Below are 72,089 nucleotides of genomic sequence, written 5' to 3'. Positions count from 1 at the left end.
ATAGGTGTAACTTGATTGGGGTGCATTGCTCTGGACCCAAATTCTCTTGGTCCAAAAAGACGAGGATTAGGTCTTATCATGGAACGTGGGACCTAGCTTTTGTAATTGTTGAATTGCTCTATCTTTTCAGCGGTATTAGACACAAACTTGCCATGGAGAAATTACCTTTAAAGAGACCAAACGGAGACCTATGCGATTCCATTATGAGATGAAATGGGAAGGCCACTTTGACCTAAAAGACCAAATCCAAAGGGGTTGGGATGCCCCTAGGGTGAACTCTTCTGCCTTCCAACTCCAACAAAAAATTCAATAATTACACCAAAAATCTTAAATGTTCGAGTAAGGTATTTTTTTCAAGGTACCTCCATGGAGATCTCTAGGCTTTCTAATCTATTAGAGGAATGTCTGCAAAGACCTCCTTCTAATTCCTCCTCCTAGGAGGTAGATGATCTTAGAAGATAGCTATAATGATTTGTTACCATGAGTTAGGGAGGGTGATCTGAATGCATCCTTTTTCCATGCTAGAACAGTCCAACAGAGACAAAAACTTTATCCATAAACTCAAGGTTAGTTTTGGTCAATGGCCTAATGAGGAACATCTGATTCTAGCTAAAATTAGGTCTCATTTCTCGACCCTTTTCACTTCATCCTCCCCATCCCCCCCCCCCTTATGAATTTTTAGAGAGTACAACGCCTTGCACCAATATTGTTCACAACCTTGCACTATATCAACCCTTCTCCTTTGATGAAATCTACAAGGCCCTTTTCCAAATGAAAGGAGCTAAAGCCCCTGGAATTGATGATTTGTCTACTAGGTTTTATCAGCAGAACTAGAACACAATTGGCAATGACTTAGTCTAGGGGGAACAACATTTTTTTTAGAGGGGAATATATGCTCGAAGTTTGAATAAGACTGTCATCACCTTAATCCCAAAAAGACCAAACTCTTAGGAAGTCTCTCAATTTTGGCAAATTAATGTGTGCACAATTCCGTACAAGGTTATCAAAAAGTGTTTGGCTAATAGATCAAAGCCCATCTTAGGGACCTTAATTAGTCAAACTCAAAGTGCTTTTGTTCTTGGTCGAACCATCTTTGATAACATCTATCTTGCATATGAATATTTGCATACTTAAATAACTAGTCACAGTCGAGGTATATGGCTTTGTAATTGGACTTGTGCAAGGCCTATGATAAAGTCAAATGGTCTTTCATCAAGCACACACTAAGATATCCAAGGTTTGCGGACCAATGGACTCAACGGATAATGCAATGCATAACTACCATCGAGTACCATAGCAAGGTCAATAGGGAGGTTACCAAGCGTATTGTTCCCCCACAAGGGGTTGAGATAAGGGTGTCCTTTAAGCCCATACATTTTCATCATGAGTCAAGAAATCCTTTCCCAATGCTTAACTTCAAACATTAGGTTTCCAGAATGGCCTGAGATTTGAATTGCACATCATGCACTATACTTAATCATTTATTTTGTGCTGATGATTGCATGTTATTTGCTCCAACTTCAATATAAAATGCCTTTTTGATAAATATTCTCTTGCAAGATCATGAACAAGTCTTCGGTCAACATATCAACATAGGAAAATCATCAGTGCTCTTCAACACCGGGACTTCCTGTCACCTCTTGGTCTAACACTCTTTCAACAATGGACTTGCAAGAGTACAATCTCATGGTATACCTAGGTCTTCACTCCTCTATTGCTAAGTCAAAATCTCAAACCTTCTCTTTCATTCTTGATGAACCTCATGCTAAGTTAGCTAGGTGGAGGGAAAGTTACTAACACCTACTAGAAAGAAGACTCTTATAAAGGTAGTAGCTTTTGCCCTCCTATTTATACCATGTCATGTTTTTTCTACCAAATGAACTATGTAAAGAGATGCATCAGAAAATTAGATAATATTGGTGGTAAATGACTAAGGCAAAGGTATTCACTGGATGAATTCGGAAACTATTTGTAAGAGCAAGTGAGATGGGGGATTAGGATTTTGGGATGTGCACTACTTCAATAAAGCTTTATTGGTCAAACAAGGCTAGAGATTCCTCCAACATCCTGACACTCTTTGGGCACAAGTCATGAGTGCTAAGTATTTGAAAAGTATGTCTATTCTTCAGGTGGAGTTCCCCAGAAATTAGACTTGTAAACGGAGAGCCAAAATCCGCCTCCAAATTTGCATTCGTATTCATTTAAGGGTGTCTATGTCTAGAATTTTTCTTACCACAAAATAATCGTATCATTCCGCTAAGCAACCAGATTCGATTCAGATAATTGCTTATCGAATCGGATAAATATCCGAATAAAAATTAATCTGGATAGAATAAAGTATTCAACATTTTTTTCCTAGAAATTGGATGATAATTGGGTTCAAAATTTGGTAATCAATAACCAGATAAATCGAAAATAAAAAATTTTCCGGTTAGAGTAAAGTATTAAACACTTTTCCCTAAAAAATGACTGATAATCAGATTCAGAAACCGGTAATCGCTAGCCAAGAATTGTAAATCGGATTATTATCGAATGTCCGATAAAGTTCCAGATTCGGATTCTAATAGCAGTTTTTCTAATCGGATTTGGATTTGGATATTGGTGTATCCAAGCCAAATCCGAACTGTTTACTGGTCTACCAAAAATTCCTCAGGGGAGTTGGTGCGGCGTCCTCAAGGGTAAAGATGTATTGCTCCCAAAGTTGGTGAGACATAATGGAAATGGGTAAGACACCTCTATATATCAAGATCCTTAGACTCCCTCTATTCCTACCAAGTGCATTTCCAACCCAGCTAGCCGGCATGGTTCCCATTCTATGGGTGATTTAGTAAAATAACAATCTTTCAAATGGGATGAACTGCTCCTATGGTCTTGACTTAGGAAACTGAGGCCATCCTAACCCTCCATATACTTTCTCTAGAGGCAAAGGATACATGGGTCTTGGACAGAACAAAGAAGGGGAATTTTCACTGTAAGAACTACTCATTACCAATGTCTTTCAATGGCTAATATGTAGAGTAACTTAGTTTCTTCATCTAAGTGGTCACGTTGTTGAAAGAAATATGGAAAATCCCCACCCTTCCAAAAATTTAAACATTTGCTTAAGCGTGTATCCCATGAAGCGCTACCTCTAGGTAAGACACTTAGTTTCTTCATCTAATTGGTCACGTTTAGTTTCTTCATCTAATTGGTCACACTGTTGGAAGAAATCTGGAAAATCCCCACCCTTCCAAAAATTAAAGCATTTGCTTAAGCGTGTATCCCATGAAATGTTGCCTCTAGCTAAGACACTTTTTGAGAGGAATAGTGTTGTGTCTCCTTTATCTTTGCTTTGTGCATCATCTTGTGAATTTGTATGCCATGCATTATTCTTTTGATACACATGCTAAAGAAGGTTTGGAAACTATGCGCTTTTAGGATTGTGTATCCGAGCTCTTTGGTACTTCCATTTTTTATTGGATTGATTTTGTACATAATAAGTTTTGTTTTTATGGTGATTTGGATGTTGTGGGTGTTACTTGGAGCACATTATGCCGGTCAATTTGGAGATCCTGTAAAGTTGCATTATTTCATAAATATTTTCCATCTGTTTTCTTTATTATAAGTCTTTTTTTCTTTTTTAAAGGCTAAAATTCAGCACTAGTATCACAAGTCATATGATTCCAGTATTGAAGAACACACTCCCCTCACTTGGAAGGGGGGGGGGGAATGTTGCAGATGGTTCTTGGGATGTAAGGTAGGTGGCCAAGGTGCATTACTTTGGGACCCGCAGAGAGGTTTTCTTGTTGTGCAAGCCAAGGCTTGCAAGGGTCAATTTGCTTCACTCATGGAATTGGAGGCACATAGTAAATTCTAATCTGACGGTCAAAACGTTTCATTTTCAAATGAGGAGTTGGGGGTTGAATGAACTTCTTCCCTCTTCTTCCGTTTTTCCCTATTAAGGCTGCCATCATTCTTCCATTTGAGGTAACCTCAGGTGCCATTGTTCCTCATGAATCCTTTTATCTCCTACGGCTTCAAGCATCAGCATGCAAAGTCGAAAGTAGAACCTCCACTCTAGTTTCGATGGAACTTCTTCCCTCTTCTTCCGTTCTACCCTCTTCTTCAATTCTTCCCTCTTAAACATGCCATTGTAGCCATGTCTAATGGTCATCTATAGGATTGAAAATGAAAGTTCTTTTATCTACTTGGTGGAAGCCGACCAGAGATGATTCGTTGATATCGGCGACAACAAGGTGGATGGAGGCGAAAGCAACTGCGAATGTGATTATCTATTTCAAGTTCCCATCACTCGCTTTCTCTCAAATAAGAAACCATCCGAACCTAAAAGGTACACTTTCTATTCAAAAAACAATGTTGTTCTTTTTTATCTGTTTCTTCTTTGATCAGACTGTCTTCCTCTATTGTTTCTTTGTTGCTGCCTTTTAAGTTAATGCAGCTGTTAATTCACAGTTCGTAGCTCATCACTCAATTATCATATATTGTTACAACTTGCCCAATAAAAATCTCAATGCTTCATTTGTTTTCTGAAATTTCATTAATTAAAAACAAAGAGAAACATAGTCTCAATAAGATGGTTGTTTATCATCTTAAGAACAAACCATATAGATTGTTTATATTTCCATCATGTATTTGTTTATATTCCTAAATAAGTATGCCAACCAAAAATGTGGTTGAACTTGTTAGGAGCAAATTATCTATTCATTTGGGGTTCTTTTCTTGCCTAGGAGCAGATTATTTTTTCAGGTGATGTTGAGTTATCTTTTGTTTTGAATGAAGTAACCAACCATTGGAGGGCAGGTAGGAGGGCAACTATCCATAGCGTCTCCTTGACCATCAAAACAGAAAGTTTTTTTCTTTTTCTGATTACATAACTGATAAACACCGCACAAAAATGTGAAACATTAAAATCAAGCTTTTTATTGTTCAAACCAAAAGGTTTAAATTTTCCTTTCCATTGTAAAAAAACAGTGGAAAATGCTACGAATAAAAAACATTGATTGAAATCGGGGAGAGGAGGTTTAATTACAAGATTGGTTGGCTTGAAAATCCACTTGGATCGATGTGTAGAGGTCTAAAAATCAGCCATGGTGACTTTGTTTAAAGGCCTGAACAGAGAAGACTGCAGAGCTGTTAATAGCTATTGTAGAAGTATTGTTAAAACTTGGGTATTGCCATGTCACAAAAAAATTTGTCCTAATTGGTTATGCACTACATGTTATTGTCATCACCATTCAATTTAGATTTCTTCAAGTCATCTGTATATGAAGTTTTATTTTGTAGCATTTTGTTTTGATCTCCTCTATCATGTTTTTGTGCAGGTATAATTATTATGGTTATGGAGCTTCAACTGGTAAGGTGTGTTGTTATTCTACTCAGTCCATGTGAATTGCTTTAGTCCTTTCTTCTATTTTTATTTCCTAGAAATGTTCGTTGTTATGTCGGCGGAAGTAACTAAAATTGCTACATAATAGCTAACCTTTGTTTATACACATTACAAATGCTATCATAGTTCAGGTTTGATTTAGCTTCTTGGTAAGTCTGATCAAGATTTGAAATGGGTTTCTGTTATTTTTGCTATTTCATGTATGATTTGTTCTGATCACTTACCCAACTGATTTAGTTTCCTTTGTGTTCCTGTTTAATCTTTAGCTTCCATGAAGAGTTCAAGAATGCAGTGGCCTTTCTCAAACAAGGTGTCTGCCCTGCCTCAGTTCATGTCTTTCAAAACTACCCAAGAAGAAAGGGCAAAGAGTATGGTATTTGATCGAATGACGAATTCTGCATTTACAATATCTACAGTAGATACTTTTGATGCTAATCACAAGCCTAATGCTATCATAGTTCAGGTTTGATCTGAAGGTTGCATGAATCATGTCTAAAGATTTATAAAGTTCAGAGCCTCCGTGTAGTTCGAATAGATCTAATATTGCAATTCTCTGTGGTGTGTAGAATAGATGAAATTGGCAGCAGATAGTAGGTGTCGACATAAGCCCGGTATAGAAGACATTATGTTTAGACATTATGTTGCACAAAACTTGGTTCCTGCTACTTTGAAGCAACAACCGGTTGGAGGGCTTCCTATTTCAACCTCACATTCTGTGATTCCTGCTTTTGGTTCAATTGTTCCAAGGTAATAACTTATTTCTTATTTGTTAATTTCTTATCTCAGATTACCTTCCACTTTGAATGCTGAACTGAGTCAACTAATTTTGTAGGAACATCTCAAAACCTATAGGGCCTCAACAAGGTGGAACAAGGTCAAAAACATAATTATACCAGTTGCAGGTAAACTTCACATGAGAGTATTCACTTTCATGTAATCCCCACACCCTTATTCCTTGTTCCTCGAGATCTGTGAGTTGGGTGATTGGTTCAGGAATTACTTTGATGGACTCATGGAAGTATATAATATTAAGATTTATGATGGTTTGAATCTCTGTTGCCATTACCAAAAAAAGTAGAATCTCTGTTGCATTGTCATTTGGAACAGTAAGAGCAGCAGCAGGACTAAGTGGTGGGTCTATCATGTCACGGGGTTCTTCAAGTGGTTTAAAGGGAATGTGAAGAATATGGACCAAGGTAGACTAGCATTCATATGAACAACATTATAACCTGCTTTGAAAGCCTTGTGACCTTACTGACACAGCCCCTACTGGCCAAACACACAAGACAAATGCAAAGAGACCTAGACCTTATTTGCCAAGATATATGTGGCAAACCATCTCCATGGCCTGTATGAGGCTAAAGAAACCCAATGTTTATGAGAGGGTCATTGATTCCATGGTTTAAGTTGAGATTTGAATGGATTCTACTGGTGAATTTGGGCTGCTGTAAGGTTTTGGTGAACTAACATTTCAAAAAAGGAAAACAGTAAAAGGGACGGTAGTTTTAGGGATTTGGAGGTTTTGAAGTAGAAATTTGGATTGCTTGCAATCAAATCTGAACTTGAAAATAGTGTTATTCAAACTAATGAAGAGTTTGGTTGATTGAGGACCCTCTAGGCTTCCCATCGTCAAGGTGATGACTGGACAACACCAATCCGACTAAACTAAATTCTCAACTAAGCGTACATGACTAGAGCTCAGTTTATGGCTGTTAGAAACCTAGATTCTGAACCATGCTTATACTCAATCTTAGTACAACCTCATATGCAAATGCCCGTAGTTTTTTATTTTTGTTATGATTAGAGGATAATGCAGAATATATGTTTCTAGTAGAAATTAAGGTTTTTGCAAGGCCAATAGAGCAATCCAATGAACCCTAGAACCCTAATCAATGAATCCAAATCAACATTAGAGGAGGAGGTGATGGGTGGTTTCTGGCAGCTCAACTTAACCAATGATAGACCCACCCCATTTGATTATTTATGGCTTCTCACTAATTGAGGGATATGGAAGTTCCAAGGGCCCACAATTACATTAGCACAGACACTTATTTAACCTTATATTAAATTGTGAAGTTGCCCAACACAGCAGAATGGGTTTCCATAATTCTAGTTTAGTTTTATTTTAAGAAGAAAGTGATTAAATGAGGAATTTAGGGAGAATACTCTAATCCTTCCTCCAGCAAGTTAAAATCTCAGAGTACACTACTCACACCAATTACGTAGAGGTGGGATTTTTTCAAAGTAAAAAATATAAGCATGGTTCAGAATCTAGGTTTCTAACAGCCATAAACTGAGATCTCAAGAACATAAAGATTCTTAGCTCACTTTCCTGGATGTTGATTTTTTTTTTTTTCTTCCCTTGTCCTTTTTTAGTTTTCTCTACACTATAGTGATGTTGTTCCTAGGATCATTATTATCCAAGACAGAGCCAAACTATTGGGGCCAGTTCTGAAGCTTGGCCTGTGGATATATATGCATTCCTGTTCTCCTAATCTTGTAGCCGGTGGTTGGCATTGCTGGAAGTATTTTGGTTGGTGCAAGAGTACGGGTTTCTTGTACCCCTTGTTGCCACCTTCGAAGCTGTCGGAGAAGGAAATACTAATGATTGTTTCTGTAAAATCAAGCCCTATCCTAACCCTGACCCTAACCCGGATCCACTGTTGTTTATAGGTCTAAAGACCCGAAGCGGTGGCAGAAGAGACTTGTGGACCCTTTTGATTGATAATTATGAGTCGGAGTCCGAGCCCATGGACATTGACGATGATACCCCTTACTTGAGTACAATGTCTGTGTTTAGTGAGAATCTGCGCATCGAAGAAGAGTGAATTAGTTGAAGTACCTAATGGACTCCTGTGCACAATCCGAATGTATTTCCCAAAACTAGACTTCTTGATTGAATTGTAGAAGAAAAACCCATTCAATTTGACCATGTATAGCCTTCCAAATCCCTTCCTAAAGTTGTTGAACTAAACCTGATTTTCTATTGAATTCTGTTTTGGTCGATCCTCTTTGGTTGATGCCATCGACCAAAGACCATCGACCAAAGTTTCCCAGATAGACAAGTTAATGATTCTTTGGAATATTTCCTATTCTATTTATACTAGCCTCATGTTTTGAGCCCTATTCCAATCATTATCACTCCTGAGAACGTGGGGAGAGATTCCCAAGGCACCTCCTAGGCATTTGTGAAGAAGATTCCACCCAAATCATTGCTAATCATTGTTCCTTGCCTCCATCAACAACTACAAGGTATGATTCATCACTTCCACTCTCTATTCTATTCCTTTCTACTCTTTTCTACTCCTTCTATTGTTGTTGAGACCTTGGAGATGGTGTTGCAACCTTGCAACCATCACTCCAAGTGTCCACTCTTGCTTAACCTATGATTCTCTCACTTGTCCATTGATGCTATGCTCTCATTTCAAGCCTTGCATATGCATTCCTTGATTTTCTTCTTAACTTCATGCATTCTTGTACAAAACTGAGTTATATATTATGCTATGTACATGTTTATCACTAGCATATGATCCTAATCAGATTCCTATAAGTTCCCTTAGCTAATGCATGCTTTTTCAATCTCAATGCAATCAATTTCAATCCATGCTATGATGCTTGTCTCTTGAACTTAGTAATTCAATTTGGGGCTTTCTATTTAGACCATTAGATTATGTTAATTCCTTGATTTGTAGTGTCCTCATATTGTTCTTAAGCATCCCTCCAAGTTCTGGATCTATCCGAACCCCGGAATACCAATTTTGGACCAAAATTCCCAAAACCCATTATGCAGCCCCGAAGACAATTTTGGTCGATCCTCTTTGGTCGATGCCATCGACCAAGACCATCGACCAAACTTGTTGATGACAGCAATCTCGGCCAGTTTTGACGATATCCGATCTTCCCGATTTCTTCTCTAACCTCTTATTTATGTTTGTTTAGAGTCTTAACACTACTTTTGGATCATTCCTTGGTAATTCTCGATTCGTCATCAACTCAACCTAAGGTAAGGATGGTTATCTCCATAAACACATAGGCTATGAACTTATGTTTGGTGCTTATACTTAGTGAACATAGTCTCTTAATTGCTTTTGAATATTATAGAACTGCTATACATGTTTTAGAACAGTAGTATTATGATTTCATATACTCTTGTCATAATGGTTTATTATTCTTGTTACTTGTATTCATGATGGATCAGTTCGATGTTATAATTTAACTTTTATCATGATGATGTATCAAATGTATGAGATATGATGGACTTGGGTATGTGATTGCCTAGGTATAACTTGGGATTTGGGAGTGTCCTATTGACACTTCTGTCCTTGGGCATCGGAGGGAATAGTATGGGATGTTCTCCGAAGGTGCCTATCGACACTTTCCCGAGTTATTGGATGACATACATAGGATTGTCTAGTTGTGTGGCTAGGATTGTCCTTGTCGTATCAGACCCAAATCGGAAGGGTATTGAGACCGAACGACCCGTGGTAGTGTATGGTTTGATGGGCGCTCAAGACCGGTAACCGACCTGGGGGAGGACATAAACCATGCTACGGATACCCGAGAGGGGCCATTTATTGGTAGGGTTGCAAATAGCTAAACTTGGGCTCACGGGCGCTCAAGACCGGTAACCAACCCGTGAGAGGATGTGAGAGCTTCCCATTTACTATTTGTGGATGACCAATAGGGTTGATGAGTCCGTAATCCGAGATTACGCTGACTCTAGTGTGAAGGATACCGGAAAGGATCGCCCGGGGGGAGGAATGGACGTATCTGGATCTGAGTTGATACGACTGAGTAGATGACTTGCATTGGGCTAGGCTTTACCTTGACATGCGCCAATACTTATACCAAATGGTGATGTGAGAGAATGGTGACCGAATCCCCTACCATGATTTGAGAGGACTTTACCCAACTACTACGGCAGTCCAAAGATACGGAATTGGTTGAAGGAGAGTGACTGACGACCCAAATAAGTATGGTGCTATGGCTTAAAGCATGTCTACCATAGACACTAGCATTCATAGAGTTAGAATCATATTCGCATCATGTGTTTCATATCACATTGCATTATGTTGTGATTTATATTTACATGATATTAAATTATGGAATAACCTGTCTTGCGAGTTCTTTTGAATTCATTTCTTTTGTGTAAATGTTGTTAGATTTTCCCGCAGGTATTGAAGACTCTGATGGCACATTCTACAAGACGGACTTTGATCCCTCATACTGCCCTCCGGGTGGTAACTACTGTGAAGATCAAAGTTATGGTGCCGAAAAGGATTACTCTACGTACCACGGTTAGCCCTATTGTAGTGAGGGAGTGGCCGTGCTAGGCTTTCTTTGTTCACACTTATGAGGAGATAATTATCAAGATAGAAGAAACCCTTGCTTAGTGCCCCATTTCCCTGGAATTTTGTTTAACATTTGGGATATGTAATTAACTTTCTTAAGTTACTCTTTAAACATGGGATTGTAACTTAACTTGATTTTTACTACTTTTCCGCTGCCGTTGAGAGAGTGACTTTCACTCATTTCTCATTCATATGATTACACTTACACACTTGGTATTACTATTTCCGCACTCTGATTATTTGATCTTATTTTATTCATGATATCTGTTATTTATTACTTTTACCTTGATTATCATTGTTCATGATTGTGTTATTGTGTATGTGGGAGGCATGGTCCCTCGATGCTTGATCCTTGGACTGTGGATCACATTCCCGGGTATGCCGATAAGGTACCGGCTGGGTGGATGTGACAGTTTCCACTATATCATTGTAAGCCATAGTTCTATATTCAATTAAGAGTTTTAGCAATTATTACTTTCTTAGTTTTTCAAGTTTTGGATTTTGTTTCCTCATAGAAATTTCCTTTTGGTTGACCTTATAGGATGGAACTTGGAGCTCTGTACAGAAAAGCTTTACCACGGTCAGAGACTTTACTGATGTATGTTATCACTCCTATTTCTCCATTATGGATGGTCTTCGCCTTAAAGAGCCCCCAAATGGAAAACCATATGAGATCAGGTTTCATCTTTGTTTCCCCCCCCCCCTTTTTTTATACTACCTAATATATTCCATAACAAACTCCATTGTCTTATGAAGTTGCTTGCCCTAAGTAAATCTTTGTCATTGCTATATATGCATTGCTTGACATGAAAATTGAGGTCATCCACTTTGGCATTTCGGTTTGTGGATGTATTTAATACAGCTATATTATAACACGTCAATTTGCATCAGACTTTTCTGACTTAAATTTCAGATCAGAAGGAAAAAGCTATGCAAATGGCTCGAACTGTAGATTACATCCTCGACCAGGCTTTAGCCTATTGATCAAACTGAATGCTTGATATGACAATTCATTATATTTATCAGGAAAGCTTCTTAAAATTCCTTGTGGCAGGTGGTAGTTTCACCAACATTGTTCTTAAGTTGATGATTAACCATGATGATAACAATGTTCAAAACCAACATGATTGAGATGGTTTCAGTTTTTAACTTAAGGGATGAAAGGAACGTCAAGTAAATTTGAACTGAGGGACGAAAGAAACGTGCAGAAGTAGGCATCATTGCTTAGGTGTCCTACTGGTCATTGTTATCATGGTGTGACTCAATAACATGTTGAGCTTTCTATTTGAAGTAACAAGTTTTCATGGGCAAGACACTCCAATGTAATTGGACATATAGTTATACGTTTTTATATTAATGATATTATCTTTGGGATCTCCTATTAACCCAAGTTATTTAATAACCAAAGAAGACAAGATAGTCTTACAGATTTGCCAAAATATTATGCAAATTTCTCCATATTCCAGGTGCTTTATTGGCTAGACTTCTTGGAGTTATCGTTGACTTGCCAGTGGTTTCACTTGTTGTCCTGTACAAAAGCCCTGACATGCTTTTCAAAGGATGGCACCGACTGTTTCATGATCTTATAGGGTGGGAAGGGCCTTTCTTGGAGACAATATGTGTGCCATTGGCAAGTCTTGCCATCCTACTATGGCCATTGGCAGGTCTTGCCATCCTACTATGGCCATTGGCAGTTATTGAAGCTGTTATAGGTTCAATGATATCAAGTGTCCTTTTAGGTGCTTATGCTTCTTGTTGTTACTTACCAGGTCATATTCTTATGCTCAGATGGCTTCCTGTTTATAGTTTTAATGTCAGTTGACTACATGCTTATTGTTTTGTTGCTTTGGGTTTTGAAATGTAGGAGTCCTCTATTTGCTTGGGGTTACGTTATATTATCTCGTTCTTGTCCATTTATGACGAATACAGCAACGATGTGTTTGACACGCCAGAAGGGTCCTACTTTCCGAGGTGCTATTTTACACTCTTTTTTATGTTTGAAGGCATTATTTGTTTGTTTTCCATTATAACTTGAAAAGTTACTTAATTTATAAGATTTTCAGGCTCCATTACCGGAAGAAATTGCCACCATCACGGACCAGCTCTCGTGCAACTTCTTTCTCAAGGTCTAACTCTTTTCGCAAATCTTTCTAATTCCATGTCTTTTGTGACAAAGCTCTTTCATGACATTCAAGTGCAATCATCTATGCAACAACAGCCTCAAGTAGACATTCAGCCACCGACTCATTCACTTGGGATTCAAGTAGATATTCAGCCGCAAGTGCAATCATCTATGCAACAACATCGCTCGAGTAGTTGGACATATGCTTTTAGATTTATTCTAATGCCACTTGGGATGCATCTTCTAAAGCTGGAGGCATGGTAGCATCATCTGGGATCTAGGAGGCCAGTTCGTGGTGGCAAAGTCAGTGGCTAGCCACGGTTACTCTGCCTATGCATTGGAGTTCAAAGCCATTCAGCATTCCCTTCACCTCGCATTGTCCCTTAACATCTCTCATATTACAATTTGTGTCGTTTTTCTTCTTTTTCTCTTATTGGTGTTTCGATTAACAATGTAACATTAAGAAGTTTTGTATATTTGTATACAAGTTGACTATTAATATATATATTGTATTTACTTTTCTTAAATTGTGTTATTTGAATACTGTTAGCTTTCTTAAATTTTCTTTGTATTGTTTTTCAAGAATAAATGTAATAATAGCAAATATAGGGGAATTTTTTTTTTAAAAAAATTAACGTAATTGGTGGCGGGAAACAAAAAAACCGCCACTAATGTGCAGGAAATTAAAAGGGGTCCATAACAAGAATTTGAGCCCAATTAGTGGCGGTTTATAGCAACCGCCACTAAATAGGACATAATTTGTGGCGATTACTAAAAAACCGCCACTAAATAGGACATAATTTAGTGGTGGTTCCAAAAACGGTATAATTAGTGGCGGTTTACGAATTACCGCCACTAAATAGGCTCAATTCATCTCTTGCATATTCAATTAGAGGTGGTATTTTCCACCAACATATTCATATTATTAGTGGCAGTTTTTTCCACTTTTAATGGCGGAAAAAACCGCCACGAAAACCAATTTTTTTTGTAGTGAAAGTAATAGAGAACATGAAATCTGAAGTGTTCAAAGCTCTCAAGTTTATGTGAGATAATAATATTGGTGGTATGTATGTCAAGGGGTGACTCAAATGAAACCACTTGAATAGAAGTTCAATCTTGGATCATTTGATCATGTTGATACCTCAATTAGGAAATTTCATGTTCTGTTTATGGTTATTTTACCCCCAAAAGGACATCTCTAATTTAATCTCCTCATTGTAATAAGGACCTAATCATGGGGTCTACCATACTGGTTCATAACCTTTAAAGCTTCTCAAGTTACAAACTTTGTGGTTAGCCAGATACGCTAACCCATAATGTATTTCTCCAATGGGCAAAACATTTTCTTCTCCGGCAAGAGAATAGAGAGAATCTTTAGACTAACACTTGTTAACGTTGGGTTACAAATGACCTAACCCCAGGTAGGATCTCTTAACAACACAACAAATCAGACACGTAAGATAGAACCAAGTAAATGAATCTTTATCTCAACTGGAAGAGAACATGAGATGGGTAAGTCTTAGATAAATGAATCTTTAGCTCAACTGGAAGAGAACATGAGATGGTGGTTCAAGTCCACCAAGACTCATAAAGAATTTTCCTTTCATTTTTCTTTTCACGGCAGCAACAAGGTTAGTCTCAAAAATTCTTTTACACTTCCTTTGTCTAACAAAAAATCAAATTGAAAAATAAATGTCCATTCAAATGATATGGTGGCTATTTAAAAGATTATACTAAATCTTCACGTAAGATAGAACCAAGTAAATATTTGAGAGACCTACAATGATATTGAATCTTAGTGGAATCAAACCACCATCTCATGGGTGGGCCCATGTGCTCTTCCATTGAGGTAAAGATTCACTTACCTACATAAAGAGTGTTAGCAAAGATATATAATAAGTACAACGCTAGATACACAGGAAACTCGAAAACCAAAAGAACATTCCAACAATATTCATTCAATCTGATAATGCTAGCAACAAAATAATGATAATTCAAAGTGAAAAACAATATAATCCTTATAAGAACACTTAAACAATGTAGAGAATTGTTCTTGCAAAACCAAGTAACTTGTGGGTCATCCATCAACCAAAATAATGACACCTAAAACGAATCAACCACCTACCAAACTAGTTTAAGAAAATTACTTACAAAATCAAATGAACTATCTCTATAGACCTTATATATGTATAAACAACTAAAACAACTTAAGATACACATTATTTTTAGCAAACAAAATCTTATGCCACCTCTCATACCATGATCCTAATTCAAATAAACATTTGTATTTGGAGCAGAAGTTTCCATTGAAGCAACAAAAGATTTGGAAGCAGAGCCATCAACATTCACCTAGAAATGAAATAGATGAACTAAAGTTACAATACACATAGAGGATGGAAAAGTATCTGAGATGCAACAAATTGACTTGAATCCCCTCCTTAGAATAATATAGAAGTAGGTAGATAGGTACTAGTTGCTTTTGGTAACATTTTCTTTATTTTACCATGTATTTCAAGACAACTTTTGATTCATCGACTTGTTTTGGAGCCTTCTATTTTTTTCTTCTCTTTTCTTTTGAGTTCTTTTGACATTTAAATTTGGCATCTCAACTTGTTCATCACAATTTAGAATTGGTAAATGTAGATTGTTTAATTGTGTACAAAATCATTAGCAATATTGTTCACCAATTTATATCCCTCCTCAGAAGTGGATGCATATAATGCAATATTTACAAGTTTATAGCAAAGGAGTTTATAACGTTATGTACAATCTAAATAAACATCATTTTCAAGCATGTATTCCAACAACCATATTTCTTCCTCCACAAGTCCATCTTGTCAAAATGTACGCATCAAGAATAAACTTGATATCTAAAGTGTCCAAAATCTTCAAAGCATGAAGACATAAGATGCCAAATGTCTCAAATTTTTTTACAGCTATATTGAACCATAACCTTGATGGATGACATTCTACTTTGAAATCCATCTCACTTGAATTAAGAATGCAAACAATATATTTATGTGGGATTGTACTTTCACCTTTATGTTTCACGTAACAATATCCAACCCATATATATTCATCATGAATTAAATTAAACATTTTAAGAGTATAGACTTCTACTGCATGTCTCACAATGGGTATGTATAAGAATGAGTTTTTTGGTAGCTTGTTTCTTCACTCAAAACTCAACTTTCAATTCATTTGCACTCTCATCATTGACCACCCTTTTAAAATACTTAAAAAATTGTACAATGTCTAAAGTAGACTTTGTATTCTTTTGTATCTGCATTTATACTTTCACTTAGTTGTGTACTCCACATGCCTCTTGTGAATGTATTCTTCATATAGTAACTAGGTCATTTATGCTTAAATCCATAAATGTGATCTAACATGAACCATTTTCAATCTGATAATTTGACCTTATTTGTTCCCATGATGTCTCAAAATGTATTTTCTCATCATATTCATACATAGATTTTTTCAATTCTACAAAGAAGCTTGATCCATCATTCATTAAGTGACCCGGATGTTTAATCCCATTTTGCATTAAGTGTCAAGTAAACAAACCATGCCATGTCCCAAAAAACTCTTCTGAAAAAACTTTTTCATTGTGACATCTTGATTTATAAAAAATGTTTTAAGCTTCTTCTATTCAGAGTTTTCAATAATATTTTAAATAATCATTTGAATGATTCAATCATCTCATCGTATAAAGTGCAACCCCAAATTATCCTTGTTTGTACAAAAGGTAGTGTCAAAGGTAACCACATCACCAAATAATAAGCAATCTAATATCATTTTCACATCTGCCCAAAAAATATTAGCTATCAACATCTTCATCCAATTAATTGTAACCTATATGTAAAAGAAGGATTCAACCTGACTTGTTTCTTAAAATAACTTAACAAACTCCATGCTTCACCATAACATAAATCACGCTGACGTTTATTGGAGAGATAATTGTAATGATCTGTAGGTGTATAACCAAGGCATTATCTCCCATTTGCCTGCATACCATGGTACTCAAATGCGGCCTTAGTTTTCATTCCAAAATTTTGAATCAACTATATTTGGAATCCTTGTATATTTGAGATGAGTCGTTGTGACCGCATCATATGAGTAGTAGATGGCATATGGAACTCGTGATTATGGTCTTCAACAAAATCATGACATTTTTCATTTTTCATTTTCCAATATCTTTATTCCCCATACGAGCAAGACAACCAGATCTCGTCTCCGCTCAAGGGTTGATGGGAATATTGTCTCCCTTTTTTGGCTTTCGATTACCTTGTTTACTACAAACAAATCTACTTGAAGTTATCATTAACTTATTTGTCTTGCTTGTATTTGAATATTCCCTTTTGATGCTGAAACCTAATCTTCCTCCATAACTATTATAAAAAGTATGTGCTTCATTGTCAGAAGCAAATTCCATACCAATCCTATGCTTAGTTTCATCATTACAACCTATCTCAACATTTGGTGTAACGTTTAATTTATCCATGATTCACCTAAAAATTATCGAAGTATAAAAAATTAACCTATTGCTCATCAAAATGGATATCACAAAACACACATATAACAAAGTTAAGTTCATTGAGTTGCTTTGCTTTTACCCAAAAAAAAAAACAATTGCTTTGACTCATTGAGTTTCAAAAACGACAGTAAATCAAAAAATGTAGCATATTTTATACTTTTTCTCATTTTTAAAGTGAAAATGACACATTGAAATGCCACCGCAAACAAGATTTATAAGCAATCAAAAAGAGAAGAAAATTGTTCAAAAATCATGACATCTTGGTCTTTATCCCCTAAAGAGCTGTGATCAATTTTTTCACAATGACAATGAATAAGATTGTTACTTCACAAGAGTAGTGGTAGTTCTCTCACTGATAATAGAAATATGATTTTTCCAAGATCTCAAGCACACACCAAACTTGATAAAGCAATCTTTCACAACACCTTAACCACCCTCTCCTCTTTAAAATTGATCATAGAACTCCTTATTATCAACAAGTATTTAGTCATAAATAAACTATGCCAGTAGGATCCCATTCAACTTCCAATTTTTAATAGAACAGAGATGGGTGACCCCAATCTTCTTCTTTCTTTTATTTTCTCTTCACCCTTTGTTGTCTACGTTCTTTTTTTCAATTTTTTTTTCCAAACAACATCAGGGGAAGAATCATGAGAACAAAGGCTACACAGTTGATTCTTTAGGGAGGTTTAAGTTGTCTCATTTTCAACCAAGTTGCAAACTGGTTTTAATTGCCTTGAAAGAAAAAATAATAATAGGAAACCGATCGAGCAAATCCAGTTTAAGAATTTTTATTTTTTTTTCTTGTTGGAATGAGCCTTTGATTTGAGATTGATCAAATTTGTAAGAACAACAGCAGCCTGAACAGGGAAAAATGGAAGAAGAGGGAAGAAGCTCGTTCAACCCACAACTCCTTATTTGAAAATGAAACGTTTTTTACTGTTAGATTACAATGTACTAGTGTCAAAAATCCAATGGAAAACCAGGCAGAATCGGAGCAGATAAAAATTTACTAGTGGCCTCCTTCTTGCATGATCTACCCACATATCCAGACTCTTGGTGCCTAGTTGCAGTTTAGTTTAAGGAGATAAGACTTTTATGTTCATAGTTCGGAACTTGTTTATTTCCATTGTGTTGATAGGTCTTCTAATGTTTTGCAAACAATCTAGCTTGCAGAGCGAGGCCCTCTGGTTTAAATTGCATTTGGTGACTGATGCGTCCAAAATCTGCTTAAAGCCTTTAGATCTCCTGAGAATGACCTGCAAAACAAAGCGTCAGATGTGGCCCGACCCCTGGGGTCGGGAGTCCACCTCCGAAGGCTAAGTCAGTTGATGAACTTAATCACAAACGGCTCTGCTAGAACACAGAGCTAAGGAATAAATAACTGGAATACGATTCAGATAGTAAGCATTTGAGTGTTTTTGTCCTCCTACCTTGTGAGTAGGTTGATGTTTATATAGAGTGTACCTTCGAATCTTCTTCGTTGGATGTATTTGAGCCTTCTTTGGATAGTCGTTGGATCTTAACTGATAGATCCGTTGAGTGATAGACTTTTATCTGGTGGTAATCCATATGATAGCGATGATCGACAGCCGCCGAATTCTGCTAGCCATCATTAGGTTGATTAACCTACTTCGAAAGTATCGGATTAGGGCATGCTTGTGACCAAGTAAGTCTTCTTCCTCAACAAACTATCCCATGGACCCGGCTTGCTTGGAAGAGAGTCGATTCCTTTCGTCCCGACCAAAGTCGAGGGTTGAACCAGGAATGAACCAAGTTCGATCATATTTTATCCATATCAGTGACATATCCCATCTCTTTTCATTATAGGCAATTATTATCTTACCTTAGAAGTGTCAGGTTAAAGAATTTAATATAGTTTCGTTCTACCCAAAAAAAATAAAAGAGATTCTCTGTTTTTCTTTCTTGTTACCGGTTCAATTGCCCAAAAAAACCGGGTTCGTAAGACGAAATTCAGGTTTAGTGGACATAAACGTATCCAACATGGATTCCCCACCAGTCCGCGGTGTTCACCATTGCTCGAGCTTGCTGCTGCCACCGCCGCCTGCCGCCTTCCGCTGCTCGTGCCCCAGTGCCGCTAGGAGTTTGGGAGGACAGCTGGGTTTAGGAAGTAATGGAGTTGACGATTAACGGACGAAACTCCCAAGAGTTTGATATTCATAAGAACACCTAACGCATCCTTTTTCCTTCAATTATATATTTTCAACGACTCGGTGGCGTTTATAGGTAGTTGAGACTTGAGAGTGAATAATGGCTCTGGAGCTTCTAATGCTTCCCTTCTCACGTTCTTCTGCATTTCTTTTTGGTTTATCCAAATGGAACATGAGAATACATAATGGTACTTCTTTTCACTAAATTCGCCTTGTGATTATATATATGTTGGTTCGCTTGTTTTCCTTTTAATTTATCTACATTCGAGAAAGAAAACACTGAATTCTATTATTTTCTGCATCAGAAACCAACTCCTCTCCTCTACATGTAGTCCCTTTCTCTGGTTTTAGCTCCGTAATTGCAGATGTCTTTCTCAATTTTACCAATTCTCTTTTTCGTGTGAGGATTTTATTAGTGCCCATATATCTATGCTGTTTGATAGCATTTGTTTTGAATATGAAAGTTCCTTTTTTCTTTTTTTTTCCTATTTGTGCTGATTGCCTTGCTCTGGCTTTCAGTAAGATATTCCAGTAGCCCTATGCACTGTCCGTTCAGAACCTATGCTGTTACAAAGTCTGCAAATTTTCAACCACATAAAAAGTAAGCTTTCAATTTATATTGCTTTCTGTTCTGATTGCATAGTTTTCTGTTTACTTATTTCTCGTTGTTTGATTTAGTCTTAGCCATTATCATCCCTTGTACATTTTAATTTCATACTGGAATTATTATTATTATTTTTTTTTTTTTTGGGAAGGGACGGGGGGAGGGGGGCTGTCACCTTAAGTGACCTATCAGTGGTGGCCTGTGTTTTCATTTTTGTAACTATTATCTATAGGAAGGAATGATCGAGGAGTTAAATGATTACAAGTGATTATGGTTCTTGTTGGTAATGTCTTTTTTTGGTTTTGGAAGGGGCGGAGGGGGGGGGGGGGTGGATTGGAACTTGTTGGTAGTTTTGGAGGAGTTTACATTTCATCCTTTTTTCTGAGGGTGCAACTTGTTGGTTCATCCAATAAGGGAGGGCCTTGGCACAATGGTTGGTGGACCACAATCGTAGCCTAAGGTCAAGGTATCAGGTATCAAAACAGCCTCCCAGTAAAAATTTTTGGGTTAAGGCTGTCTAGGAAAATACCACCCCCCGGGGGGACTTTGCTTGTGTAGCCTCGGGTTTGCCTTTTTAACTTGTTGGTAGGTCCAAAAGCGAAGCGCGTAGTACAACATGAGTTTTTATGAGAGCTCTTTTGGGAATAACACCTGTTTATGGAATCCTGTAATATCCTTAAAATGTCCAAAGTATAATTTATATTTAAGGGCTAACAACCTTGAACAGTTTAAACTGAATGGGCATTGATAGTGAAAACTGAAAGACTCAAAATTGGTGTATGTTCGGTGATGTCCAACAATAAGAAGTTGTAGCTGTTGAACCTCAGAATTTTGGTCTTGTAGAATTCTATTTGAGTTGCAAAGCACACTTAAATGGTCAGATTAGAATAATCATTTTGTTCTTTTGATTTTTTTTCAGGAAGAAGAGATTGGACGAGATTTGTTGTGAAAGGTTTCAACAGTACAGCCGAAACTTCATACAGTCATGGATCATACAAGGTTAGTGATTAATTTGACTAGTACACTATCTCTTCCTAAGTTATGTCTAGTAAAAGTAACACACTAAAATAGTACATTTGTTGAGTGAATAATTTGACTAGTATGCTATCTCCACCTTAGTTGTGTCCAGTAAGCAGTAACACGCTAAAATATTACATTTTCTTTCTCAGCAAATGCTACTCACATTTCAATACATATGAAGTTAAGCTTCTTTATTGATATCTGTAAAAATGTTGTTTCTTATGCATTTGGTATCGATATTTTGTGATGTTATTTATGATCTATTCTTACTGGGTGTCAAGATAGATGTTTAGTTTGCCCTTTTCTGGAGACACTATTAAATTTGAGGAAAATCAAACATGAGATAAACAACAGAGTTGATTTTCCTTAAGCCATCATATGAGTTACTTTTGTCATTTTCGTTGCTGGGAGGTCAAAATATTCCTGTTTAGCATGATTTTAGTATTGTGGGAAAAATTATCCTTAAATCACTACCAAAACTGGAGGAGAAGATTCGAGCAGGGAGGAGTTGATTGGTTTCCAGATTGTTGGCGAGGATGCAGGCATGCATTTCAATTCTAATCTTCAGCTTCCTTTTCCATTTCATTCTTTACTCTTTGATAGCTTGGGGTCTCTTAGCTGGGCAATAGGAAATATACTTGCCACTGATGTATACAATTAGAAGTTTCAGAACCATGTATATTGTACAAAAAAATCTGTATACCTCATATTGAACAGATATGGATAACAGATATCACTTTTTTGGAGGATGCAACTCTAAAAGTTATGTTGCAGGGGCATCTGACTGGTTAGACAAGTATGATGGATTTTGGAAACCAAAACCCCAACAAAACCAGTTCAAAGGTTCTGGTCCAACGATGGTGCTTTTCCTTTCTTATATATAGCCAAGTTTGCTACTTTTCTATTTCAGTTGGTTTCTATTGAAGATAGGTCTCTATTTCTATGCAGGCTTGCATTATGCAAGGTTAGCTGAAGGGGATGTACCCAGTGGACAAGGCTTCCGCCACTGCGGGGCCTTGGGAGGGCCATAATGTATGTAGCCATACCTCTGTTTTCACAAAGAGGCTGTTTCAATGTTTTCAAGTCTGGTTTCACTTGTGTTAGAAGTACCCATTCTTTCTGAAATTACCTGATTTGGTTCATTTTCTCCTTGTGTTCATCCTTTCCTGCAAGTTTTCTTGAATTCCTCATTGTTTTTCTCTCTTTGATATTATTGGTTTTAGTGGGCGCTTGGATATTTAGCAGATTAGAGCATGGAGTTAATAGATGTTATGAGGAGACGAAGGATCCATATGTCTTATATCCAAGAGACTAGATGGAAGGGATGCAAAGCTAAAATTTTGTACTTCAGCTTTGGTATTTGGAAGACCCAAACAATATAAACAACATGGGGATTATAGTGGATAAATATCTAAAGAAAGATGTTGCAAAGGTCAACATATTGGGGGATAGGATTATATCCCTCAAACTAGTGTTGGAGAAAGAGGTAATCAATGTTGTTTGTCCATACCCACCCTAGATAAGATTGGATGATAGTTTGGGAACACTTGTATATTTTGGTCTAGGGTTTTGGCTAGGATGATTCAATTATTATTCTAAGGGACTTGATTGGATATGTGGGGAGTGATTCTAGAGGTTAAGCAGAAACATCTGCCAATAAAAGAGTGATACACACAGAATCTGGTCCTGATTGAAGGAGGTAAAAGAGCTAGACGCAGGCCTATAGGCAAGGTGAAGAATGACATGCATGGCTTGGGTATGATACCAAGTATGGCCTTGGATAGGGGGCTTTTGAAGGGCAAGGACCAACATTGTTGACACGATGTAGCTGAGTGTTTCCTGATTTTGTCTTTTGTCCTCTTTCCTTTTACTACCATCTTTACTTTGATTTCCCCTCCCTTCTTTGGGTTCCATGTAGCCAACCCCATTTCATTGGATAAGGTTGAATTATCATTATTGTAGGAGATTGAGCTAACTTTGTCACTCTCTGTTCCATATCACAATCCAAATCTTTTAATGTGAAATAGAATGGACTACCTTATTGATAATTATTGAGAAATAATTCATCTATTGTAGCCCCATCTAGCTGATTTTTAATATACCCTCCGCGCCAGTCCTTCATTATCTCCATTTGTTGATTCAAGAGCTTATTATGTGCCGTATGATTATTCTTATCAATAAAAGTTTCTCTTTTTCTTTCGATTCATCAAATGTTTATCAGTGAAATAACAAAGGTTCGTTTCAGCTTTTGCCAGCACTTCTCCTTATCTATTTGGGCTTCTTGTTTCAGGCAAAGTGCTCGTGAATGGTAGGGTGGTAAACAAAGCAGGAACACCTGTATCTGATAAAGCTACCGTAGAGATAACGGCTGAAATTCCAAAATATGTATGTCGGTGAGTACTCTCTGGAAACTACCTATGTTCTTTTTTATGCATGTTTTTTATTTTCCAAGAAGTCGATGAGATTTCTAAGTTCTTTTCCCTTGGCTTCTAATCCAGAGCAGGACACAAATTAGAAGCAGCCATTGAACAGCTTGGTGTTGATGTTGGTGGAAAAGTTGCTCTTGATTCAGGATTGTCTACTGGGGGATTTACTGACTGCTTGCTTCAGTATGGTGCATCCTATGTTTATGGAGTTGATGTAGGATATGGACAGGTAATCATAATTGTGTTCGTTATACATTGTTCTGGTAATGTACTATGTATAAAGTGAAAAAAGAACAGTAGGTCTTCTCAAAACATGTTTCTTCAACTGATATGCTTATGATATTATAACTTATAAGTTCACTGAAATAGGGATGTTGTGTCTGTTTAAGTAACAAGCTCAACAGCTCGACTCATAGTTTATTGGCATTAGTTGAATTTGTTGTAATTAATTTTGCTGGAAAGACATTCAGTAGGTTGTCCTTTATCTAGTTTTCTTTTTCTGTTTATTGATTTTGTTCCCCCCCCCCCCCCCGCCCTTCCCCTTTTTTTAAATGATCTCAGCTCTCCTGTATGGTGCTGTTTTATAGGGTTGGGTTGTAGCATATTCTTGTTTAACTCATTTGGTGGTCTCTTGTGGCTCTCTCTGTGGTTGTCAAGGTGTTGCCTAGGTGCCACCTATAGGTAGCCGTGCTCTTTCTTGGGTCCAAGTTGATTTGCTTGCGTTGTTGCACATTTCATGAGCTTACCATGGTTTATGTTCATTGCTTTGTTCGATAGTGAATACACATACCTATAGTGTCTATTATATGTTGGTTTTCTTATATTGGATCATTACAAAGTAGTTGTATTTTTGCATATAAACATATATTTTATATCAATTACAGTCGTATTTTGCATGCTTAGTGGCACCTTCTTGTTTAGGCGGCCATCCAACAGTCACCTTGACTACTATGTTGATTATATGTTAGTCGTTTTGCCTTGTCTTAATTCTTTGCCCTTTTCATTGTTACTCTTCTTTCATTTTATAAATATTTTCTTCTGTCCTTGTTTTGGATCTTATGGTTCTTATGATGGATTCTTGACTAATCATCAGGTGGCAGAGAAGATTCGTCAAGATGGGCGTGTTAGTGTCATTGAACGAACAAACTTAAGATATCTTTCTGCACTCCCACAAAAAGTTGACTTGGTGACCTTAGACCTCTCATTCATCTCTATACTCTTGGTATGCTTCCAAAGAGTACTACGATAGTGTCTTACTAGTTGTAGTATTTAATTATCAACTGAAGATGTGCTTCTAGTCTCTCAAATGCTTACTGGAGTTGATTAAACAAAATTCAGGTGTTATCAGGGGATGGCATGTTGTCATCATCAACCTGCAGTGGCCCGCCGACTGTGTAATTCGGATCAATGCCAAATGATAACTATGCTTGTTAGAATGATCAAGCTCTCTTGAAAGCCAATTGAGTAGTGTGGTCTAAAAAATAGGCTTATATGTTGTAGAAATAAGGTATTCCAAGTTTCCAACTGTGTTGAATTTTACACTAGGACAGCGTCTACTTCCTATCGGAGACCTCGCCCCCACCATAATCTGCGAGTGTTGACGCTCCTAAATTCTTCAGCAACAGCCATCCAGTTAATGACCATACATATAACCTTTGATGCTTCCCTCTGCTGATTCTTCCCTTGCCTAGACAGTCCAGAAATTCCTCTCCCAGAAAAATACACCAAAATCTTGCAGAAGGAATTACTTTCCACTGAATATCCATATTCCCTTCCCATGTAACCAAAATTTCTTGAAATGATCTCTGAGAAATTTAGCTGATACCCACATCAAGAAAAACACCTTTCTTTGGTTCTGTAGAAAATGCTCATCTGCCAAATAGTGATACTCATCATCCTGATCTCCAATGCTTCCATACATGCCTAATGGACCAGTCTCTATGAAAGTGGCTGTCCATGGTAACCATAAATTTCTTCTCCTAGTTTGGGTCCTCCACAAAGAATTTGGGATGGGAAATGTGAAGAGATCAGGGAAGCCAGGGAAATGGACCATGGAGAGATTTTTTTTTTTTTTTTTTTTGGGGGGGGGGGGGGGGGGGGTTAGTGTGATAGGTCACTTCCAACCCTGTTAGTGGTCCTGTCTAGTTGTTTGTGGCACATGTTCTATGTTGGAACTGCAAATATCTTTGCCCTCCATGGATGCACCTGGTTCCCCCCAACCCCCCCCCCACCCCCCAAAAAAAAAAAAAAAGAAGAGGCTCTGTAACTCTGTAAGACACATTTTTCTCCCCTCATCTCTGGAAGATATATCTAATGTTCATTTCTTTTGAAGAAAGAGGACATTATACATTGTTAACCTTTTCTTTTTGTGGTTTAACAATCATTTCTTTCAGTTCTTGAATTATCCATCCAAAACTTTTTAAAGCTAGAAGCTGATACCAAAGCTGCCTAACTGTAACAGCACCGTCTGTATTTTATTTTTCTCCATGTTTTATTGTTCAGCTATGGACATCAGTTACGTACCTCTTAACTTTACCCTGCCCCCTCTATTTTCTTCCTCATTAGTGCAGGTGATGCCTGCAGTTGTCAATGTCATGAAGGATGATGCTGCATTAGTTACACTGGTTAAACCTCAGTTTGAGGCCCGCCGATCTCAGGTTTGTAACTGTGTAATATGGTTTAAGCCTTTTCTTTTGGATAATTATCCAAGGCTACAGATAGGAACTTAATTTCCTGAACTCTTGGTAGCTACTTTTTCAGTCCTGTGTGCCATTATGAAACCAAGGAGTGCTTATTAGCTCTTGGTTAAACCATATCCCAAAGCTATCTGATGCTTTAATTAACTTAAAATATATGTATTTCATATGAACAGATCTGGAAAGCCATAAATGAGGTTCCAAATGAACATGCACTTAATACAGAATATCTTTTGTCAACCTTGTCTCATAGCCAAGATTCATATATAAGATGGTCCAGTCCTTATGTGTTCTTTTTGTTTTTTTGTTTTTCGGGCTGGAGATGAACTTTACTTGGCTAATTTTGTTTGACTTGGAATGTTTAAGTCAAGGTCCACCTTCAATTTTTCACTGTCTAGTGCATAATCGATTTGTCCTGTTTTGTCCTTTTATTTTTTTCGTAACTGTTACGCACAGATAATCTAGGAATGGGGGTATTGGATGTGAACGTTCAAAGAAAAGTACATATTGTGGAATGTTAATTCAGAATTTAATCTTGTTGCAGGTGGGTGGAGGTGGGATTGTTAGAGACCCTCTTGTGCATAAAGAGGTATGTAAACCATTTCCTGTTGCAGTAGTTATTTTCCTAAAGATCTTCCAAAAAGAGTTCCACTATTATTAAAACATGGACTTGGGAGTACTGCTTCGAAACTAGGTCGGATATCAGTTTCAAATTCGTTGAGAGAATGGACTCAAATAAATTGTACAAGTCATCTTGGATGATTTCTTAGATGGTTCAATCTGAAAGGAATTGATGGACTATGCAATACTAGGTATCTTTGTGCTATTCCATCTGTTCACTATGAAGCTTTCAATTCACTGAGAACATTTCTCTTGAGACAGAGCTGCCTGCTAGACAAACAAAATTCCCATTCCAACCTCCAAGTTCATCCCAAAATATCTATAGATTTTACTTATTCAGATTTGCTAACCAAATATTCTACTGCTTGGGTTCCACTGTTTAGGTTCTTGAGAGGATCATCAAGGGTGTGGAAAATTTTGGATTCTGCTGTAAAGGATGGATTGAATCTCCTCTAAAGGGTGCTGAGGGTAATACAGAGTTCCTGGTACACTTCCACCGAGTTGGCAAGGAGAAGACACCAGTGATTGCCGAGACTTCACCTGATTCAGCTCTAGCAACAACAGAATAGGAAGGATGTCTTGAAGTCTGCTTGTAATTTGACCTGCATTACACTTAGCAACATGTTCCCAAGGTGTCTCTATTTGATGGTGATCAAACGAACAGTGGTTAGGGCTGGAAATTCCATAACTTTGAAACACGTAAGGCAAATTTTGTTTCCTTATTTGATCATATATTCTTTTCATATTTCTAGAACATGCCAATTTCACTATGTGTGTGCTTATTGCTCAAGAATGTCTTGACGACAATGGTGACACCACCAGTCTAGTAACATCCCTCTACAGAATTAATTGTGGGCATTATGATCAATTAAAATTACTTGAAACTTTATTTAAATAATGACGTTCAATTACAATGAGAGCAAATTGCACCATCAATAGTAAATGGAGTTCTTAAAGCATTGATACTTCACTTTATATTTGAAAAAACATACATTCTGAAGTTGGATTTTCATTGGACGCATTAGTTCAATTTGTCACTGAAAATCTTTATATTAGTGTTTATTTTCTTTCAATTCCAAAAACATTTCTATAAAAGTATGAAAAAAGAAGAATGAAAAAAAAACAATAATTTAATGGTTCTCAGTGACAAATTGGGAGTAATGTGTTCAATAAAAATCCAATTTTTGAGGTGTCTATATTTTTCAAACACAAAGTGGGGTGTCAGTGCTTTAAGGCCTCCATTTTGGAATGCCAGTGTAATTTACTCTAATTATTATTGAAGCCTTGGATTTTGATCAAATTTTTTTTATTCAATTATTCATAAAGGGGCAAACCCATGATTCAATGTGGTCACCTGATGTTTCCACACAGTAGTAGTGGAGCTCACCTATGAATATTAATAAAATATTAATATAGTTTGAAGTCCACCCAATGTGGTAACAGGGGTGAAACCATGATTCAACATGGGGGGTAGTGACTAGAGTTTAGATCTACTCCCTGTCTAGGGAGAACAATGTAATCACTTTGCGCTTCTCTATCACACAATAGGAATTGGTCTACTCATGAATATTAATTAAATAAATCATAAGTGAGACCCCAGTGGGCTCCAATCCTTTTTTTTTTTTTTTTTTCATTTTTTGAAGTAAAGTATTAAAAATATATATTTAATGTTTACAATAATATTTTTTTAAATAATTTTGACTTTGACAATGTTTTTTTCGCTTTATATCAGCTTTTATTTTTTATTTTTTCTTTTAAAGAATAAATTATCAACAACGAAACCTTACACATAAAAAAGCACATGATTTCAATAGTTAAAAGGCTAATAGATAGAAATAAAATGAATCATGATAGATAGTTACACTATTCGATTCACAATATGAAATCAAAATAAAATGAATAAGGAAAATTAATAAAAAAAGAGAGAGAAAATATGATTGAGCATGAAGAAGATTTAGGAATAAATTGCTAATGTTTGGCTTTTCTAGTTACCTAATGAACGTATGAGGGAAGCAGAGAGAAGAAATAGGTGAAATTTTGAGAATTCATGAGTTGGTTTCTAATTGTGTTTCAAGAATTTTTGAAAAATCGGAAGGGGTCATGCCCCACCCCCACACAACACCCCCGCCCCAAGGGAGCTCTGCCTTTGTTCACATGCTTAGGTTTTCACCCTTTGGAGTATGAAACCCTATTGAAGAACACTCCTGCTAACGCATTTAAACCTTTAAAACAGTTTACAATGCATAGTCAACTTTGTCAGTAGAAATCATTTACTCGATCTAACACTAATTGTTTGGTATCAATTCTCATTTTCATTTTCTAACACTATTTTTCTAATGTGTTTGTTGTCTATTTTATATCTTATTAAAAAATAAAATAAAAACTCAAAATCTGTATATTTTTTATTTTTTTGTCTATGATGAATTTTGTTTCAAAACTCATTCTATTCATTTTTACACAAATCACCTAAAATCCAAATGCAAATTTAGGTTGTAATAGTAAACATACATTCTTTTTATGAAAAACAGTTTTTTTGCACGTGGATTAAATTGTATGGCACCCACTTTGATAAAGTTAAACAATTGCTAGTAATCCACCCTTAACGGTCAAACCTATGACTGTTAAATTTGTGAATAAATGACTCATATAAGATATAACCTTGTATCTATGAAAATACTAAAATATCATCTCACTCACTTAAGTGACCCAACTCCTAGGTGACCCATCTTTGTGAAATCCCTTACAAACCCTAATCCAGAAATTTATGTTATAGGTCCAAAGACCTGAAGCCAAGAAAGAAGACAGTTGTGGGCCATCTCATTTGAACCCATTGAGTCTGACCTAGAACCAATGGATGTAGATGATGAAGATCCCATTTTGGAAACCCTAAATGATTTTGGAAGAAGATGCAAAAATGGACAAAGATTTTAATGCTAACACAATTGGAAGGTCTTATAAAACCAGGTAAGACTCTTTCATAAGTTGGAAAAAGACCCAAGTGGAGCTTGTGGCTTTCGAAGAGCAAAGGAACATTTTGAACATAAGGCACTGCCTTGGTCGGTTGCATTAGTCGCCCCAAATGGCCAAGCCAAGTGACCAAAGATTCCTCGAAACATATTTGGATATTTTTCGAAATTAGGTTTCCGAAGCCTTATATATTCAAACTTCAATATAATTTGAGTCACTTTGCCTCTAAGCTTTTGGAGAACGTGAAAAAAACCCTAGAGCTCTTTTTCCAAAGCCAAGGAAGATCCCCATGCATCTGTGAGAGATTCCTCCATCGAATCTTCTTCTTCAAGGTTAGTAATCGCTCTCGTTCTCTCTAGATCTACTATCCCTTCTGTTCCCACCCAATGTTGTGATTGTGAGAATGGTCTTATGCTATTGTAATAACCTCTTCTTCTATTATCACAGTCTTAGAGTGAATCTCCATTCACACTATCTTTTCTGTGGATAACACGGTGTAATTTCAGTATTAAGCCTAGCATAATCTTCATGATCTTATTCTTACTTGAGTTATTTGAATTCTTATCCATGCTAGATCTATTCTTATGTTATTTTTTGACCGTGATCTACTATTTTCTTATCTCTACAGTGAATTCTCAATTTTTTTTTTTTTTTTTTTTTTGGGTAGAAAGAGTGAATTCTCAATCAATCTAATCTATCCGTGAAATTTGCGGATTAAGCCTATTATGTGATTTATTAGATCTTCGCTCTGTTGGCCATGTTTGATGCTTAGATCTTTATAGATAGTCTCCCTATAATATTCTAAAATTTTCCTATTAATTTTGGAGTGTTTGGAACTCAAACGAGGAATTTTTGGTCGAAACTTAGGTTTTCTGTCATGCTTGGTCGATTGGCTTGGTCGCCTCGCCCCAAGCGACCAAGGGTGTCCTATTACAGATAGATAGTTAAATTTTATCTTTGAGTCTAAATTGTTTAATATAAAAAATAATAATAAATAAACAACAATAACTTCCAAGCTTTTCAGTATCCTTGATAAATTTGATATCAATAAGGTCTCAATTATATGAATAGTTTAAAAAAAATCTTATAATTTTAACCTGTTGTTAAATTTGAATTATCTAATAAATTAAAAAAACAAGTAAAGAAGTGATAGAATTTTCTAAATGCTATCAAATCTGATATCAAAAAGAAATAATAACTTAGACAAACTGAGAATAAAATGGATAAAAATATAAAACAACTCTAATTCCAAATAATTTTTTTGTCCATAAATGTGAAATCCCCTAGGATCCTAACTTGAAAGCCATATTGTAGGTCCAAGAACCCAAAACGCAAGTAGAAGGTAGCTATGGGCTATCCAAGTAGAAACCGTTAGATCAGAATCAAAACCAGTGGAATTGGACGGTGGAAATGAAGAATCTAGAGTTTTGCTAAGTTTCAAAAGAAGGTTTGACACAAGCATTGATGGATTGAAAAAGTGGAATAGGAGTTTGCAGTCGATGCATTTGGAAGGTCTTCTAGTTCAGGTAAGACCCTTCTGTAATGTGCCTAGTGATATAGTAGTGCCACGGCACAATCACCCAAGAAAATACACTCCTAGAACAAATTCTAGTGGTGGGTCGATTGGGTGGGAAGCCCTAGGTGACCACCCCAAGCTACCCACCCAGGAGCTCGCGTTGGGTGGGAAGCCCTAGCCCTAATGCTGGCGACGTTTGCTCAAGAATTGTATTTACAAAGAAATTCTGAAATTAATTACATGAATAAGAATTGGAGAGATATAGAGAAAAAAAAATCAAACTCTTAACAAAAAAATTTTGGGGGGCAGATCCTAGTTACAGTTCTGAACCTAGTAGAGAGAGCCTTCAGTTTTATTGGACGTCAAGTTCCCTTGCCCTACAGAACTCATCGGCAACTCTTGTGGCTACTTGCACCACTCCTACAGGGGTCTAGGTCTTCCTCTTGAATAGAAAATCATTCCTAGCACACCATATATCCCAGCAACATGCAACGTGTGAGGAAGATAGCTTGTTGCGTTGATTTCTTAGGGGTGAATTAAGGTAGTTGTTGTAGCCATGGAAAAACCTATAGATTATCATCTTCATGAGGTTTATATGAGAAATTGCTGGCAAACCAAATTGAGCAAGTGAACAGGCTCCCAAACGGCACATGAGGGAAGTCCTCCCTTACAGAAACCACACCAACCATAGCTAGGGTCAAGTTCAAATTGTCCACGATGGAACTCCTCGTCAGTTGCAAAGCCTCCGGCACACCACCTCCAGAGCTCGTATTGGATGAAGAAGCTGCAACAAGCATCTTCCTTCAATCATAATGTGAAATATATTGACTTCAGGGTGGCCACCCTATTTCTAGCTCCCATCCAATACAACAGATCTTCTTTTTGAAAGATCTGGTTAATCAGCTTGGACTTCCATATTCTTGTTGAAGTGTCAATAAGGTCCCAAACTAGAAGGGGAGAAATTTCAGGATTGCTTGGTTTACAATCAGCGCGAAACAGTAACCAATGATCCTCCATGATCTGTACCTTTTAATCAAACTGCACCAGGCCCGTGAAACTTGTGTTCGGAAAGTAAATCGCCCTTCCAAAATCTGAAGGCCATCTTTGCAAGCATAGTGCAATTTTGAGTTTGGAATCAGTTATGGTTTAACAAGAAATTATGGGAAAAGAAAGCCATGTTCAAGGTTGGCACCTCCTTAAGCAGAGAAAGGATAAAGATGGTTGTTCATTCATGATTCTTTCTTCCATTACATGGTTCTTATAATCCTCTCTAACTCAATATCTCAAGTTTTTCCTACCCAATCACAAAACTTCCTTCTAATGTCAACGGTTACTTCCCCTGATTCCCCTACACGAAATCCTGCAAATTGATAGACCTCCTCCTCTCCCAGTGAGGTCTCCCTCTCATTGGTGTTGCAGGTTGTGCCTGGTGAGTGTTGTCGAGGGATTCATCTGCTGACGTTCTTACGGTGGTGGTCCCAGTGGTCCCTTCTAGTGCTAGGTCAGATCTCCCCTTATTAATTGTTGAATAGTCAACCACCATAACATCACCCTCCCGATCAACAAAAACCTTGTCCTCAAGGTTTATTGACGGAATTAATCGTCGGAGGACCGCCGTATCTTCCCATGTTGTTTCTTCTGGTGGGAGATCTTTCCATTGAACTAAGGCTTGACTGATGACTCGGACGCCTTGCTTGACTTTCCTATGGTCCAGTATAGACAGTGGTTGTGATATTGATGACTCGTTGTCGTCTCAGGTGGCATGGCTGGGGTTGTAGGAGTTCCCATGAATTTCTTCAGGAGTGAGACATGGAAAATAGGGTGAATTCGAGAGATTCGGGCAGCTCCAATTGGTAGGCAACCTTGTTGATGCACGTGTGTACCTGAAATGGTCCGAAGAACTTTCTGCCTAGATTTTGATTCACTCGTAGCGCCACAGTGGTTTGTCGGTATGGCCTGAGATGAACTAGCACCCAATCCCTTTCCTGAAACTCCTAATCCATTCGTCGCTTGTCGGCAAAATGTTTCATGCGTTCCTGTGCGTGGTGGAGATTGGATTTTAGGGTGTGGAGGATTTGAGCTCGATCTTGCAATTATGAATCTATGGCTCCAATGGCTGATGTATCTGGGATATACTGACTAGTGTGGGAGGTCTTCGGCCGTAGAGAACTTTGTACGGTGTCATCCCTGCTGACGTTTGATACGCTGTGTTGTACCATAGTTCGGCCAAGGGAGGTATCAAACCCATCGTGATGGATCGTCGGCAACGTAGCATCTGAGAAACATTTCCATGCATTTATTCAGTGCTTCTATTTGGCCATCGGATTGAGGGTGATACGCGCTACTCATTGCTAAGGTGGTTCCATGGAGATGAAAGAGTTTATGCCAGAAGTTACTAAGAAAGATGGGATCTCTGTTGCTGATCATCGAGCGAGGTACTCCATGGAGTTGAACGATTTTGTTGAAGAAGACCTCTGCAACTTTCTTGCTTGTTATGTGACTCGGCAGGGCACAGAAATGGGCGTATTTCGTTAGGCGATCCACCACTGTGAGGATAATCGTCTTCCCTTGTGAGCCTAGTAAAGCTGTAATGAAGTCTAGAGAGACATCTTCCCATGCCCTGGCCAGAACCGGTAGAGCTTACAGGAGTCCTGCCAGAGCTATGGTAGTGGCTTTCATCTACTAGTAGACGTGACACTATGTTATATAATCCTTTACTTCTTGACACATCCTCTTCCAAAAAAGATTTGTTGATATTCTTTGGTAGGTACAGTGGAAGCCCGCATGTCCCCTAACGGGTGAAGCGTTGAATTCCTAAAGGAATTGTTGTCGTAGGGTAGATTTGGCCAGGAGCACCAACCTGCTGTTAAGGAATAGAACTTCTTCTCTAGTTGAGTAGCCTAGACTGATGGTCGGATCTTCCTACAATCTTTCTCGTATGGCCTTGAGTTCTTCACCCCGATCAATTTCTTGCCGTAAAACGTCGAGGAACTAGAAGGATGGTAGGGAAAATGCGAACAGAGTGGCGATGCTATCGGGTTTTCGTGACAGGGCGTCGGCGGCCGGATTTTCCCTTCCTGGCTTGCATATAATAGTAAAGGTGAACCCCAGAAGCTTTGAGAGCCAATGTTGCTGCTCCGGTGTCTAAATGACCTGCGTATTGAGTTCCTTCAAGCTCTTCTGATCAGTAACTATGTTAAACGATTGGCCCAAAAGATATTGGCCCCATCGTTGGACAGCCTATGTCACCGCATACATTTCACGGACGTACGTGGATGCCAACAACATTCTGGAAGAGAGTCGTTTGCTAAAGAATGCGAGCGGTCACTTTTCTTGGGATAGAATTGCACCGATGCCCTCGCCGGAAGCGTCTGTTTCGACGAAAAATTCCTTAGAGAAATTAGGGAGAGCCAAGACCAGTGCTGTCGTTAATGTCTTCTGCAATTTTTCAAAGGCTTCTTGCGCTGCCATCGTCCAGGCAAACGACCCCTTCTTCAACAAATCTATCAACGGTGCTGCTAGGTGAGCGTACTGAAGGATGAATCGGCAATAATAGCCTGTGAGTCCGAGGAACCCTCGTAGCTCCTTAATATTGCGAGGAACAGGCCATTGCAGAACCGCCTCCACCTTGGCCAAGTCAACTGTCACTCCTTGGGCCGTTACAAAGTGTCCCAGATGGCCAGATACTCGACGGAACAGTGTCCAAACGAGCACTTGGCTCTATTCGCATATAATTTATGGGCTCGTAGCAGACCCATTACCTCCCTTATTGTAAAAGGTGGGTAGTCCATGTAGGGCTGTAAACAAGGACATCATCAAAGAATACAAGCACATACCTTCGTAACATGGGCCAAAATATCATGTTCATGATGGACTAGAACGTTGATGGGGCATTGGATAGCCCAAAAGGCATCATGAGAAATTCATAATGACCTTCATGAGTTCAGAAAGCAGTCTTGTGGGTGTCATCGTCTCAAATCAATATTAGGTGATAACCGGAACGTAGGTCGAGTTTGGAAAAAATTTGGCTCCAATTAACTCATCCAGCAGTTCGTCCACCGTGGGTATGGGAAGACAGTCGCGGACAGTTACGACGTTGAGGGCATGATAGTCTACACAGAACAGCCAAGTTCCGTCTTTCTTTTTGACGAGAAGGACTGGTGACGAGAAGGCACTGGTGCTGTGCCAAATGATTCCCGAATTCATCATGTCCTTCACGAGGCACTCAATTTTTCCCTTTTGGTAATACAAGTACCTGTAAGGACGCACGTTGACAGGCTGGGCCTGAGGCTGCAGATGAATCATGTGGTCTTGGGCCCGTTGTGGTGGACGCCTATGTGGCATTTCAAAAATATCTGGATACTCTACCAACAAGTCACGCACTCCCTCTGGTTCGTCTCCTATGGTTTGTTCGTCTGGTCCACCCACCAACTTTAAGTGGAAATACCCTGCGACTGAGCCCGTACTGTGCATCTGCCTTATTTCCCCAAATTGGAGTTGTGCAGGTTCGTTGGTCGTATCACTGTAGAGGGTGATAGCTTCGTCGCCTGAGTGAAATGTCGGGACGGTTGCTTGTAATCGAACACCACCGGCCCCAAGGTTGCTAGCCACTAGATGCCGAGCACTAAATCCGCACCGAATAGAAGAAGCGTATACACATCAATGGTGATCAAGCAAGGTGGTACTGCTAATGCCCTAATTCTTCCTTCGCTTCGGATTCAATTTCCGCTTCCCACCAACACGGTCATCTCCGGAATGTTTTCGATCGGAATACCTAGATGTTTTGCAATATGGCTCTGCAAGAAATTGTGGGTACTCCCACCGTCAACCAAGACTTGGATTGACTCCCCATGATCTTTCCAATGAATCGCAACGTCATTGATGAGGGTTCTCTTGTCAGAGAGAGGTAGGTAATTCCTACGGTGCCTTCTGAAACATATGGCAGTGCCTCAGTTTTCTCACCTTTTGTTGTGGTTGTGTCTAGCTCCGTAATTGCGGGTTCGTTTTCGCCATCGTACTCCAACAGGAACAATTGTTTTTGTTTGCAACGATGACCCAGATTATACTTTTCGTCACAGTTATAATACAATCCCTTGTCGCGACATTGCTGCATCTCGGCTGGTGAGATGCGTCGAATAGGGATCCTCGATGGAGGAGGTGGTGTTACAATGGGAGGCGCTATTAGCCATGGCTGATTTCTACCTTGGAATGGCCTTGAGGCCTTGCGGGACTACGTTAATTTGGCCTCCTGCAAGCGGGCTAAAGCCACAGCCTCTGTTAAAGTCGATGGTCGAAACACCACCACTTTGTTGCGTATTTCCATCTTGAGCCCAGCAATGAAATGGCTAACAAGGAAGTTTGCCGGTAGGCTATACATGCAGTTAGCTAACCTCTCAAATTTGGTCTGATAATCTTCCACCGTTGAGGTCTGATTTAATTTTACCAATGCTGCTTGAGGGTCGTCGAACTCCGTCAAACCAAATTGCATCGCTAATGCCTTGGTGAAATCTAGCCATGTAGTGAACATCGACGCGTGATGCATCCACTGGTACCACTATAGTGCTGAGTTTTCCATGTGAACGGAAGCAACCAAGAGCCTCTGTTCGTTGTTGGTAGGGTGGTATTCAAAGAATTAGTTCGCCTTAAAGATCTAGCCAAGAGGGTCTTCTCCACTAAGTCTGGGAAACTCAAGCTATAAGGTGCGAGTCTAGATAGGGTTGTAGTTGGTGATCTAAGTCAGGGTGGAAATGGCGAAAAGTGGTTGGTGGGTGAATGGTGTGGCTGCCGGAATGGGATTAGCGCCATTCCTCAACGTTCCTGCTGCCGAAGATACTCCAAAGACCGGTCGGGTTTCTGCCTGAGCAATGAGCAGCCACAAGGTTTGTTCCACTCGTCCTTCTAGGGTGGTAAACCACACTGAGAGTTCAGTAGAAGAGTTCTGCTGCTCTGTTACAGCATTCTATTGGGTATCCATTCTCCCTTGTACAGAGGTCTGCATGTTCTCCATACGGCCATTGTGGTCATTCATCGCCTCCTTCAGTAGTTTGATGGCTTCATCCATCTGCCTGAGCCTAGTGTTCTCTGCCATCCCTTGAGTTCAACTCTCAATGAAAGCACCAGTTGTTATGGTTTAACAAGAAATTATGCGAAAAGAAAGCCACGTTCGAGGTTGGCACCTCCTTAAGCAGAGAAAGGATAAAGACGGTTATTCATTCATGATTCTTTCTTCCATTACATGGTTCTTATAATACTCTCTAACTCAGTATCTCAATTCTTTCCTACCCAATCACAAAATTCCCTTCTGATGTCAACGGTTACTTCCCCCGATTCCCCTACATGAAACCCTACAAATTGATCGGCCTCCTCCTCTCCCGGCGAGGTCTCCCTCTCATTGGTGCTGCAGGTTGTACCTGGTGAGTGTTGTCGAGGGATTCAGCTGCTGACGTTTTTACAGTGGTGGTCCCTTTTGGTGCTAGGTCAGATCCCCCCTTATTAATTGTTGAATAATCAACCACCGTAACACGAATCCTTTAAACCTCAAGCCACCCAATTAGTTTTGATCTTTCCCTACACCTTTCCCCAATAGAACCTTGCAGTTGCTTCGGCAGTTGTGCATAGAGTTTTCGATTTTGAAAATAAACAACACGTTTGTTATTGTTTAGCAACAAAGTTGTTATGGTACTACATCAATAAATTGGGTAGTCTCACAGGCCATTTCCACGTACAATGGTCATGAAGGATCACAGACACTGATCACCCTAGAGGCAATCTCAATCAAAACTTGATCACAAACCCTGAGTTAATCCTGTCCTATTACCCTCGCATGGAATGCAATTACAATGACTCAATGAGTCCACTTGCTTTGGTAAAAAGAATCAATTTCATATTACAGGCCATGTTTGATCAAAATAATGATACCATCGATAATTATTGAAGAACAAAGCAAAAAATGTAAAAATCTATTGAATGATGTAAAGACATGTTCTCGTCGAGAAATCTTAAGCAAACACTGGCAAATGCAATGGCAGTCAATGACATCAGCTAAGTCATCCTTAATCACCAACACTTTTTTTTGGTAAGTCCTTTATCACCAACACCATTTTGTTCCCTCTTTGGGACACAAGAAATCACCAATTTCATTTTTCACCCTCTTTGAGACAGAAAACACTAGTAAAAGATCATATCAGTGCACAAGACTTCCTATTTGACATGGTCTGGGGATGGTCAGATGTACTAAGTCTTGATGCCGTTTTTATGACCTGAAGGAACGAGTTAACACTTGACCAAGGGCTTAACCCACATATATATTGGTAGGGTTTTATGCCCAATTTCCTTTATCAAAGTTCTTAAGCTCCAATGGAAGTTCAGTATGCTTGGGTCTATCTGGTGCTGGAGTGAAAGTACAAACCGTTCATCATGTAGTGTTTAGATAATCTGATGTGTTTTAGTTGGACAATTTCGCTTATACATCATGTTTCTCCTGCAGGCATGGGATGTAAGATTCCCCCACGAAAGATTTTTGAATTGACCTTTACCACTTCCATTGCAAGGTAACAAACCATAGTTAGGGGAAATTCTTTGTCTAAAATAGTACATAATATATAGGTTTAACAAGTGACAAGGCACCTCAATATCTGCTGTAATAAACAAGGGACCTCCAAGCATCATTTTCATGTATTTAAAACTAGAAGCAAACACAAAAATAAACCTTAAGTGAGCTTTTGATGGAACAGTAGGCATCAAGACAAGCAGAGTATTCCGCATTGCACGCTAACATTTAAGTGAGTTTTGATGGAGCACCAGACATCGACGTAAGCATTGATGCTTCATTCATGACATAAGCATTGATGCTTCATTCATATTGCATGTTGATCATCTGCCAAAAATTCAAACAGCAGAACAGAGTAAGGCAACAAGAGCTTATATGTAGACAGACACAGGATAAAAACAACCAGACCTGATGAGGAAGCCTTGGGGGTCCCCATGCTGACGCTCCACTTCCAGAATACACGACTGGCCTTTCTGTTAGAATGTAAATGTAAATAATCAAAAACCCCAACAGAAAACAACCCCCCCCCCCCAACACACACACACACACCTTTTTTCTTTTCCCACCAACCAAAAAAGAAAAAGAAAACATTTGAGGCTTAATAAGTTGCCACATATCTCAGATTTGAAGGATTCAGGACCAGCAACAAGATGGATCAATACTTATTCATCAGTATACTCTTTATCCTTTCAGCATATGTTTGATTCTCATTTTATAGGCAAATGTGTGCAGCAAAAATATTTGGGTACCTACATGATGGTTTAATTGGGAACAAGGGGGAACACATTATTGTTGGCAATTTTTGTGCACGTAAGGTTGATTATCAACAAAGAGCCTGGAATTAGAGTTCTCTGCTTATCTAAACTCTCTGCCACCCAGGTCTGATGCGGGAGCAAATTCACCACCCTTGGATGCAGCTTGATCCTCTATCATGGACCTTAATTTGGACTTTGTACTTTGGATGTAGTATAATGATGTAGGTCACATACAAAATATAGATTTTTAAACCTTTATCTAAGGTGTCAATAATTATTATGTTATTTTATTTCTTTTTATTAGTGGGACCATTGACATTCAGGATCGATCCTCTATTTTAAGTCTAAGGTTCTGTTCATGTAGGTTCAGGCCAAGCATGGTGGATTCTAGAGCAAGTAATCATCTAGGGATTCAGTGTCAGTAACATGAGCAGAAGTTGAGTTTGTGATATGGAACCACTACTATGGAGGACATGAAAGAACTGAAGGCTAAGCTATGTAACCATATCAACAATTGTCTCCTACATTTCTTTCTTTTCTACACATGAGGATCATAAAATTAGTTATAATAATGCCAGACCACCCCAAGGTAGACAAAAATATTCTTCCTTGTGTGTTCAAGGTTCTACTGTAGACTGATTTCACACATGAATCAATGAGTATAAATTCTAGTTGATCTTGCAATTATCGAGTCAAAATTGAATTTAGAGACTAGAAAAGAAAAACAGCTTCCATGACTTCGTACGATATGCAAGACTGCTTCCAGAAGTCTCTACGAGCATGGGAGAAAGTTTGAAGCTTCTGGGAAAGTTTGCTTCTCATGACAAGCAAAATTGAACTGTTACAACTATCTTTGATACAGGAAGTACTAGTCATTAGCAAGGACAAGGGTAAAGCATCCAGCAGCAGTGACATTGAGTGTTTCAACTATTGCAAGACATGAAGCTGAAAGTTCTGTCAAAAAAGATGACCAGTGCCACCATTATGATATGATGCCTTGCCTCCAGAGTCCAAACACAGAACGGTGTCTCAAGATGATGATGAATAGTAAATGCATGGGAATCAAGTCCAATTTAAGGCTCCATTGACTGAAAAGAAAGAAGAAGACAGCAATAAATAAAGACAGACAGTTGAAGCAGGGGCAGAAGAGGAGGGCATGGCCATGGAGGATTACGGTATGACTCCACACAAGTTTATGCCTGTGGATTCCATTTCTATCATTCATGCACTACCACAGCTCTGGTCTGGACTGAAGATGGCTTTTCTATTGTTCATCATTCAATGCTAATTCTTTGTTTCTACAAAACTCAAAGCTGGGGATTCTTGACACAGAATTCCAGCAGGTGGAGAACTGAACGAGGGCTTCAAAGTTGTTCTGGTTCTATGGATTCAGGTCAATGTCTGGTGGCTTGTGGAGTGTTTAGCATCTATTCATTCACCTATGGACTCCTGTGGATTCAGTAATGGCTGTTTCTTCTTTAGAATCAGCAGGTAACTTGGATGGCTATCCAATTCTCTCTTTTCCATAGTCTCCTATATACTCCCCATTCTCCAATTAGTTGAGGTAAGTTTTCTGTGCTTCTCCCAACCCTGTAAGTTTTTTTTTTTGGGGATGAATAAATAATTAAATAAAAGGAACAAAACACCGAACAACAAGAAAGACCCAAACTGGGAAGGATCAGAGAGAAGGATGGAATTGGGAGTTGAGCCCCTAGGAAACAACAATGAACCTGTTCCTTGGGGAATCAACAACCTGGGAATGGGGAAAAGAAATAATCCTAGAGGATACATTAAAGTAAATAGCATTCCAAATCAAGTCAAGAGAGCGGGATTTAGAAGTCCAGCACCTGAGATTACGCTCCCACCACAGATGGTGGACCATGGCACCAAAGACAAGCTTACAAATCCGGTCACAAATAGAGGTACTTGAAAAGTTACTCAATATCCAAGACCAGGCTTTCTATTTTCTGTCACGGTTTGAACTTTTTTAGTTCAGAAGTTTCTTCATAACTTTGTATCCGGCTACCAGCTTTCATTCAATTTTAATTGCTTATTTTTCATACCCATAGACTGCAAGGGTAGATTTTTAACCAGATCTAATCAGTCCTTGTTGAGCTATGCAGCTTATCTATTTCTGACTAAATTTAATATTCCTAAGGCAGTTAATTTTCTCTTTAAGTAGCAGATTTCACAAACTCACTATTTTCAGTGAACTAGCATAGCAATTCTGCCACATACCAAATTACCAATTCAAGCTCGACAATCCCAGTCCCTAGATAACAATAATTTTCATTTCCAAATGGAAAATACTAGTGCAAATTCTATAAAGCAAGGCAAAATCAAGCAAAGGTAGAGAGACCTACCATCTGCAAACAAAACAAGCACAATCACACTCATCACCAAAGAAGTTGGAACCTGATTTTGATCTGAGAATGTTTGTACACTACCACAAAGTAGATAAGACGAATAACCAGTTAAGACCATGGAGTTCTAGGTCCTGGGTGGAATTTCATTAAGACTTGTTAAAGTGTGGTTGACAGTGAGTTCTCTGATTAACTACGAGACTAACCTGCTAGCTAAGTGAAAGGTCAAAAAACAGTAATTATTATAATAATAATTAGAGGGCTCCCCCACCTCCATATCAGCCTGTATTTACTGTCAGAGGAAGCTTCCTGCAAACCCCAAATTTTTTCCTTTTTATTATTATTATTCTTTTACAAAAGTAGCCATTTATATCAGAAAGAGAGATGTTAAGAAGAGGCAATCCCGTGGAACCCCAGTAAAGAAGATCCCGACCAAGGCAGGCATTTCCTCCCTTCCCAGTTCCCCATAGAGGAAAAATAACCCAATTACAATCTATAACAGACAACCCACTGCATCTTTGGGATTAGGTCCTCTAGCTCTCCAGCAAAACAGCAGAGATTCCCGCTGCACCTGGGCTTGTGCCAACTGCATTCCTATCATGTATTCTGACCTACCAGGACTTTTAGAGCATTATAAACTAAGCATCAAAATTTGATATTACCACTAACTCAAAAGTCCCTATCACGAAGCATAGCCTTCAGTGATAACTCCACTTTTCTAGAATGACCATAAGCAACTCAAGCACGAAATAACAAGCTTTGAGAACAATAAGACAATAGCCTGCGGTCAATCTAAACCATGCAATGCAAGCCCCTTGATACCACCACTTTCATTACACCGACATATAAAAACATAATCATTTGAAACCCCTAAGAAAGGATAGCTGAAACGCACTTCAGAAAGGCATTCTATAATAATACACGACATAAAATGCTCGTGTCAAGTTGTCAACAGAACCACGTCAAGATGGTGGAATCTGACCACTAAAGAGCAATAACACATTAACACTCATAACCGGTAGGGGACCAGCAGCATCACACACAACACCTCAGAACGGTAACATTAAGCGCGACTTCTTGAGTCAGTTACACACCAACTCATGTCACCAGCAGCATTGCTTCACAGAGAAATTAAGGAAACCACCTCAGATCAGCACCACCACCTCACTACAAAGAGTTAAGTACCAGGTTTCACATTGCGGAGAGAGAGAGCAAACAGATGACTTCTGTTGACTTCAGGCAGAGAGAGGGAGAGAGCTACAGACAACTTCCATTGACTTCAGTTAGAAATTTGACTTAGAAAGAGGAGAGAAGTAAAGTGACCAGCAGGGCATCAACAGTACTGGGAGGGAGAAAATGTTTTGATCTGCTTAATACGTGCTCCTTGGAAGGTAGTACATAGACAGCATTAATTGGTTTGTTGCCATAAAATATAAACAGCTCTTCAGATTTTGCTTTACTTGAATTTATTCTGAATGAAATAAAGAATATATATCATATCAAGTACCTCTCTTTATGTTTATATGTCAGATAAATATAATATTAACCATATAAAAGAGAGCCTAACTAAAAGTACGTAAGGAACCACATGAATCAAGACAAATGAACCAAGAGCACTATGTCATCATAAACGGAATGGCAAAGATGTAAATATCCATTAGCCAAAGGACATCTAATTAAAGGGAAAAGCCAGTGGGATTTGTGGGGAAAATGGGAAGCTGACACCTTGCAAAGTGCAAGTATCAATTGTGTCAAATCAAATGTCCCTTTTTATGAGCCAAGCGCCAAGCAAATTGGGTAGGAGACATAAACCCATGCAAGGAGATCACCGTGAGACACAACAGTGGCAGATGTTGGGTGGAAATTTGGTGGAATGCATGAATACCGTACAGTGGAATTAGTGGCATGGTGTGAGTGACTACGAATGCTATGTAAGCTTATTACTGTTGAGTTGTCAACAGAAGCTTATGCAATGAATCCAGCTTTGCCAATTCTAGAATGGGTCCTGATATTTGTCAAGTAGGATTGCCAAGTGGAGGTGGTGGTGTCTTCACCCTTTGGTTGATTCATTGTTGCCAAGGCAGAAAAGTGTCTAAGTGCTATAGGAGACCAAGGTGCCCAAGTCTCATTTGTATTTCGCTTGTTTCTAACATTAATTAGTATACTGCAATATATCCCCATATCATCAAAAATCAATGTCTAGCCACGTCAAGTCATCAAAAATCAATGTCAAGCCACCACATGAAGTCGTTAAAAATCAATATTAGGTCAAATCAAGTCATCAAATATCTTTCAACGAAAAGAAAAAAAAAGGTCATCAAATATCAGTACTAAGCCACATCAAGTCATCAATAATCAACAAACTTATGCCAAGTTGTTCTAACAAGACTCAAAAACTTATTCCCAACCAAAAGGACTGGAACTCCAAAAAGACCAAAACCAGACTCCATTGATCCAAGTGACATACATCTTTGGACAACTTTCACAAATATATATCATAGTATTATATCATACTACTATTATTAAAGCACAAACACCTAGAAGATGGCAACTTTTATTCTTAGAATACCCTCAATCATTCACTAAAAGGATATGATTAATTACGTCTAAAGTTGTAATTCTATATCCTCATTTTTTTTTATTCCAACTATATATTAACATTAATGCAATGAATCCTCTCCAATAAAACCCAAATTAAGTCATATGATATTTCATAGATATTTCATAGATCCCAATGGCCTCAATTCCAATTAGAATTAAATTAAATCTATTAAAAACAACCCTCACCACCCCACACCACACCACACCCTCCCCCCCCCCCCCCCCCCCAAAAAAAAAAAAAAAAGAAAAAGAAAAAACACCACTACCAATAAATCCAATCATTTATTTACAGACACGAAAAAAAAAATGTCTCTCGATAATTAATCATCTCCACTAAAATCCACATTAAATGTCTCTTGATATTCATGCTTAGAACCCAACGATTTCTATTTCTATTAGAACTACATATACTAAAATAACCCCCACCAAAAAAATGAAAAAAGACTCATACAAAAATATTACTACCAAGTAAAACCAAGTTGTGTATCTACCAAAGAAAAGAATAACTAATCATCTACAATTTAGTGCTACTTTTATTTAATCTTCTCCAGTAACATCCATACTAAATGCCTCTCAATATTCATGCCTATAACCATTTTTTTTAATTTTGCGCCAACATGCATAGAACCCAACAATCTCAATTTCCATTAGAATTTAAATATACTAAAGCAACCTCACCCCAAAAAAAAAATTAATAATAATTGTTACATTTAGGGTAAAATACCAATTAAAATTGGTAAATTAATGTTTAAGAAACCTATCAAAACTTCATAGTAAAGTTTATTCTCACCTCTAGATATTATTATTATATCTTATCACCCTAATTTTTTTCTAATCTAAATACTTCATAATGTTAACTTTGTTTATAATTTTTTTAGTAAAGGGTGCTTATATTAAAAAAATTAGTACATACAAAAATTAAAATTAAAATTACATACAAACATACATCTTTCCTGCATCATCTGCTTTCAAAAAATCAAGCAGAGGTGTTGGATGGGCAGACCCAATAAACTCCATCATCTAGTTCATGGAGAACAATCCGGCCAAGTGATCAACACAACTATAGTTATTTAAAAAACCAACAATTACCCACGTGCATTTGCACGTGGTATTTTACTATATATATGTACTAGTAAAATACCACATGCAAATGCGCGTGGGTATTTGTTGGTTTTTTAAAATAATTATAGTTATGTTGTATCACTTGGCCAAATTGTTATCCACGAACCTAGTGATGGATTTTATGGGGTCTACCCGTCCTAGTAAAATACCACTGGTTTTTTAAATAATCTTGGTAGGATTGTTATCCACGAATCAAGTGATGGATTTTACAGAGTCTACCCATCTGGCATCTTTACTTGACTTTGTGAAAGCAGATGAAGTAGGGAAGGTGTATGTTTTGTATGTAATTTTAATTTTAATTTTTGAATGTATTATTTTATTCTATTTTAATACAAGTACTCTTTTACTAAAAAAGGTTATAAATGAAAATAATATTATGAAATATTTTAATTAAAAAAAAGGGTCACAATATATATTAAGAATATCTAGCGGCGAGAATAAACTTGACTGTAAGGTTTTGATGGGTTTCTTAAACATTAATGTAAAAATTTTAATTGAGAATTTTACCTTAAATGAGGCTATTGGGTTCTAAGCATGAATATCAAGAGGCTTTTAATTTGGGTTTCAGTGAAGAAAGTTAATTATAATTAAAACCAAATTGTAAATGATTAGGCTTTTCTTTCTTTCTTTCTTTCTTTGTGTAAATAAATGATTGGATTTATTAGTAGTAATTTTTTTTCTTTTCTTTTCTTCCCTTTTTTTTTTTTTTGGGGGGGGGGGGGGAGAGAGATTGGGGATGAGGGTTGTTTTTAGAAGATTAATTCTAATTGGAATTGAGTCCGTTGGGATCTATGCACGAATATCAAGCACTTAATTTGGGTTTTAGTGGGGAGGATTATTAATACAGAATTATAATAAAAAATTAATGAGAATATATAATTACAAGTTTAGACATAATTAATCATATCCCTTTAGTGAATGATTGAGGGTACTTTAGGAATTAAAAATTAACCATCCTCCATAAGTTCCTGCCTTTATAATAGTAGTTGGATTATGCACTACTAACAAATTCCTAGTTCTTTGCTTATATGATATTTGGCATGAAACATTTACTTATATGATATTTGGCACAAATATGGGCCAAAGTGTGCAATGCCACTAAGGTACCAGCCACCCAAGCACAAGAAATATGCACGGGCACCTAGACAGACCTTGAGCAGTGTGGGTTGATTTAGAATAACCTCGTCTACGATAGAGCTAACTCACTTCATCTGAGGATTCTTACCTCTTTATTTAAGCCTATACATGAGCTGGATATTTGAAATTAAGAAGTTAAAGAAGATTAGAAGAGAATTGAAGCTTCAAAAAAGCTAAGTGGCTTGATTAGTTCAATCAGTTGAGTCTAGCTCTCAGTTTGCTTAGGAATATAAATCTAAAAATTCTTAGCTGCTCCTGCTTCACGTTTAGAGAACATTGTAAATGGAAATCTAAAAGTAAAAAAGAAAAAACTTCAACGAGAAAACTACGTCAGAGCCTTTATCAGAGAATGAGGTGGCTTCCTCTACAACCCATCTCATCTCCATTACTTGATTCTAATTTCATTTGAAACTAAGTATTGATAGTTTTAATTCATGTCATGGTATATGGCAGATTGAACTTTGAAAGAGAAGTTCAGAAGAAAGATCAGGAACTAGAGAGAAATTTGTGATTTTAATTTTCTAGAATTCTGAATGCTCCCCCCCCCCCCCCCCCCCCCCCCAAAAAAAAAATTCAAATAGGAACATCTGCAGTGATAGTTTCTGAGAAAACCTCAGCCAGCAAAGTTGTAGAGTACAAGTTCTTGAACTTTTGGCTTCATAAGCAGGTCACGCTCTGACCTATATTCAAGAAGACAGCCATTTTTCTATACCCAACAGAATCCAAATTCACTTCTACAAGAGTGAGAATTGTTTGTGGCAAACACAAACTAGAATGTTTGGAAGGGTTGGTAAGATCAATCAATGTTGTTAACATAAATAGAAAGACATACTACTTGCATAAATTAAGGAACAATTGACATTGTTGAAAGTGGTGTCTAAAGTGATAGTAAGAATCACAAGATTTGGATCAATCAGGCGATGCTAATGTTTTGAGACGTTATCAAACACCTGGGTGGGTTTATTTTTTAAGCCTAAGGGGAATATGAGGATTGGAATGAGTAATTAAAAATTACTTTTTTTACATATGCTGCCATAGATTATATCAATGGAAAACGTACAATATGGATTTAATCAACTTGGACTAACGAAATACAATTGCTGTACCAAACTGTTATATCAATTAAGTTGGACCACAGTACTTTTTTATTAAAGGGATATAAGTCGCATGAGTTATGAAAATGATACTACTAGTGAACCTACAGTAATCAATAGGACAGAAGAACTAAAGATATGTATTAACTATTAATAGCCCACAATGAATTATAAGCACATATTACACCTGGTGGTAAAATAGTGTTAATGTAATTTTACATATAATGGCTAAAAAGGGTTGGACTATAAAGCACAATGACTTTGTCCTAAAAATAGAACTTATGGAACTTCAAAAGACCCAATCACCCATCTTGGACTGATTTTTCTGGTTCGGATGAACATGTGCTGTTGCTGCCACAAAAATAATGGATACTTGATAGTGGCATTACTTAGCTTCCTAAGTTCACCATAAGGTAATGGACCTATGGGCAATAACTTAAAGAATGATTAAGTGCAAGTCAACCCTAACACTAGTGTACAGTCAATGAGTTGGTCAATTTACCTACTGGTGTCTACGCCTTTTGGCAAAAGTATCAGACCTGCAGACATTATGACTTGCAACTGGAATGCGGCATTTCCTAAGGACATCTACTTTGAGAATTTTGAATGATGTGATGTAGTGGGCCACTTTAACCGCTGGTCATATGTATATGGGCATATCAGTTATAAACAAGACCAACGGGTCTCTGGTCTACCTCACTTGTTGCAATAGTGCTTAATGGTTATTCAGAGACTCCAAGAATTTATTGTGAGGTTATATATGAGATATAGTTGTCACAGCCCTACCAGAATCTGGGCTGTAACAAAACCTAAGCCTGTGTTCAATTTGCTGATTCCTAAACCAGGATTAGGGTTGGCTGGCCTCTTCAGATCAACCAATGCCTATCCTAACCCTATGAAACTGATCTTGACCAAGACCAATGTAGCTGACGCTTAAATCAATCAATTTCATTGGTAATGCTGTTGGTTCAGAGTTACTTTATTGTTCTAAGTCCAATGCTTATGCTTTTTTCGGCCTAGAACATTAGTTCTATGTTTGAATTTTCAGCATTGTGGATTGGATCAGCTCAGGTCAGCTGACCCAACAATGGATAAGTATGAAACGACTTCCAAGATCAGCCGATACTGACCCAATTCAGCCTACTTATTGTCCCAAGTAGGTAGTATCTAGATGATTTACAATGATATCCCCATAATAGATGATACAGCACACGAATAGTTCTCAAATGGAAACACAACACAGGAACTGCAGTAACCGTCATAGAAATTATGTATTGCTCCCAGCATATAAATAACATACGAAAGACTTCATAAGTGGATCCACTTACCAGATAGATCAATTGATGGATCATTATAAGAGCGCATAGCAGCCACCCAACCTGCATTAAAAGGTAAAAAGATTTGTTGATATTCTACACATGACAAGTTCATCTTGTGTGTAAAAATCACAATTAAAATGGAGCAGAGTTCCCACAGCACCTAGGCACTGGAAGGCCACCTAGAACCTGAACCTACACACCAATCCCATTATATCTAAGATCATCATTAAACTACTGGGCAGCAGAATGTTAGAAACAGCATTACTTGTAGAGGGGCAGAACTAAGTAAACCAGAAAAGTGAACCTGTTAATCCAATTTCTTTCTTAATTTTTTTTTTTATTTTAGGTAACGACAACTCCATGCTTCTCATACACGCACACAAGCCAGTCAAAATGTTGACAACAGTAAAACAGAGAATTAGAGAACACAAAAATGAAAAATCAATAGCCAAGGACCTCAATGCCTGAAGCACCCTGGCTGACACCCCAAGTCCCAAGGCACCACCTTGTTAAGTTAGAAAATATAGGTTGACATCGCAGAATCCTTCTTAAGGAGAGTGATAACCGAGCACTTGGAAACTCTCCTGGACATATAGGCAACACCGTGACAACAAACCAACCATGCAATAGCATGAGAATTCAATAATAGTATATCTCTCCTACTGAAAAGTTCAAACACCATGTGTAAGCGTGCAACTATGCAAGTTCAGGTCAACGACCCCAAGAACACCCAAAGCCCACCCAAAAGCTTCAAGGCTTGGGCTGGGCATTTCAAACAACAAGTTGGAGGGTTGGGATTTCCAGGCCAAGTTCAAGTGGTACGAGCTTGGGCAGAGAATTTGGGTGGAGGTCAAGGCCAAGCCCTCTCTTTATCTCTCTACAAGCAACTTTGGTGGAACTCAAGGGGGGAAGGGAATACAAGAGAACTCAAGGGCAGTGCCCAGACAAAGTCGACAAAGGCACCAGGCTAAACAGAAAAACCTAATAGCAATAACAGACTAAAACCAGAAGAAGATCAAGGACTAACTTTCGCCGCTAATCTTTTTATTTCTTTTGTTTCGTATGAGATATGAGATAGCAAGTCCACTATAAAATGTGGCGCCCCTTGGTGGAGCGATTGCTTCTTCGCAAGCTGATACAATGGAGATCATCATTATAGAAAATTAGGGCCAAATAATCCAAGGATGCGAGAGAAGAGTTGGGCCCACCACAGACCACCGGGTCAATGGGCTCAACAAAAGCAGACGGAAAGGGCCCAACACATGGTCCATGATGGATGGGAGGGAAGGAGATGTTGTGTGGTGCTCAACACGGGCACTCAGGAGGAAGTAGTGAGGTTTGCATCAGAGACTGTACAGATCTTGGGTGCATTTTATCTATTTTTGACTTAATCTTCATTGTTTATTTGATTGTATTTTACTAACATCAATTGAAGATTTGAGGTAGCTGATTTTGAGGTTTTCAAGAAAAATCTTGAAGTTAGCAATTTATTCCACACTGCACAATTTACACCCCCCCCCCCACAGTTGTCTATGCAGTCCTATAAAGGATAGCAATGAAAATGTTCTGCAAATGATACTTGAAAATTCGAAGAGTTATAGTCACCAACTCTACTCCAATATTCCATGCACAATTAAACAACAAGAAGAAGCCTAATCCCAACTAACTGGGGCAAGCTACGTGGATTCTTGTCTTCCAATTGACTCTTTTGACGCCTTACTATACAAGGCCTAAGCCATGCATATTATCTCTCACCACTTCTCTTAAGGTTATCTTAGATTTGTACCTAGTTCTTCTAAGTTCTTCAATCTAGATTAAGTAGCTTCTCCGTATAGGGGCATACAAAGGCCTCTGTTGAACATGGTTGTGCCACCTCAATCAACATTTTCATAACTTATCATTTATCGGAGTTACTCCAAACCAGCTCTAATATGATCGTTCCTTATCTTATCCTTTCTAATTTTGCCACTCATCCATATTAGCATCCTCGTTTTTGCTACACTAAGTTTACCTATATGATGCTTCTTAACAGTTCAAGACTTTTTGCACCATGCATTTATAGCTTATCGATAGTCCTAAAAAATTTCCCTTTGAGCTTTAAAGAGTACATTGATCACACAAAACAACAGATGCACTGGTCCACTTCATCCACCCTATTTTAATTCTTTGGGAAACATCGCCCTTTATATCATCTTTCTTTATTTATGATTAAACCAAGGTTCCCAAAGTAATCACTTTGTGGAATCTCCTCATCAAGTTTTCACCACCCTATTTTAATTCCATGCATAGTTATACATTAAAAGAGAGAGAGAGAGAGAGAGAGAGAGAGAGAGGAGAGAATGGAAAAAATATTTGCAATCAATTGATCCCAAAGTATGGGACATTATAGAAAGTAGTTTTCAGATCCACATAACAACCAATAAACAAGGAGAAAAAGGTCCGCTTGAAAAGGCAAAACATGGACAGCAAAATAAAAAGGCATGACATCACAATACCAAGATAATGAACATTCTATATTGTGCTCTTGACCCAATGGAGAGAGCTTATTTTGCATAACTGCCAAGGAAACATGGAAATGCCTAGAAGTTGCCCATGGAGGACCAAACAAAGTCCGAAAAATCAAAGGTAAATCTCCTTTTGCATTCTTACAACTTACGAGTTATTTCAGAAACAGGATGAAGAGACAAGAAATGGGATGTAGGCTAGATTCGAAAAGACTGTGAACAAGTAGCTTCCTCCAAAAGAAAGATCTGAATCATGGTTGTCAAAGTGTCCGCCTAGCAGCCTAGGCCCATTTTTGGGTTAAGATAAACTAGTGTTGCCCAGGCAATGCCATATCGCCTTGCTTGGTGTTGCCTTGGTTTTCATTGCCCTCTATCGCCAAGCCTCGCCTTGTTGCCTTGACAACCATGATCTGAATAATGGGATCTAACCCATACAATTCTTAGAACTTTTGACCAATGTTTGGGGAACCAAGGTTACAGCATAAAGAAATGCAACCTATATCAATGGATAAGCTGACTTGTTTGTTAGTTATATATAAAATGTTGTAGAAGCAAAATGAGAATCTCACGATATCGTGCACCAAAGATTCTTAATTTAGCAAAACAACCATGATAGACGGTACACTGACCGAAATGAAACACTATGAACGAAAACAAAAACAAAAAAACAATGAGAAACCAGAGTTGCAGTAAATATAAAACAACAACAACAATAACCCTTGTCCCAACTAAATGGGGTCGGCTACATGGATTCTTGCCTTCCAATCAATTATGTTCGAGGCCATGCTAGATACAAGGCCTAAACTATACATACCCTTTCTCACCAGTCACCACCATGCAGTAAATATAAAACAAAGCAGAAAATTGAAGGAACAGAACTCTCAAACAATGAAGTTGAAAAAGAAGAAAGTTACACAATTAGAAGACCAATGGGGTGAGATTGAGTGGTATAAAAATTGATAGAAGCTAATGGCCAAGCCGAGAGAAAATATAAAATCAAAATAAATCATTATCATTAAACAGTCAAAAGGGAAAAGGGGGGAAAAAGCCCAAAACATACCATGTCCCAGCCAAATGAAGTAAGGGCGGAGGACAGGAGCATAGTTTAATCTCAGCTCAAACTGAAGGTCAGATTCTTAGAATATGTTGACTGAAGGTTACACAATGTTGCATCCAACACTAGCTAACATATGCACTATGCAAAATAGTTCTGGAAAAAACTAGCTGAATATAAGATTATCTAGTAACAATGTTAGGAAAAAAGTAAACACACAGAAGAGAATCAGAAATCACCTAGAAGATGCCAAAGGTGAATTTTATTTGCCAAAATATAGTTTAACAGGAAAATAAAAAGAAAACACAACAGAGAAGAGGAAGAGATGATCAAAAAATTATAAAAAAGGGGTATCACCACCTATGTCCTTCCGTTGGACCTCACAACCCCTCTCCCCAAGGCTTCATGGTTGCTTCACCACAAGAGCTGTAACTGATCCATCACTTTGCATGCTCACCTAGAGCCAATTTTCTGCAAAATTAATCTAAGAGCTAACGTGCTCTTTGCTCATGATTTTTAATTGCTGATGAACTCATTAGAAGAAAATTTTTCATTCGTGCTTTGCTGACAAACTGATGCAGAATTGAAGACATATTTAAGAAAGAAGAAGCCCATTAGGTTAGGCCCATCAAAGGCCTAAAGTTATCACCTGAATCAGCCCATGGCTTTCATGGGCTAGGACTGTTTTAGTGGGTTAAAGTTAGCCCACATATGTTTAACTTCATAGTCTAAACCTAAGCCCAAGTCTAATTTTTGAAAAGTCAATAAAAGGGGCTGTGGTTTGAAAATAAAAGAACTCATTGTCAAAAGAGTTTTCCTTTGTCAAGAGTTAGGTAGTAGTTGAGTTATTAATTGGTACGTAGTGTTAGCTAGTGGTTGGATGTTACCATTAATGTTTGTCTTTCTAGAATGCTATATAAAGAGATTTATGTAAGAGGTGAAGACAGAACTCAACTATTGAAATCAAATTGCTTTGTTAGCATTATTTCTCTATGGAGAATCCTAGTGTTTGATCAAGGTAAGTTGGCGTTCGATCTAATCGATCCACCTTGCAGTGTGAAGCCCGGGTGTAACATTGTTATTCTCAATTCCCTCATATTATCCCTTCAATTTCTTCATCATAGTTCTGCCCCTGTTTTGAAGATCCATTCAGCCCATATTGTTATGCTATTATCCTTATAAAACCACTCTAGTTTCAGCCCCCTTTCACATCTAAATTCTGTTTCATCTTTAAGTCTATCAAACTTGGACTTGATTCCCTATGAAAGGTCCTATTTGGCTATTGTTTTGATCAATCAAATACAGTACTACATTACAAAAACACTAAAAGCAACTCTAAACCATTACAAGGAAAATAAAAGGCAGATCAAATAAAACCTTTCCAATATTCAGAAAATATCAGAAACTTCTGAGCATCTAAAAATTTCAAAATTTCAAATTGTTCGAAATTTCAGTCTATAAACTTTATAACTGTATCGTCAAAATTTCAGTCATTTTATTGTTGGTATTTCAGTCATTTTAACCTTAGGCATTTTGCACCCGAAATCTGTAACCTTTGCTTCATAGAAATTAGAAAATATTCAACACTAATTGTAATTTGTCTGAAATTTTGTTCGGCCGAAAAGGCCTTCCCAAACAAGATTTCATACTCTGGTTATGATAGGGGATGTTTCTCTTGAACCAAACCAGATGGTGCCAAAGTTTGATCATACCACAACGTCTAATAAAGTCCCAAGCCAACTTTGTAGTGCAGAGACCCGATAAAAAGGTACACGAGTAAAATATCACCACTGGCAGTCGGTCACCTGGGGACTCCAAAGAGAGGACTAAGGGGGTGGATGGAAGGATACAATTTCCCTGCTGATTGAAATCAGAGACAATATCCAATCTGGTAAAACAAGAACTACAGGAATCTGTATACCACTGTGCAAAGAACAAGAATAGAGTGACAAATCAAACCAGAATCTAGTAGAAGATCCACTTGCAGTTAAATATGATGATTTCATAAATATGTGCTTGCATCAGATAAGGAGTAACAATCCACAGAGTGCCTGCATAGGAAGTGGCAATAGACCCAAACAACCCAAACATGCTTTATTAGCATTTAGCAGCAATCTTCGAAATTTGTTATTCATCTTAAGCCAAAGCCCTCACTGTCTTTGGGGAGGCAAACAAGAGCCCAACCAATAGGGTGAAGAAATCTAGCCAACTCACACCCTTCCAAAGGAATGAGCACATGAGTGGCTCCAATTTCAAAATGGTAGACTGGGTGAAACCAAAAACACTAGACAATAAGATATATCAAACCTGGACGACAGAATTAATCAACTTACAGCATGCGTTATAGGATAGAAACTTGACTTTCCAAAGCTGACACATTTGCGAAGACAATTCAAGATAGGGGACCAATAATCAGCTCCTAACCAGATGGGATCAAAGAAAGACGTGAGAATTTGGTCAGAAGCCAGGCCAAGGGAAACTCAGTCATCACTACAAAGCTAGAAAACTTGGCCTCAGTGACTCTGGCAAGGAACACAAAGGATCTGAAACAGTTAATTTGGAGACTTATCAAGCATGAACAAGATAAGATGGACAGGAGACCAGCAAAGGCAACACAGAAAACTTTAACAAATTTACATTTGGACATACAGGTGATGTGGCATTGATCTATCCAGAATAGGATGCTTCAGGAAAGAACTTTGAGAGTAGCAGTAGGAGGCAGCAAACAGCCGCAGCAGATGCAAATGATGAGAAGAACATCATGAGGAAATTATTAATCAAACCAAAAAGCCAGGGGGGGTTCAGTTAATGAAGAAGCGGAAATAACTTATAGAATGCAGAGGTTTTCTCCTTTTGGGGATGGGAGGGAGGAAAGCTTCAATATGTCTTTGTAGGAACTCTATACCACAAGCAGAGACTCAAAAGCTCCCTTCTGTCTCTCAGCTAAGCTGCCATTTGAGACTTGAGAGCTCCTTGAAAGTGCCCAAATTAGTGGACATGTTTTCCCACCATCAATCTCAAAACAATTTGACACGTCTACATGCCATTACAGTGGCTTATAGATGATTCCAAATGCATTACAGAACTACTAGAAAATGGAACGGTTCAGTGGCTAGTAAAAGACGAGGGAAAACCCCATAAAAGGTTTGCCATTGGATTGATATAGGCAACAGCATTTGACATATGGCAATATGGCATATAAAAAGAGTTCCATCTTCCGGATGATCTACCTCATATAGCCAAAGAATTGTGGACATGTCAGAAAAGATTCAGAACAGAGATGCAGGAAGAAGGAATTTCTGTTTACAAAAAAGGGTCAATAAAAGAATCACCTTCTGGTCAAACAGGAGAAGAAAAAGAGATATTGGTTCAGAAGGAGAACAATTTGGACCAGACACCAAGAGAAAATAATTTAAAACTTACAAAAAAAAAAAGCCCGGAAGGTAGTGTTAGGCTTAACTGGTATTGTGCAAAGGCCCAATGCCAGCTGATCTCTTCATCCATTCTAGATGTACTTCACATCAGAAGTGTAATGCAGGTTCAGGGAATGTAGCTTCTCCTTGTTTTTCCGCTTCCTCACCCCACCTGATGCAGATCCAGACCCAAACTAGGTTCTTTTTCCTAAGGATAGCTCTACGGTTGAGTCATATAGGTGCTGGGCCTTTGATTGGATGCATTTCTTTTGCAATCAACCAGCTTAATGAGCCTTAAACATGGGTTCTTGAGTTGAGTATGAAAATTTCATACTCAGTTTATTAGTTAGTCCAATTTATATGTGGTAGCATTGTATTTTTTTTTTTTTTTTTCCATTTTATCTATGTCAAAAAGTGGGAGTTTTTAGTTGATTCCGAAGTCCCCAAGGAAAGGTAGGATGTTGGTTATTATTTGGGTCAGGATCCCTAAAAAAAAAGGTGGGCTGGGGCTATTACCTGTTCTAAAATCCCTAAAGAGACATTGGGCTGGTAGTTAGGAACTTATGAGTATAGATGATACTATCAAAGACTTAGGATTAGGATTCTCTTACTTCTATTTTAGTCCAAAAAGGACTCCCCATCTACAGCTATAAATAAAGCCCTGAGCGTGCAATAGAATTCAGATTTTAGATTAATAAAAGCTGACTATTGCTGCCTAAGTGTGATTGTGAGATTAGAGCTGCTCCATCAGTGGTAAGGTACTTCTAGGTGATTGGGTAAGCAAAGTTCTAGGGTTTCTGATTGAAGGATTTCCCTCAGCTTTCCTTGCAGCCTACATTCACCGCCGACCACCTCCAAATCAATCCAATACAAGGCTTATAATCCAGGTAATTGATAAGCGTAGCAGTTTTCACATCAGCCCTCCCACTCTCTTTGATTTCTATCTTCAAACCCTAGCCCATTTCCCTTCAACATCATAAACCCTAATTCCATATCTCCCTGTTCTACCATTAGAATTTTACCACACTGTAGATCCATCATCCTTATATATCCATTTAACTCTTGATCCCAATAACAGCTCCTTTCATCCATCCAAACCCCTAATTCCTTGATGCCATAAATTCTTAAAACCCTAACCCGAGGCCCCCTCAAAACCCTAACCCGTGACTCACTCAAAACCCTAACCATAATTTCAGAATACAAGGGATCAGTCCAGCATTCGGTTGCTCATAAATTCTAAGAAACTGAGGACTTAACCTAGGAAATCAGACCTGATTTAGAACACTGTTTGACCCTAAACAGAAGCTTGAATCAGTTCTGGCCAATACCTCTTAAAACCCCAATAGTTCTTACTGCTACTCATCTAAAGATCTCTTGGATTTCTGGTCTTCATTCACTTGAGGCTACATTACCCCCCCCCCCCTCAACCCCCTTCTCACCCTCTCCCCCCCCCCCCCCCCCCCCCAAAAAAAAAAAAAACCCAAACCCTTTTTCTTGCTTAATTCGTCTCAATGGATTTCTCAAAGAACTAATCAGAGCAGGCATGGTCAGAGTCCCATGGAAGGTGAGGGCTGGGAATGGGCTTCTGGTGTAAGGCAGAAACTTACTAATTAATTCTAACACGGGAACCTGTTGTGTTTGTTCCTTCCCCTATTCATCTTTTCAATTGCCAAGGATTTGTAATCATTCATAGATTTTTCTCCCTCGAACATTGTATCGGGTTTATATTTATCAAGGGGCATTCTTGTTTCACATGGTTATGCAAGGGTATACCTAATTAGTCCAGTTGAGCACAATAGTAAAATCAAGAAAGAACCATAAGAAACATTACAAATTTGAACTTAACAAAAAAGTAGATGCATACATACGGTCATTCATGAGCTGAACAGCCTCACTGCTGCAACACCCATTTAATGCTATCAACCTCGGTGAAGCATTCTCGTTCAAATGGTTGCTGCTAACTGCTACAATGTGATCTAGAGTAGGAGTATTTCTTGAAGAATGTTGATTCTTTTCTCCATCAATCGAATGAGAGCTGCTTGTTCTTTCAAATCTTTCTGCTTAAATTTAATAAAACCAACTGAAAGCCATCAGTGCTTGGGATAGTCTGTGGCTTGGGGAAGTAGGAGAAGCAGTAGTAAACTCCTAGCTGCATCAGAAATTAAGAAAGAAATCCCAGCAGCACTATGATTGGAAGTTGCAGTACTAAACCAACAAGGAACTGGAAAAGAAGCTGACTTCTTCAATCACCAATCGGTTTTTTAAGTTCAGAAAATCCTTAGCTCTTATAACAGTATTTGCATGCCAACCATGCTGAAATCACAGGGACTGACTGGGGTAATGCATCAACCCTCAACTATTTCTGAGTGGCAAAATCCATGTTGGGCATTTGAAATCGAACTAGGGCTAGCTCTTTAACTAGTATTAAAGTCCCATAATATGATAGACGGAAAGAGAAGCAGAGGAAGTGAAAGCGTCCTCTATTTGCCTTAGCTCTCTATATAAAAAATTATAAAGGAAAGCAAGCAATAGAAACCTATCAGCTTAGTTTCAATGGAAATCGAATAAGCCTCAGGGTCTCAACCCAAGTGGATATGATGTAATATTTCGCAGAAGAGCTTCAAGTTATCAAATTTCCATACCTCCAGATTTACGCCTGTTATGTGCGCGATTCCTGCAAGCAAGAAAGAAAAGGAAGCTAAATTATCCAAAGATCACAATGAAAGTAAAAAAAAAAAGTTGGATCAAATCAAACGATCTAAATGGAGCTAGCTTTTCAAAAGACAGTGAGACGCTGCCTTTGATTTGGAGGAGCGTATCGCCTCACGGTGACAGATGGAGCCGATGGATCGGAAGCGTTTTCGAGCATCTCTGCAGGCTAGAAATGGAGAAGCCAAGAAGAAACTCGGAACGAGAACTTGCTCTTTACTTCTGTACTCACCACCCCTCCCGACCATCCACCTCCAATAGCCACGGTCACGATTCGCCGGCATAAATATGTGATTTCATACCGTACTTCTTTTTTTTTTTTTTTGGGTTCAAGGCTTCATACCATAGTTACAAAATCTTTTTGTCTTAATCTGAAGTTTCTTTAAACTAGAAATATAGAAAAAAACAATTTAAATTTTTTGGTGCAAAAAATAATTAAAAAAAATGGATGATCATCTTGTACCATTGAGATCCATGACTTTCTACAACTATGAAAGGACATCTCCCATTGACATAATTTTTCTCTCATCAAGTAGAAAATATTTTTTTTGTACATGTTTTCTTAGAGATGCTCTCTCAAGTGCATCAGTGTACCATGCAATGCAATCTAACCTGTATGTTGAACTTGAAAGGATACAGATCCAAATAAACTTTTATCAACAAAATCTAGAGAAATTCTTCAATTCTTTTTCATTGAGACTGTCATTGAGGATTGTCCTGGCAATCAAATCTAAATCAAATTAATTATAATCTTCTGTGTGTCAAATTGTAGGGCAACAGTTATGACTCCGTTAATAACTTCTTTCCTTTATTATGAATTTCCACCCTAAGCATTAGTTATTTTAATATATTACTTATGAGAACATTTCCATTAGATATAGTTGGGAAGCTTTGCAATTAATGGTTTGTACCTTATTTAGATTTCCTGCAAATTTATCTTTTATTATGGTAAGTCTTGCAAATTATTTAAATGACAACCCTTGGTGTTCAAGAACTCAACTAGATACACCCTAAGTTCTCCAAAGTCTTGCATAAAACCATGAATACCTTGACAATCATCCTTGTGATAGCCTTCATGTTGGCCTTGATGAACCCACAATTTGTGTAGGGAAGTATCATGTGCATGTTATAAATGACTTTGGAGGACATAATGAATTGGGTATCCATTACAGGTCCAAAGATGATGATCTTGGTTCCCATACTCTTTGGCCCAATTCCTAATATACATGGGTTCCATCTAAATCACATCAAGGACACAGTTTTCTGGTGTGACATACTGCATTTGGAATGACATTTTTCAATAAGAAAAGGAAAAAAATACAATCACTGTGGAGATTTTTGGGGCAAAATGGGAATTGTTATCGGAAGGTAAGAAAATGATGGTTTATATTATGGCTACCATAGACCCGGGTTTATATTATGGCTACCATAGAGCCGAAAAATATTGGAGGATGCATCAATTTCATTAGTGTTCTTCTACATATCTTATCTTATGAACCCTTCCATGATTGAGTAGAAAAATAATGTTTACAAACCAATAAAGATTTTGCTATTATTGTTACTTATTAATTGTACTTTGTTTATAGGGATAATTATTATTGCCTTCTTGTACCCTAGTTAAATTATATCCTTAATTATCCCCTACATTTTTTAGAATTTCGAATCCTAGACTTTGTTTGCTCTTGCTATTGGCCATTTACTTTGAAAGTTGTATGTTAACTAATGATGTAGCATTTTTCCATTTCTCGGAATACCCAAATAACCTTGAGTTGTAGTTATTACCTTTTATATTCTTAGGTTAAATTACTTATCCCACTTTTATGGTTTAAAAAGTGGGTTAATATTTCAAACACCCCCCCCCCCCCCCAAAAAAAAAGAAGAAAAAAAAAGTGGGTGAATACCTCTTCACCCATCTTCATAATCTAGTAATCTGATGAGAAAAAAATGTAGATTCCCAATGAGTAGAATTAGCTAGTTTGATGTTTCTTTGTATTTATTAATTTAAAGGTATGACTGAGGTCCATACATATGGATATGGTATGGCAGAACTAGGCTGAGGATTGGTAACGGGGGATATGTTTTTAGAGGCTGAATAATCATATCCAAATTTCAACCGAAAAAAGATGATCGTATCCAAATTTGACCTATTCACTTAATAGGTCCTGGTCATGTTGTCCCGTCACCTCCCTTTCACACTTTCAATAGTTAGTGAAGGTATTGAACTCATGCAATTATCAACCCATTCACGCTTCATTTCTAATGTCCCATCTCATGGATCCCAATTCCATGGATGAATAACAACTCCCTCAGCTCTTCCATGTCATTTTTGGCCAAGATAACTGATACAAAATGAAGTGGTCGAGGACATGCGGCTTGAATGAAACATTTCTAACTCATGGAATAAGGAATAGAAGCAGTCTCTACATATCACTATTTTTTTGTACCACCTCTCAGTCCCTTACTCGTCATGTTGTGGGTGTATTAAAGGGGCATCAAGGACTGTATATGCACTTCAATCAACCTATCAATCCAGTGAGATTCCAACTAGGAGAAAAAAATGCAATTGCTTTTATAGACAAGCACTTTCTGAATGATGAGTTTTGTTGTTCAGCTAACTAATGAAATGCTTTCTAATCTAAAGAAGGAAAAGTAGCATAAGCAAAGGAGTAATATGATCCCAAAGCAAGGGTGAGGGCTCAATTTGAGTGAGGGAGATGAGATGGTTTGGGAATTGAAGAGGACGTATGAAGAGTGTGGAAAATGGCTCTTTGAGCATGAGTGAATGGAAAATTCTTCATTAACGAGATTTGGGTAGAAATGAGTACATGAATATTCATAAATGTTATGGGCTTTTCATTTCCCAAGTTTGGTTCATGAATGGTTGAATATTTTTTATGTCTAAGTTTGGTTCATAAATAACGAGAGCTTTTCATTTCCCATGCTTGGTTCATAAATGACAATAGTTTCTTCCTTTCTTAAGCTTGCTTCATAAATGAGAGAAGCTTTCCATTTCCCAAACTTATTAATGAGGCATTAATGGTAATGATCTATGCTTATTGTACCTATAAAAAATCTCCTCTATAAATAGAAGATCCCCCTTAATGAAGATAAACTTTTTCAACGATCAATTCACAACTCACACACACCTGTCAGTTTTTTCTCTTTTCTAAATTTTTTAGTCTTTTTAATTTTAAGGGTCTTGTCAAATTTCTTTTGAGACTCTTGTCATTTGAGTTACCAGTGATTGAAAAAATAAATATTTGAAAAGCTAAGTAACACATTCCAAACTAACCATGAACTTGCGATGATGGGTTTCTCAATCCCTTTTGTCACTTGAATGAAGCAGTGGTTTGATTCCAAATTGATTTCTTTGTTGGTACTGATGTGCAAACTTCATTTTTGTGATTCATCTTTATATCTATATATTTATTTGAAGTCATATTTAATTACAAAAAATAAAAAAATAAAGTTACAAAGCAGTGCTTTTATTTTCCTTGGAGTTAACTAGAAAGGGATGATGGTTACATTTGGAAATTTCTTTATTTATGAGGGTGAAAACTGATGCATTTGTTTAACCTCAACAAGAACAAGGGGAGACCATTTGTATTGGTCTTGTTCAAAACTCTTTAATGCTATCTTTGTAACGAAGTATGCATTGAAGGTCATTTGAGTTTCCAAAGATCCTTGTGAATTTTTTGTTGAGAAGTTTGGTTTACTTATATAGGTCATACAAGAAGATTGTTTTGATGTGAACATTATTTAAGTTTCAGTGTTCAAAGAAAGAGTTAAGAACCACGATTATTCTAGTATGCATACAAGTGGTGGATGCACTGATTGTGGTGATGCACAAAGCTTGAGTGCTCTTCTTCAAAATGTAAAAGAATAGAGCATATCAACCTCTGCTAGTAAATATGGAAAATTTCGTGGGGCTTGTTCTTTATTTTATTTTAAGTTTCTAAAAGGATAAGCTACTCATTGTAGGTTGTGTTAGTCCCAACAATCTCGAACCTTTATATGGTGTAAATGAGTGGACCTTAGCATTGGTTGAAATGCTTATTGAATAGTGTGAGCACAGTAGATGCCTCCATAATTCTATTGCTGAAAGGTTATTCTCACCTACTGATCTACTAGGTATATCATGGTGAGGGATGAGAGTTTCTTGGACACCTTATTTGTTAATAAGCTCAATGAGTTGCTACCAAAGTTGTTTGATGCTCTTATTCTCAACTTTTGTTGAATTCTTGAAATGTTAAAATTATTTATTTATGAGGAATTGTGGGGGATCTCCAAGTAAATTCCTATGACCATAAATGGTTGTGCTCAAAATAATGTTGTTTATAAATTTTAATGTTTTAAAATATGATGGTAATTTGTTGCTTATATTTTGTTTGAATCTTAACTTCTTATTCTTCTCTCATGATGTTCTAAATTTATTCAATCAAAGTTGTAATGGATCCGTTTATTTTCATGGATGATTGATTAATTCTTTTATTTTACAATTTATAAGTTTCAATTCATGTGTTCTTTCTCTTGTTCTTAATGCTTTGGGGTGACTAATCACCACTCTATTCATCTTTGATGTGTTTTGATGTACTTAATTGTGAAGAATTCATGTGTTTTTGAGGAGAATTGAATAGTGAGTTGTTACACCCAGCGAGTTGTAGTTCTAGGTGGCTTATTTGGCTTTGCCTAGTTTTCCACATACCTTCATGATATCTACCAAATTACATCTGATTCGTCATTGATAGGATGGTTTCGAGCAAACTAGGGACTTTATTACTGTAATAGGTGTAAATGTCTATTTGAGGGAATTCTACCGACATGAAAAAGGGATTTATTGAATTGTGTTATTGAATTAAATTGGTATCTTTGGAAATAATTGGTGAAATCGAAACTCTAATATTTGTGCCACTTGATTTGTTAATTAAATTGCTTCAATTAGAAATAGGTTAATTTACATCTCATTAAGTAATTAAAAATCAATATAGATTAGGCAAATAACTAAAAGAGAAGTGAATATTAGTATGTAATTTGGGTTTCAAATTGGTCTTCGAGGGAACAATCTCTACTCATTCTATATTACTCAGTTTGATTCCATGCTCTTGCGGATTTTGTCAAACACTCAACTACATAGTTTTGACTCAGAGTTCTTACCATAGTGTATTGAGGTACAATTCCACTTTGTTAAATATTTGGTGAAAGGTCTTGGACATTGTTCACCTGATCCATCATATCTATTGTAATATTGCCCTCTACGATTAGATTTTTGACAGCTTTAATTTTCTTGCCTAATTGATTTTCAACATCGGCTTTGAAAATCTTGAAAATCTTGAAAACATCCAAGGTTTTGATTTCTCATGAATTAAATGCAGATAACCATAATGAGAGTATTATCTATAAAGTTGATAAAATATAGTTGTCGACCACAAATGTTTATATGTATCAACTCTAAAGGAGCCCCATGGACATGCTATTGGAACTTTGTGAACAACAATGTAACCTATCAAGAACTCATCCCAAAGAGCCTTCACCTATTTCTACTACCCTTGCTTCGTGCAGATCTCTATTTGGTATCAAAGCCATCTCTTTCATTTCATGTTTTCTTTCTACTATTAGTTTACCTAATTAATCTATTCAGAGCACATAACCATTGTGGAAGCCTGCAATCATGCTTCATCACATGGTGATAGGTGCTATAATTACTCCTATTATCATCCTTAATATCATGTTCTAACTCTCTCTTTGCAGCTCTTAGAGTTGTGTTTGTAGAGTTTAGTTCTATAGCAAATGATGATCTTCCTAATTGTTAGAGTTCCTTTGTGTGTTTCTTTCAAAATCTAATGTTTGTTACTCTACCGGAGTTAAGACAACGAAAGGTCTTTGAGTGTCAATGGGTTTGCGTCAAGAGATAGCTAGTAGCCCTGTTTAGCTTGGATAAATTGTTTTCTTAGAGATTGGCAAAACAACATTAAAGATCCCCCATTAGCAACACATCTAGAAACTCCTTCACTCCCCAAAGATCATCCATGTTGAAAACCTTGTTTGAAGAGAGTTGTGCCAAAAGAGTGGGCCTTATGGTAAGGGGAACTTGTTATTTGCAAGGAAGACATTTAATGGGTGGTAATTGATAACAAGGCGCATCTTGCCTCTTATTTGTTCAACCCTTTTGTTCACATAGAATGCTTCACACGCCAACTGAGGATTGCTAGATTTGACCAAGTTTTGGTCTAGTAGCTATTACATTTCTTGTTTGGCTAAGGCTAGATGTCCAAGGTTCATTCCAAAGTGACTAGCCTTAGTCGGATTGGCATCTTCGTTCTTCTTAAAGGGGAGCCAGGATGATGTCACATCCACCCAGCCGGTATCCTATCTGGCATACTCGGGAATGTGATCCACAGCCCAAGGATCAAGGATCGAGCGGCCATGCCTCCCACATACACAATAACATAATCACGAACAATATAATCAATGTTTTAAGCAAGTAATAACTAGATCAAAATGGATAAGAAAAGATAATCAAATCAGAGTGCAAAAAATTATAAGGTATCAAGTACATATAAAGGTAATTCTCAAAAGAGAGAGAGAGTGATTAGAAGTCACTTCCTCTCAAAAGCAACAGAAAGTGGTTACTTAGTTAAGTTACAATCCCAATATCAAAGAGTAAATCCATAAAAGTTAATACAACATGTCCAAGTTCCAGAATGACAGAAAAGGGCCTAAGCTAAAAGATACCAAGCACGGCCTCTCCCAAAACAAGGTCGGACTAACCCTAGTATGGAGGGTAATCCCCCTCGGCACCTTCACCATAATCTTCGTAATAGCCAGGACCTTCACCGTAGTATGAGGGATCCTGTGCCGCCTCGTAGTAGGAGCCATCAATGTCTTCGGTACCTGCAGATAAGTCTAACAAAAACAATTGCACAAAAGGAAATGAGTTCAAAGAACTCAAAGAAGGAAGTCGTTCCACAATACACAAATCATACGATACAAGTCACAATATGATGCAAGATGATATGAGACAACAATGCAATATGATTCTAACTCTGAGTATGCTAGTCTCTAAGGTAGACATGCTTTTAGCCATAGCACCATACTTCTTTTGGTCGTCAGTCACTCCCCCTCAACCCATTCCGTATCTTGGGTCTGCCGTGGTAGTTGGGTCAAGTCCTCTCAAACCATGGTAGAGGATTCGGTCACCACTCTCTCACATCACCATTTGGTATAAGTATTGGCGCATGTCAAGGTAAAGCCTAGCCCAATGCAAGTCATCTACTCAGTCATATCAACTCAGATCCAGATACATCCATTCCTCGCCCCGGCGATCCTTTCCAGATATCCTTCACACTAGAGTTAGCATAATCCCGGATTACGGACTCATCAACCCTATTGGTCATCCACAAATAGTAAACAGGAAGTTCTCATGTCCTCTCACGGGTTGGTTACCGGTCTTGAGCGCCCATGAGCCCAAGTCTAGCTATTTGCAACCCTACCAATAAATGGCCCCTAATGGGTATCCATAGCATGATCTATGTCCTCTCACGGGGAGGTTACCGGTCTTGAGCGCCCATCAAATCATACTATTACCACGGGTTGTTCGGTCTCAATACCCTTCCGATTCGGGTCTGATACAACAAGGATGGTCCTAGCTATATATCTAGACAATCCTACGTATGTCATCCAATGATCCGAGAAAGCGTCGGTGGACACCTTTAGAGAACATCCCATACTATTCCCTCCGATGTCCAAGGACAGAAGTGTCGATAGGACACTTCCCAATCCCAATTCATACTTAGTCATTCACAAGCTCAATCTCATCATATCATACATGATCAATAATTCATTATATAAACAAAGGCATAATATAACATGATCAATCATATATGTAATCATAAAGAATAGTTAAGCATGATATTCCGAATGACATGTAACATAATATTACTGATAAAGTGCATACAACAGTCATACATGGCTAAGGAATACACTAATGAAGTATATCTACTAAGTTTCCAAAGTAGAAGTAGATTTGCATGATCAACGTACTTGGGGTAACAACCGTCCTTACCTTAATCGAGTCGGAAATAATACCAACAATCGCCAAGAATAGCCCAAAAGTCAGTGTTTGTACCCTAGACAACATATAAACAACATTAGAGAAGAAAACAATCGAATCGGAGGTCAAACGAAGCAAATCGGACAAGGACAGAGTTGCTGTCATATCTTGGTCGACTGTCAGTCGACCAGAGCAAACAATAACGGGTAGAATTGGAGGTTTGGCCCGAAACTGATCTTCCGGTGCTCCGATCGATATGAAACTTGGAGGGGATGATCATGGCAATGTGAGGACACTACACACTAAGTTTCATCATGATCCAACGGTCCAAATACGAATACCCAAAATCGAAACCCTATGTTCTATATGTTAGACATCAAGAATTGAATTGGAATTGATTGCAATAGCAAGAAATGATGGGGAATCAATTAAGGGAATGATAAGAACTAATTTAGAATCATGAATCATAGTAATTCAAACCTAGTATACATTTACACATTAGTTTGAATTAAAGAATATGTTGAAATAAAAGAAATCATGGAATTGTAATGTAAGTAATCATAATCATAGCAAGAATGAAGTGAGATTGATGGAAATGAAAGGGGAAGCTCATGGCCAAGTGTTTGCAAGGTTGTAGCACTTCAGCTGTGACACCCAGCCCAAATCTAGCCGAACCCGATCTTTTAATGGTTGTAATGTTGACTTTGAAGTTTATGATTTCAGTTTTACTATCTTTTAAAATATTAGGAAGATGTCTTCGTGGGCATCTTAGTAGAGATATGGTGTTTGACCCAAAACCCATGGTATTGATGTGGTGTTTCCTTATGGAACCTTCTTGATTTGGTGTTGAACTATTTATTTGTGAAGAAGAACTTGGTTGATGGACCTAAAGCTTAGTTGGACCTAGTTTGAAGACATCCCTCCATACTAGGTAAGTAGTATGATGTGTTGAAAGAAGCCCATCCAAAAATATTGAAGTTTAGCCCATTAAATCCCTATTTTTGAACAAGTTTGTCCGCGTGGCATTTTCGTAAATATCTGTTTTGAGGTTTTCAAGCTTTATTTCTTTTAATTTCGTGGTAAACTATTCCCACCATGTTTCTAAACCTCTTGATAGCGTGGGATGTCTTTGACTTCCTCTTTGGCAACCAATCAACCAGGGGTCGGTTTGGTCTTTGGTGAAACCCTAGTAACTCTTGAACTCTTTGTGCTATTTGGGGGAACTCCATGTGTTTCACTCTCAATCTGTTTCTAAGCCTTGGGAGAAGTGGGAGTCCCTAGAACCTCTCCTTGGCAAGACGATCCTCGTATCTCTGGGTTTCTTCGGGTTTCTCTTCTAGGTTGGTATTCATTGCTTCTTCTTTAATTCATTCTTTCTTCTCTACTTGAGTTTCTGATCATGAGAGGGTATTACACTCTGTATGACCTCTTCTTTAATTCTTTTAGCCCTAGAGTGAATCCCCAATTCACTCTATGATCTTGGCCATATGGGATGATCCTTGAATTTGATTCCACCAAAGCTCTTAATGATACTTTCCTAATTTCCTACCTATCTTTATTATTGTGGGGAGGTCTCATATTATTACCATGACCTTCCCTTGTGTCCTCATGATTGAGGAGTTGATCCTTGTTTTTCTTTGGAACAATTGGCAACCCTTTTATTTTCTATTAATTCATTGGACCCTCCCAAACCTTTCTTGATTGTAATTCCTTGCCCTAAGGGTGAATCTTTATTCTCCTTAGTCTTTTGTGGGATACACGGTTCTTGTTAGTAAATCCTAATTGTATGATTTGAATTTGTTTCCTTCACTTTAATTGAGAACCTTATTTTCTCTCATTAGTAGACCCTTTCTAATTCCATTCTTTATTTTGATACTAATGAGATTTTCCTTTATCTATCTTGGGTTGTTTTTATGAGAATTAATTATGGGTAACTCTCATGGAGGTAACCAACTCTCGTGAGGGTAACCATATTGAACCCTATTGTTCTTTTATTTGTTGAAACTTCCCAACACTTTTGCAGATTGTGCATTCTTTGTTTTTCTTTCCCTTGGGTGATATTTGTGTTAACCTAAACTTGATCACTATATTTTCTTATGATCCATGTTTAACCTAATTAGGATTTCTAATTATTCTTTCTTCGTTTTGTTCTTTTTGAGATCGGGAAGAAGATGATGCATCCTTGAACCATCTATTCCATGATCTCATTCTATTCTTTGAGATCTATGATCATCATCATGATCTTAACCCTAGCTAATAGATTCTTGAACCTTAACCATAACCCTTGAATGATCTTTCTGAAACCTCTTGTAACCTTCCATGTGAGGGAAACCTCATGGGTAATGTTTCTATTAACATAAACTAGATTTCTATGATTTCTTGTTATTTTCTTGATACAATCATTCCCTCTCTTTCCGTGATCATAACCTTTTCATGGCCATATGTTATGATGAAACCCTAACCCCTTTATTACAAACCTATTATGATTGATTTTTCGACTATGATCTCCCCATGTCTTCATTTGGGTTTGGTTGTACTTGGTCTTCAACCCCATGGCAGCACCCTTGTTGATTCTTGGGGGGTTACTAGTGGCGGTTGATTAAACCAGCGCCGCGTTGTTGGTGCCCTCTTTTGCCCTGTTCGTTATAATGCATCCTCGCCCTATTAGATTATTTGTTGGTTGCTATTTTGGGGTTGGCGGCGATGGAATCTGCGGATTGGTCTGTTTGTTATGTATACATTTTCTCTTCTATTCTTGGTGATTCATTGGTAATGAATCTCCATTAATTCTCTTCTTTTAACCTCTAATTGATTTGAACCCATCCCCTTTTTGTTGGTGGTTACCCAATTGATTTGTTGTATCTCCTTTTCAATGTTCTTGATGAGATCCTGTCTATACGAATCCCGCATTTGTTTAATGGATGGATCCATAAGGGAATGATTTGGGTAATAAATCTTTGTTAATTTTAGGTTTCTTGTTACCCCCTTGTTCTAGACTTATTGCTTGAAATTCGGACTAAGATCATCCCAAAGCGGATTGAATCGGATGATAAAGTCCGATTTTGGAGTTGGACTGTTAAGCAGGGGTGTTGTGGAGGTCGCTAACTAGCAACCGCCACAGCAACCGGTGGTTTCCTAACTCGTAGGTTTGATTTTTGAATTGTTTTGACTCTTGACTCTTATACATTCTTGTAACCCTATGCCTAGGTGTTCTTGTTTCAAATAAAAGTCTTATAATAGTTTTTGGATTGAAGTTAGAGGACTTCTACTAAATTACGGTAGGACATGCATTCTTATTTATATGCAATTACATATACATGATGATTTTGTTGTTCTATTTACTATTCTTTGATCATGTATCTTGCTATAATTGTATAAAGCATGTAAATCTTATTGTATATTGTTGTTTGTGGTATTCCTTGATGTACTTCATCTTTTATGATATTGACAACTTGTTCATGGTATGATAAAGAGTGTTGTAGTGTGATTGTGTGGAAGGGGTATTCCATTGGGATATCTTGGCTTGGGATATCGGGTGTGGAATGGGACACATGCTGCTGATGTCTCGACTATCATGATTACTTGATGACATACTTAGGGAGTCTAGATTGCATGGCTAGGTACCCCACATGCTATTACCCTTTGGGGGGTTGGCCGGGTGACCCGTGACAATGGTGGCGTGACTATGTTTCATCCAACGGGTACCGTCCGTGGGAGACTCGTGGACCACTTTGGTCATGTATGGTAGGGTTGCATATGTTAGGGTTGGGCTCTGGACGTCAGGAGCGGACCGGGTGTGGAGGAGTCTGGAGATCCGCCCTTTGTGGATGACCATAGGGTTAAGGAGTGAGTCCAACGAGGTAGCCATCGTGAGGATTCTTACTCCTAGGTTGGGGATCTGACGGTTGGTTGGTGCCATGGGGGTTCTGGACTTCATATAGTATGTTACCATTATGACCTTGCATTGGATTAGAACCGCATGCGCGGTACTCATTGCCAATGGTCGTGGTGAGAGAGTGTTGACTTAACCCCACGGTTTTGAGAGCCGTGTGGACTTACCCCTTTGCCCGGATCCCTCGGGGTCCTCTTGGGATCGAGTGATGAGACTTACCCAAGGAGGGCTGGTGTATTCTTGCATGTCTGTTAGGACTTGCATAGTTAGATCTTAGTAGCATTCATATTTCGATATCATCCATATCATTTCATTGTGCATTCGTGGATTGTATTGACATATATTGGATTGCTTGTTCCTTCGAGTTCGTTGGAACTCATTCCTTTCATTGTATGTATTATATAACTGTCGGATGGTTGCACACGTCGGAGTTGGAGATGATTCGTATGAAAGAGCCTTCTCGTTTGAGTTGATGTGGCGCGTGGTACATGGACTTGCGAGCATGAAGCCTCCTGAAGATGAGATTATTTAGTTATTCTTTTGCTTGCTAATCTCGATATTACTTTTGATTCTTGATCTTCCTTCTTTCGTTCGTTCTTGGATATTTATTGGAGTATTTGGACTCCGTACCTTTTTATTGATTATTGTACTATTCTTGCTCTTGATTCATGTATTTGTATTTATTATTATTGATAGACTAAACCATGGATCTGTGCGGTCCACCACGGGTCGTCGGTAACCCGGAGGCGGCGGGTGTGGTGGTTGGCCTTGGTTTTACAAGTCAATAATAGTTAATACAAGTATTAGATGGCAATCGAGTCATAGATCCGTGACTCAAGTTGTCTTAGAGGTGAATAATAGAGAACCTTGTATTAGAAACTTGAATAAATGAAGCATAATAATCAAGTTTGAATAATGCACAATAATTACAATTTATGACTTGTACTTGGGTAGTAGTCATGGGTTAAAGTTTAGTTGTCGGTTTTAAGTGTTGTGTATTTGTCGAGTCATGAGTTGTCCTTGTGAGTGATTTTTGTTGTGAGATATTGTTGGGAGTAAGTCGTCATATGAGTCTGAGTCATGTTGTCGTCATGTGTTGTCGTATGAGTC

At 37.9% G+C, this 72,089-nt stretch overlaps 2 protein-coding genes across 2 annotated transcripts; one reads left to right on the top strand and one right to left on the bottom strand.

Moving 5' to 3' along the window:
• The first annotated feature begins 19,429 nt into the window (after window positions 1-19,429).
• On the top strand, window positions 19,430-27,903 carry LOC149022076 (bacterial hemolysin-like protein). Its single transcript, XM_089150257.1, has 9 exons — window positions 19,430-19,755; window positions 20,087-20,168; window positions 21,091-21,170; window positions 23,482-23,584; window positions 23,690-23,846; window positions 24,711-24,839; window positions 26,188-26,274; window positions 26,858-26,902; window positions 27,318-27,903. Exons 1-9 carry the CDS (start codon window positions 19,668-19,670, stop codon window positions 27,501-27,503), a joined length of 957 nt encoding a protein of 318 aa, XP_089006383.1. The 5' UTR covers window positions 19,430-19,667; the 3' UTR covers window positions 27,504-27,903.
• Window positions 27,904-38,571: 10,668 nt separating this feature from the next.
• On the bottom strand, window positions 38,572-59,352 carry LOC149022075 (uncharacterized). The gene is made up of 6 exons (XM_089150256.1): window positions 59,127-59,352; window positions 58,971-59,002; window positions 58,197-58,385; window positions 49,367-49,417; window positions 39,375-39,439; window positions 38,572-39,293 (listed from the first exon to the last, which is right to left on the bottom strand). Exons 1-6 carry the CDS (start codon window positions 59,195-59,197, stop codon window positions 39,270-39,272), a joined length of 432 nt encoding a protein of 143 aa, XP_089006382.1. The 5' UTR covers window positions 59,198-59,352; the 3' UTR covers window positions 38,572-39,269.
• Between the last annotated feature and the right edge of the window lie 12,737 nt (window positions 59,353-72,089).

Source organism: Hakea prostrata, chromosome 3 (assembly GCF_041222555.1).
Source record: "Hakea prostrata isolate BN-2017 chromosome 3, UWA_Hpros_2, whole genome shotgun sequence".
Taxonomy (NCBI): Eukaryota; Viridiplantae; Streptophyta; class Magnoliopsida; order Proteales; family Proteaceae; genus Hakea; species Hakea prostrata.
Note: the sequence above shows the minus strand (reverse complement) of the source record. Positions and strands in the feature narration are given on the sequence as shown.

Bases quoted from the DNA above. Each gene is read 5' to 3' on its own strand.
- LOC149022075 (XM_089150256.1), bottom strand. From the start codon at position 59,197: ATGCTCGAAAACGCTTCCGATCCATCGGCTCCATCTGTCACCGTGAGG. The intron at 59,003-59,126 runs GCAGCGTCTCAC...TCTTGCTTGCAG, and splicing joins TACGCTCCTCCAAATCAAAG to GAATCGCGCACATAACAGGC. The intron at 49,418-58,196 runs GTATGTATGCAT...CTTTTAATGCAG, and splicing joins TGTTCAGCTCATGAATGACC to GTTGGGTGGCTGCTATGCGC.
- LOC149022076 (XM_089150257.1), top strand. From the start codon at position 19,668: ATGGCTCTGGAGCTTCTAATGCTTCCCTTCTCACGTTCTTCTGCATTT. The intron at 23,585-23,689 runs GTGAGTACTCTC...CTTCTAATCCAG, and splicing joins ATTCCAAAATATGTATGTCG to AGCAGGACACAAATTAGAAG. The intron at 26,903-27,317 runs GTATGTAAACCA...TCCACTGTTTAG, and splicing joins ACCCTCTTGTGCATAAAGAG to GTTCTTGAGAGGATCATCAA.